Source organism: Eptesicus fuscus, chromosome 20 (genome assembly GCF_027574615.1).
Source record: "Eptesicus fuscus isolate TK198812 chromosome 20, DD_ASM_mEF_20220401, whole genome shotgun sequence".
Taxonomy (NCBI): Eukaryota; Metazoa; Chordata; class Mammalia; order Chiroptera; family Vespertilionidae; genus Eptesicus; species Eptesicus fuscus.
In genome coordinates this window covers 29,819,275-29,891,363 of record NC_072492.1, presented here as the reverse complement: position 1 = coordinate 29,891,363, position 72,089 = coordinate 29,819,275, and the positions used below count along the sequence as shown (strand labels likewise).

General features: G+C 36.8%; 1 protein-coding gene and 1 pseudogene across 1 annotated transcript; both read left to right on the top strand.

The window, feature by feature from the left end:
• The first annotated feature begins 27,597 nt into the window (after positions 1 to 27,597).
• LOC103293182 (ATP synthase F(0) complex subunit C2, mitochondrial-like) lies at positions 27,598 to 28,133 on the top strand. Its single transcript, XM_054709672.1, has one exon. It carries the CDS (start codon positions 27,613 to 27,615, stop codon positions 28,033 to 28,035), a length of 423 nt encoding a protein of 140 aa, XP_054565647.1. The 5' UTR covers positions 27,598 to 27,612; the 3' UTR covers positions 28,036 to 28,133.
• Positions 28,134 to 51,742: 23,609 nt separating this feature from the next.
• On the top strand, positions 51,743 to 56,297 carry LOC103293261 (protein maestro-like; annotated as a pseudogene).
• Positions 56,298 to 72,089: the final 15,792 nt, after the last annotated feature.

Sequence of the window (72,089 nt, the reverse complement as noted above, 5' to 3'; positions counted from 1 at the left end):
GAGGGAGGGAGAGAGAGAGAGAGAGAGAGAGAGAAACATTAATGATGAGAGAGAATCATTGATTGGCTGCCTCCTGCATGCCCCACACTGAGCCACAACCCAGGCATATGCCCTGACCAGGAATTGAGCTGTGACCTCCTGGTTCATTGGTGGACGCTCAACCACTGAGCCACACCAGCCAGGCAAAAATGCTCTTTTTAATAATTCATTCTTCACTCATTTCATTAAAGCTTCAGAAATTTTGTTTGTTGTTATGTTTAGAATTTATCTTTTTAAACTTCTAGATTCTTTAGAAGATATCTTGATACTGTTGAGAAACCATTCACACAGGTTTACTGATTTTTAGTGAAAGGATTAAGCAATTATATTTTATTATAAATTGATCATCTAAAATTTTCAGTAATTATTTTAAATAATTGCCCAATTCAAATGTATTGGCTATTTTCTCCAGTGAGTCAGTTTTCTTTGTGTGTTTTTTTTTATCAGTGAGTCAATTTTCTACATGTTTGTTATTATGAAAATCTCTTAGTACATTTCTATTTTAATCTTAAAACCCTAACACTGACACCATAATTTCAAAATAATCACTTCAAATTTTTCTTAATGAGTATATAACTCTATGTTTAAGATGGCAACAACTGATTTTTTGTAAAACAATATATACTTGTGACAAAAGCCATAATTAAGATAACTTCTATCCAAGGAGGAAAGAACTGAAATAATTAATATTTAAGATATTTTCACTTTTACTTTATGTATTTAAGAATGTGTCAGGCTATTATGAGTATACCAGGAATATGAATTTCTCATACAAGATGGAAAGGTCCATTGAAATTTAGAAAATGTTTAGGACCTATGTGAAGAAAATTATAAAACTTTTCTGAAATATATTAAGATTTTCAGGTGGAGGGAAGAGTATGAGCATCCTCGTATTTTGGTATCCACAGGGAGCCCTGGAACCAATCTCTTGTGAATACTGAGGGACAACTTAACTTTTTGGGTAGTCAAAAGTTGTATGTGGACTTTCAACTGTGGGGAGTCTGCATCCCTAACCCCCACATTGTTCAAGGGTTAACTGCACTTATATTTTCAAATTTATGTTTTTGGTATAGAATATAAAAGAGAAAAAGAATGGCATTATATAATGGAAAAGGGATCAATCAAAGAAGAGGAACATGACACTTATAAATATCTGTGCATCCAACATAGCACCTAAATACATAAAGCAAATATTAATAGACATAAAGGGAGAGATCGACAATGATAGGGGATTTTGACACTCCACATACAACAATGAGAGACCATCCAGACAGAAAATCGACAAGGGAACATTGGCCTTAACAGATTATACCAGATGGACCTAATAGATGTTCACAGAACACTATCCAAAAACGAAATACACATACTTTTCAAGTGCACATGGAACATTCTCCAGGATAGATCACGTTAAATCAATTTTATTAATTTAAAAAGACATCCTATCAAGCAATACTCCTGACCACAATGATAGGAAACTAGAAATCAATTACAAGAAGAAAACTAGAAATAAAAACAAACAAACACATGTACAGACTAAACATGCTCCTTACTAAACAACCAATGGGTTAATGAAATCAAAGAGCAAATTTATAAGCAGGCCAAACTAATTTATATTGTTTAAAGTCAGGTTAGCCCAACCGGTGTGGCTCAGTAGTTGAGTGTTGAACTATGAACCAGGAGTGTCACCATTCAATTCCTGGTCAAAGCACATGCCAGGGTTGCGGGCTTGATCCCGTGTCCCTCCCTTCCCCCCCCAGTGGGGAGCATGCAGGAGGCAGCCGATCAATGATTCTCTCTCATCATTGATGTTTATATCTCTCCATTTCCCTTCCTTTTGGAAATCAATATAAAAATAAAGTCAGGATGTTTCTCTCATCGATGTTTCAAACTCTCTATCCCTCTCTTCCTCTCTGTAAGAAGATCAATAAAATATATTAAAAAAATAAAGTCAGGTTATTGGACTGGATCTGGAGGGATCTGGTGACTGAAGGGGCTTCCAGGATGCTGTTTCTTGATATTTAGTTTTAAAAATCCAGTTATTGGTTAATGGCATGTGTTCGTTTTGAAAATTTAGTGAGCTCTTATTTGTGTACTTTTCTGTATGTATGCTATTCTTACATAAAATATTTTTAAAGTACAGTTTGTTATATCCTCATCTAACCTCTTTCATACTTTATTAATTCATGCTTACTTAGATAAGAAACAATGATCAAGCCTAATTGGATCTAAGACATTTTAGGAATGTAAGTATGAGTAAAACAGAATCACTTCAAGTTACTCAGAAAGGGTCATGGATAGAAAAACTTAAGCAGTGGAACTGCTAAATGTCCTATGCCATGATTTTACCATGTTTCCAGTGTTTGTAGATGAAACCAAATTGATTTAAAACTTCTCTAAAAATTAAATACATATGACTCATAAAGAAGGTTGGCCTATTATTTTCCTAACTGATCAGACAAGTCAGCTGTTAAAAGGTGACCTTTGTGTAATAGGGTTTTTGTGTTTTTTAAGAGGGATCCATGTTAACACATTTGATAAACTTTTTATCTTAATGCGCCTTTCTGGAATACCAGGCTGACCTCAATCTTAACAAAGCCTTAGTTGATGTTTGCTGGAGGTGGTTGGTCATTTTCTCAGCCTGTATGTTTATTATTGAATGTTAATCAGATTCATCACTAAAGATTTCATCTGCCACACAAATGCATAATTGGCTATGTCTGAGTGGTCACCTTTGTCTTGAGCAGATTGCTAAAACTGTATTAAGCATCATTAGACCAAATTATGACCTTATTAATTTGTCCTGTACTTGTTTTCTAACAGATTGGATCTTATTATTATGCAAGCACACTATGAAGTACAATCTTAGGAAAAGCTCATATGAATTCTTCTTAGTTCAAAACAGGTTTTTATATTGAAGAATGCATGTAATAATTGCTATTTATATTTATTAAACAGTTTCTTCTTGTGTATGTTATAGAGCACCATTGAGAATCTATGTGTTAAAAGTGTATAGAAGTGAGAGTTTGGTAAGCATTGCTCTTCTACCTTGATATATTTTTTATCATCCACTTTTATTGATGAAATGATACAGAGAGGAAAATATTACATTATTAATTAAACTTACATGTTAGCTTTCCCTAGATAGAAATAAGCAGAAAATGATCATAAAAGTATAATTTTAAACCATGTTTATACATTCACATTTTCCCTACAACATATTTTCTTAGAATCATATTTGCTGACCCACAGAATTTTATTTGTAAAATATTCATCTAAGATTTTTATCTTCCAAAAGATTTATAGGTGTGACATCTTTCTTGTTCAATTTCTATTATTATTGTGATTAAATAAATTTAATGGCTATGAGATGCATGGTATTGGCTGTCATGTGTAATCTAACAATTTCATCATAATTGATTTAAGCAGAATGTGCTTCATACTGGTCTCAGAATGGCTTTGATAATCTGTCTGCTCCTGGAACTGAGAGTTGGCCACAAATGAAATTATTGCAGCCTTAGAAATAAAATCCTCATCAGTTAAGGGTTAAGGTGGATTTAGCCGTTTTAATCTGGTTTAAAAGTTTTGAGTAGATGGAATTAGATGGTTGTCCTTGTTTTCTGAACAGTGAGTTTTAGAGAAAAGATATTTATTATTTTATATTTCATTAAGAAACTGAATTTCTCTAGTTCATATATTGCAAATTATATTAAGAATGAGTTAATGTCAAGCATTTTATAAATAAAGTAATAATTATAGGCTGTAATAATGATTTCTATTTAAGAGTGAAAATATTCACTTAAATAAATAATTCTCTAGCCCTAACCAGTTGGGCTCAGTGGATAGAGCGTTGGCCTGCGGACTGAAAAGTCCCAGGTTCGATTCCAGTCAAGGGCATGTATCTGGGTTTCGGGCACATCCCCAGTAGGAGGTGTGCAGGAGGCAGCTGATGTTTCTCTCTCATCAATGTTTCTAACTCTCTATCTCTCTCCCTTCCTCTCTGTAAAAAAAATCAATAAAATATATATTTAAAAAAATAATAATTCTCTAGTACCTTTATTGTTTATTCTCATTTAGATTTACAATGCATCTGGGATTTTCCCAGCTTTGTGAGGTATAATTGACAAGTAAAAGATGTATCAAAACAACATGATGTTTTGATATTTGATATATTGTGAAATGATTACCACAATCAATCTAATTAATGTGTCAATCCCCTCATATAGTAACCTTGTTTTATGTGCAGTGACGCAGTTAAGATCTACTCTCGCAAATTTCAAGTATCTAATAAATTATTATTAACTCTAGTCTCTATATTGTACATTAGATCTCTGGAACTTGTTTATCTCATAACTGAAAGTTTGTATCCTTTCACCAACACTTTCCTGGTAACCACTATTCTATTCTCTGGTTCAATGAGTTAGACTTTTAGATTCCACAATATAAATGAGATCACGCAGTATTTGTTTTTTTGTGGCTGGCCTGTTTCACTTAGCTTAGTGTCCTCCCTTGGGTTTATCCATGTTGTTGCAAATAACAGGATTTCTTTATTTTTAAGGCTAAATAATACTCCATTATATATCGATGAGAGAGAAACATTGATTGGCTACCTCCTGCATGTCCCCTACTAGGGATCAAACCCGCAACCTGGGTTTGACCAGGAAATGAACCAGTGACCTCTTGGCGCATGGGAGGGTATTCAACCAACTGAGCCACACCAGCCAGGGCTACCTAGGAATCTATTTTTAAATTTTTGAGGAACTGCCATACTTTATTCCACAATAGGTTCACTGGTGAATTCTACCAAACATCTAAAGAAGATATTTATGTCACTTCTCTACAATCTCTTTCAGAGGATAGAAGCAGAGGGAATACTGCCTAACTCATTCTGTAAGGCCAGTATTACTCTAATATCAAAACCAGATAAAAACATTACCAGAAGAAAACCAAGATGGCAGCATAGGTAAACATCTGAACTGCTGCCTCGCACAACAATTTCAAAACTACAACTAAAAGACAAAATGGACATCATCCAGAACCACAGGAAGGCTGGCTGAGTGGAAATTCTACAACTAGAAGGAAAGAGAAAAGCACACTGAGACTCACAGAAGCTGTGGAAGGCAGAGGTAAGGAGGCGTGCGCAGAGAGGGCTGGCAACTGAGTATGTGGCTGGCTTTCTCAATTGGGTGGGAGACAAAAGCTCCCGACTGCTCTGAACTCCAGTTCTGGGTGAGACTCTGGGGACCCAGACTTACTCGGGGAGAAACTGGACTGTCTGACAGCGGGCAAAAGTCGAGGGCGGCTTTCTCTCAGAGGTGCTTGCAGCGATTACCACGGGACACTGAGACCCAGGGGCCTCTTAGGGCAGGGCTGATGGGAAGCCATTGCTGTTTGCTCTGCCCTGAGACCCTGCCCCACAAAGCCATTGCTGCTTGCTCCTCCCTGAGACTCCACCCCATCCAAGCTGAGCGCAGAGGCTTTTGCATATGAATGGCCTGGTCCTGTGAATTCTAAACTTACCTAACAAACTGCAGCTGAGTCAGTGAGACCCAGAACATCCAAAAGAAGGCCCAAGGCCCCACAGCAGCTTGCATTGCTTCACAGCTGGGCCTCATCTGGGCACCTCCAAAACCCAAACAAAGAAGAGGAATCTGCAGATTTCTCCGTAGCTCCTGCTGGGTGGCCTCAGGCAGAGGCTAAATTAGCACCTCCTTGGAGATCCAAGAGCCAGTGTACCCAGGGGTCAGAGTGGGACCATCCAGATTACAACTCCTCAGATCCATAATGGACGTACTCAGGGGGCAGACTCAGTGAGCACCAAAGCCCCACTGAAGCAAGTCTTGTCTCATAAGGGTGTCTCCAGCACAGAAGTTCTCCCAGTGTAGACACAGCTGATCCTCACAGCCAATTGGCCTGGAGGTCAATTCCTCCCAGTGATACCAACAACAATCAAGGCTTAACTACAACAAGACTGTGCACACAGCCCACAAAGGAGTGCACCAAGAGTGTCCACCTCAGGTAACTGGGGAGGCTGAGCCACTGGGCCCTATAGGATACCTCACACACAAAGCCACTCTATCAACTCAGGGAAGCAGCCAAAATGCGGAGACAAAGAAACAGGTCACAAATGAAAGAAATGGAGGAAAGCAAATGACTGAATGTAGAGTTCAAAACCACAGTTATAAGGTTTTTCAAGAATTTTCTAGAAAAGGCTGATAAATTTAGTGAAACCCTCAAGAATATGAAAAAGGACCAACTAGAAATTAAGCATACACTGACTGAAATAAAAAATTATATACAGAGATCCAACAGCAGACTAGAGGATCACAAGAATCAAGTGAATGATTTGAAATCAAAGAAGCAAAAAACACCCAACCGGAAAAGCAAAAAAGCATAAAGAATCAAAAAATATGAAGATAGTGTAAGGAGCCTCTGGGACAACTTCAAGCATACCAACATCAGAATTATGGGGGTGCCAGAAGAAGAGGGAGGGCAAGATACTGAAAACCTATTTGAAGAAATAATGACAAAACTTCCCCCACCTGGTGAAAGAAATAGACTTACAAGTCCAGGAAGTGCAGAGAACCCCAAACAAAAGAAATCCAAAGAGGACCACACCAAGACACATCCATAATTAAAATGCCAAGAGCAAAAGACAGAGAATCTTACAAGCAGCAAGAGAAAAACAGGTAGTTACCTATAAGGGAGCACCCATACGATTGTCAGCTGATTTCTCAACAGAAACTATGCAGGCCAGATGGGAGTGGCAAGAAATATTCAAAGTGATGAATAGCAAGAACCTACAACCAAGATTACCCAGCAAAGCTATCATTCAGAATTGAAGGTCAGATAAAGAGCTTCACAGATAAGAAAAAGGCTAAAGGAGTTCATCACTGTCAAACCAGTATTATATGAAATGCTGAAAGATATTCTTTAAGAAGAGGAAGAAGAAGAAAAAGGTAAAGATAAAAATTATGAACAACAAATACAATTCTATCAACAAGTGAATCTAAAAATCAAGTGAATAAAAAATCTGATGAACAGAATAAACTGTGAATATGATGGAACCAGGGGCATAGAAAGGGAGTGGACTGACAATTTTCAGGGGGAAAGGGGTGTGGAGGGTGCGTGAAGAGACTGGACAAAAATCGTACACCTACGGATAAGCACAGTTGGGGGGGAGGTAAGGGCAGAGGGTGGGGTGGGAACAAGGTGGAGGGAAGCTATGGGGAGAAAAAAGAGGAACAATTATAATCTGAACAATAAAGTTTTATTTTTTTTTAAATTACCTGAAAAAGAAAATACAGACTAATATCTCTTATAAACACTAATGAAAAATCCTCAACAAAATATATTAAATTCAATGTTACATAAAAATAATCATACAACATGTCTAAGTGGGATTTATCCATGCTATGCAAGGATGGTCCAACATTTGAAAACCAATTAATGTAATTTATCATATCAAAAAGCTAAAAAATAATAATCACTTGATAACATCAATAGATGCAGAAAAACATTTGACAAAATCCATTTATGATAAAAACTCTGAGGAGACTAGAAAGAGGGGTACTTCCTCAACTTAAGAATATTTGTTAAACTCAAAGCTTTCTCACTAAGATCATGCACAAAAGCAAGGATGTCCCTTCTCACCATGCCTTTTCAACATTGTACTGCAAGTTCTGGCTAATACAACAAAACAAGAAAAGGAAATAAAAGGCAGGCAGATTAGGAAGGAATAAATAAAACTGTCTTTGTTCATAGAAATTCCATAAAACAACAACAACAACAAAATCCTCCTGGACCTGGCTTGTAGCTCAGTTGATTGGAGTGTTGATCCATATAACAAAAGGTTGTGGGTTCAATTTCCAGAAACAGACTACCCCCCCTCCCCCCAATAAATGTAGTCAACTGATCTTTGATGAATGAGCAAAAGCAGCATCATGGAACAAAGATAGATTCTTCAACAAATGGTGCTGAACAACTGGATATACACATGCAAAAATAAATAAATCTAGACACAGACTTTACACCCTTCACAAAAATTAATTCAAAATGGACTGCAGACCTAAATGAGCCCAGAAGTATAAAATTCCTGGAATAGCATAGGAGAAAAACCTAGAAGACCTTGAATATGGCAATGACTTTTTAGATACAATACTATGAAAGAAATAATAAGCTAGATTTCATTGAAATGTAAAACTTCTGCTCTGTGAAAGACAATGTCAAGTGAATGAGAAGACAAGTCATAACCTGGGAGAAAATATTTGCAAAAGACACATCCGACAAAGAACTGTTATCAAAGATATACAAAGAACTCTTAAAACTCAACAAAAACACTAACAACACAAAACAGTGGGCCAAAGGTATTAACAGGTACTGCACCAAAGAAGATACACAAGTTTTAAATGACATATGAAAAGATGCTTACCATTCTATGTCATCAAGGAACTGTGTATTAAACTGAGATACCACCACTCACCTGTTAGAATACCAAAATCGGGAACACTGACAGTGTCAAATGCTGGCAGGGATGTGGATCAACAGTTTGGCAGTTTCTTAGAAAACTAAACATATTCTACACATGGATGTTTACAGCAGCTTTATTCATAATTGTCAAAACTAGTAATCAACCAAGAGATAATGAAGAAAGATACTGAAGGAAACCTTATGTCCTTCAGTAATCGAATGGATAAATAAACTGTAGTACATCTACTCAATGAAATATTATAATGGAATATTATTCAGTACTAAAAAGAAATAAGGTATTAAGCCATGCAAAGATGTGGAGGAACCTTATATGCACACTACTAAGTAAAAGAAGCCAATCTGAAAAGGCTGTATACAGACTGTGTGAGTCCAACTATATGACATTCTGGAAGGAACAAAACTGTGGCAACAGTAAAAAGATCAGTGATTACCAGGATTAGAATGGAGAATGAATGGCAGAGCACAGAGGATTTTTAGGACAGTGAAAAATACTCTGTTGGTATTATAATGAAAGATATATGTCATTATGTAATTGTCTAAACTAAAAAAATGCAGCACCAAGAATGAACTTTAAGGTAAACTGTGGATTTTGAGTAATTATGATGTGTTGTTGTAGATTCATCAGTAGTAACAAAAGTACCTTTCTGGCGAATGATGATAATGGGGGAGGCTATGCATGTGTGGGAGCAGGGAGTATATGGGAAATCTCTGTATTTTCCTCTCAATTTTTCTGTGAATCTAAAACTTTAAAAAGACATTTAATAATAATTATTATTACAGCCAGCAAAATACTTAATTACAGTAAAAGATCAAATACTTTTACCTAAGAATAGGAACAAAATAAGAACATATGCTCTAAACACTTCTATTCTGTCCTGTACTGGATGCCCTAGCTCCGTGGTCGGCAAACTGCGGCTCACGAGCCACATGCGGCTCTTTGGCCCCTTGAGTGTGGCTCTTCCACAAAATACCACGGCCTGGGTGAGTCTATTTTGAAGAAGTGGCATTAGAAGAAGTTTAAGTTTTAAAAATTTGGCTCTCAAAAGAAATTTCAATCGTTATACTGTTGATATTTGGCTCTGTGGACTAATGAGTTTGCCGACCACTGCCCTAGCTCAGTGGTTCTCAACCTTTCTAATGCCGCGACCCTTTAATACAGTTCCTCATGTTGTGGTGACCCCCAACCATAAAATTATTTTCGTTGCTACTTCATAACTGTAATTTTGCTACTGTTATGAATCGTAATGTAAATATCTGTTTTCTGATGGTCTTAGGCCACCCTGCTAGCGACCCACAGGTTGAGAACCGCTGCTGTAGAGCCTAAGACCATCGGAAAACACAGATATTTACATTACGATTCATAACAGTAGCAAAATTAGTTATGAAGTAGCAACGAAAATAATTTTATGGTTGAGGGTCACCACAACATGAGGAACTGTATTAAAGGGTTGCGGCATTAGAAAGGTTGAGAACCATTGCCCTAGCTGAGAACCAGTGCAATGAAGGCAGGTGGTGGGGAGGGAGGGAGAGATGAAACATATATAGACTGTAAAGGAATAAGTAAAACTTTTTATTCACAGACAATATGATCACCTATGTAGAAAATCATAAAGAATCAGTATGTTTAACAAGGTCTTAAAATACAAGATCAAAAATTTAATTTATTGTTTTATTTTATTTAAATTATATTTTATATAGAAGTTTTTCTTTTAGTTTTTGTCTGCTTGTGATGAATTCTTTTTATATTTAGTTGTCTGAAAACTTCTTTTACAATCATTTTTGAATGATATTTTCATTGGGTATAGAATTCTATGTTGGAGTTATTTTCTATAACCACTTTGAAAATAACCATCTTTTGTCTTCTTACTTCAGTTGTTTTCATTGAAATGTCAGATGTACTTTCTTTCATCTGGCTACTTCCAAGATTTTTCTCTTTGTCTTTGATTTTCAGCTCTTTTACTATGATGCTCCTAGTATGTCTTTCTTAGTATTTATTGTTTGTGGCGGTATTTGCACATCTTGAATGTGTGAGTTTGGGAAAATTCTTAGGCATTATCTCTTCAAATATTTTCTCTTACTCTCCCTCTCCTCTTCTTCTGGGACTTCAAAAAGAGTTTCAGAACTTTTGTACCCAACATATTACATGTTCACTGGAATAAATTGGCTCAAAGTGCCCTCACCTATGTTAACAGTTTTTGGAATATTATACTATAATTTTGTTGAATATTATAATTAAAATAATTTTTTACTTAAGAAGACCACCAAAATTTCTGAATAGCTTTCAAAAGAATAAGTATAATCTTTCTTTCTTTGATTTATACCTTCTTGTGAAGTAAATGGATGTCTTGGTTTTAAAAAAATAGAAGCATCAATCTCAAACACTGTTTTGGTACTTACACTGTATTTTATAAGCATTAACTTCTATTCACCCATACTTATGGAAAAAGTCTGCATCCTTCATTTATTACTACCAGCCAGGGATATATGATTGTGGATGCATATTTTTGTTTCAGCTTTTGTTTGAGCAGCTTCCAAAACATCATCCTATAGGTTTGCAGAATCTGTGCCAAGTTCAGCTCAGATTAAGTTTCTTTGTTAGAATTGCCTTTTAAAGCATCTGGGTCAGAAATCATATACTTCTGCTGCATAGCAAAGAAACATTTGGAAATCATCAGGGACATCATAATAGAGGATGATAGTATTGTATGTGTTTTCTCAGAGTAGGTAAGGGCTACAACAAAAAATAATTTTATTAAGAATTTAGAAAATGCTGGGCTGATGTTATTAAAACATTTTAAGCAGCTGATAGCTTACTTTGAAAATAATATTATGCTACATATTATTGTACCTGAAGCTTCAATTGCTAATATAGTACATTGTGTCATTTTCATAAATGGGCCAGAATTTCAAAAATAGTCTCAGAACTTTTGTATCTATGAAGTAAACATAAACTATGGTTTTTAGGCTCTCCAGTGGTTTATAAAATGATGGATTTTGGAGAGATCTTTGATTATCCTGTATCCTATATAATAAAGAACTAATATGCTAATTAGACTGAACAGCAGAACGACCGTCCGGATGACCTTCCGGACGAAGCTGGGGCTGCTCGGGCTGGCTGAGGCTGTAAGGGGCTGCGAGGGCCAAGTCCCTTGCACGAATTTTGTGCATCGGGCCTCTACATAGCCATAAGAAGGTTATATTTAGGTTGCGGTCTGGAAATCCAAATGATTTAGTGGATAAGCTCCAGACTGTGGAACCAGAGAAAAGAGTTCTTTTTCTATTTGGAGTCTGACCTTTGTCTTGCTTCCTTCTGTGCTATTCTTAAAATTAGAAATATTTTTTTTCCTTTATGTTTACCTCCAAAGGATAATGTGAGCCTATGAAGTCATCAAGATACATCACAACCTAAACGAACCTTCTCATGGCTACATATGGTAAAATCAAATGATCACTCCAAATCTCATCAGTCATGAAATCAGACCAATTATGATTAGTATGACCATTTTGGTACTAATTAAAGCATCTATAGTTCTTATTTTTGTGAATAAGATCCTTATATTGGTAGAGCTATTTTTTCAAAATCCCTAATACATGAGAGCTATTTTTTCAAAATCCCTAATACATGGTGTTTTTTTCTCATCTCATTAGCAGCCATGGAAGATATTGGAGGTAAAGTGGGCAGATCCTTCAGGGAGTAACACTTTTGCTTCTTTACAGCCTACCTTATCTCCACCTAAAAGATGTAGCTAAAATGTGATGTCTGAAATATGTGTAGCAATGAAGTTTTTATTGACCGATATAAATATGGATGGCTTTGTTCAGCTGAATACTGGTGGTAGGAGTTACTGGCGTATGTAATACATTATCTTATTACACTCATTTTATGGAAGCTGATCCTGATGAGACAGTGGAAGGAGAGCTTACTCCAGCTTTCTGGAAAAGCAATTAATCCTCCTGCTTATGTAGCAACCATGTCTTGGATTGCATTGGTGTGCTGGCACCCTTTCTCCTTTTATTAAAACAAGAATGCAGCTGCCGACCAGAAGTGCAGCTCTACAAGTGGGGCTTTCATCGTGTTGGTAAGAGATTCATATCCAGGGTTGACATCATTTCAGTTATGGCCTTTTCATTATTAAAGTTTGGAATTTCAAGTTTGTTTATTAAAGATTTAAAGCTATAGGTTAAATCACCAAATTGAAATCTATGTATTTTCCTATACTATGATAAGTGGATAAGGTGTGCTGGAAAATGTATTTTTCAGATTTTATCACCAGATGAATTATTTTAATTGTAAAATGCATTTTATCATAAAGAAACGGACACTTACCCCCTTAATCCTTAGCATTTCTTCTTTATAGATAACTCTCTACATCCTTCAGTTTCTAGTAAGTAAATTTAGCAGATGTTTTTAGAGTTATTGACTATTAAATGTTGGTAAAAATAGTGGCCAGGACTTTTACTTAGCCCTTGTGGCAACTTTACTGTGTACATCATCTGTTTCTCATCAGTCTCTAAAATTGATAATTCTTTAAAACATGTGTCATTCACCAATGTTTACAAAGATTATTTTAATTCAGTATAATATTGTGTATAAGGACTCTCTTAATTTGTAATTCAGTATTTTTCATGGCAGTGCATCTTTTATTGCAAAACAAAAATTAGCAGAATACTTTTTATCTAGGGTTTTATATAAATTATTTTAAATTACATAATATTGTATAGTTCACAAAACACTTTTGCAAAGACATTCATGAAACAGTTCCAACTGCAACATATTTTGTATTTTTAAATTGCTAATGTTTTGGGGTTTTGGCATTTTAGCTCTTTTTCATTAAATTGAAGTCTATGGGCTTTAGTTTTGACCTCTATAATAATAATTGAAATAAAGACATATATATATATATATATATATATATATATATATACACACACACACACACACACACACACTATATATATATATATACATTATACATTATATATATATATACATACATTATATATACATACATTATATATATATATATACACACACATATATATTCTATCGATTTTATTCTCATCCTCTGTGTGTTCTGCATATGTGTTAGTAGGTTGGGGTTTTTTTAATTGATATTTTTTTTGTTATTTAAGATGCAAATATTTAGAAAAAGCAAGTCAAGTAATGGCTATGACATCATTGACATATTTTCTTTAAAGGCTATTTAAATTTTTTGGTTACATATTGCAGGGGGCAGAGGAGAAATAAATCCTAAAGTTTACAATTTCTAAGATAAAAGTGTTTGTTGCTATGTTCACACCAATTCTCTGACACCAATTGGGTGTCCTACAATTCAGTTCAGTTCAGGTTTAGGACAGAGTCCTTCACAAGAGTGCCCCCACTTCAGATGCCAGTCACAAGTTTTGGGTGTCACTAAAACACCCACACTAACGTCTGGCTACTACAAATTCAGGCAGGATTTCCCACAACCTTCTCAGATTCAATAATTAACTAGAGTAACTCACAGAACTCAGCAAAGTGCTATACCTATAACGGCCATCTATACTAATAAAAGGGTAATATGCTAATTATATCGGGAGACCTTTTGGATGTCCTTCTGGACAAAGCCATGGTGGCGGGGCTGAGGCAGAGGCGGTTACGGGCGATCAGGCCAGGAGGGGAGGCCAGTTGGGGGTGATCAGGTCGGCGCGGGGGGGGGGGGACAGTTGGGGGTGAGCAGGCTGGTGGGGGGGCAGTTGGGGGCGATCAGGGGGCAGTTGGGGGTGAGCAGGCCGGCAGGCAGAGTGGTTAGGGGTGATCAAGCAGGCAGGCAGGTGAGCAGGTTAGGAGCCAGCGGTCCCAGATTGCAAGAGGGATGTCTGACTGCCAGTTTAGGCCTGATCCAGGGATAGGGCCTAAACCGGCAGTCGGACATCCCACGAGGGGTCTCATATTGGAGAGGGTGCAGGTGGGCTGAGGGACACCCCCCCCATGCACGAATTTCGTGCACTGGGCCACTAGTTATATTATAACTAGAGGCCTGGTTCATGAATTTGTGCACTTGGTGTGGTCCCTCAGGGTGGCCTGCAGAGATTAAGCCCCAGCTCGCGCCCCCAGCCTCACAGCCCTGCAGGCCCGCCTGGCACCCCACCTTGGCCTGGCACTGCCCCCTCACCTGCTCCACCATCCTGCCTGCGGGGTGAACGATTGGGGCTGGGGCCCCTACCCAGCTACCTCAGTGCCTGGGATCCGGGTGGCAGCTCCGCCCCCTACCGCTGCTGCTGGTCACCATCTGTGGGGCGATCAGGCCCCCACTTGCACCTGCCTTGGCCTAGCGCTGCCCACTCACCTGCTCCACAATCATGCCGTGGTCCCGCTCTCATCGTGGCCTATTGGGTCCCTCAGTGCCTCCACTGCCGCCTGCTGCCAGTGCCACATCGCCGACGCCCACCATGTTCCGTGCCGCCCCTTGGTGGTCAGCGCACGTCATAGTGAGCAGTGGAACGACTGCCCAAGGGGACAGTTTGTATATTAGGCTTTTATTATATAGGAGGGATTCAAATGAACAGTCAGATGAAGAGATACATAGAGCAATGTCTGGAAGGGTCCTGAGTGCAAGAGCATCTGTCCCTGTGGAGTCAGGGTGTGCCACCAATATATTGAAATGTTCACCAATCAGGAAGCGCCCCTGGGCCTGGGTGTCCAGACAGTTTTGTTACACAGGCTTGATTGATTAAATCATAGGACCCTGTGATTGAGCTCTCCAGCCTTCTTCCTTTCCCTGAAGGTTGGGCTGGCCCCAAGTTCCAACCCTTTAATAATATGATTGGTCTTTCTGGTGACTAGGCCTCATCCTGAAGCTATCTAGGGCCCAGTTTAGAGTCACCTCGTTAGCATAAAAATGACACTCCTATAACTCAAGGATTTTGAAGCTTTGTGCCATGGACCAGGGACAAAGGTAGATATAGTTTTTAATCATACAAAAGTTGCCTATTATCTTACCTTATAATAGACAAATATGCAAATTGACCGCACCTTCGCTACGCCCAAGCCATGCCCACCAACCAAGCCACGCCCACCAACCACGCCCACCAGGAAACGGTTGCAGGGATGTTGGGGTGTGGCGGAGCCCAAGGCCGGGAAAGCCTGGGGCGGAGGCTTTCCCTGGCCTTGGGCACCAGCTAGGAGCCTGCACAGATCGCAGGCAACGACCAGGGGGTCGGCTCCTACGATCCATAGCAGGGACGCTGGGTTCGGCCGAGCCCAACGCCGGGAAAGCTGCCCGAGGCTTTCCCGGCCTTGGGCACCAGCGGGGAGCCTGCATGGATCGCAGGAAACCACTGGGGGTCGGCTCCTGCGATCCTTAGCAGGGATGTTGGATGCGGCCGAGCCCAAGGCCACAGCCCGGGGCCAAGCCCCGACCCTGAAAGAAGGCAGAAGGCGTTGGCCACAGCCAAGGCCTGAGTCCCCAGTGCCGGCAGAAAACTGGTGCAGGCAGCCAGGTGAATGAAGGTCTATTGCACGAATCTTCATGCAAACGGGCTACTAGGAATGGTTATAATTACAAATACCTATCATTGAGATAAAAAGAAAAACCAAGTAGGTATTTCAAAAGATAATTCTGATAGAATTTCACATGCAGAGTGGGAGTTGCAATGTTTTAAATTCTACATTTACATTTGAAGTAGGTGATTCTATGTCAAATAAATAACCAGTTATGTATATTTAAAGGATCATGAAAATAACATTCTGAGTCCAGTTTTATATTTTAAGAAACCTTAAACTTCACAAAGTAAATGCCAAACTCCATTTAGGGTACATGAAATATGCAGTTTCTACCCACTGAAAATTGTTATTATTTATCATAAGTCAACTTGTATTTATGATATCCATGTCATTGCAATTTGCTACAGCCACACATTGTTAGTGCCAGAAACTCAAATCTGAATACTAACTTTCCATATGCCTCAACATGTTTATCAATAGTGTGATTCAAATTACTAAATATAATTTTCTGTGAAATATTTTGATGTTCAAATGATAGCATAGTGTAATAATGATTGCATTACTAGTTCTTATTTGCCCTTTTGTTGATATCACTTCCAATCGACACAATAGATTTCCATATGAATAATGAACAACAGTATTCAAATCTAATAGACACGGAAACTGAGCAACTATACTGCTTTTATTTTTAGAAGGGTGGAAATTGAATTTAGGTTTCTTACTTAGTTCCAGGTCTGTGTATCAATTACCATAATAATTTACCTTCTTTATCCTAAAATAATCATAAATCACAAAAGATATGAGGATTTATAATCCAGAAATGACTGAGCATTATTAAAGCTAAGATAAAACTAACACTACCATGAGAAATCAATAATTATTTTTTAAAATCCTCTTTTATCTGTAACAACCATCACTTTCTTCCAATGGAATCAGTAAATGCAGCAAAACACATTTACCAAGAAAGTAATAAAATTAAATATTTTAAGTAAGGAATGTTACATTTGAGTGAAATCATTGCTATGTTCTGAGATAATGAAAACCAACCATTAGAAGAGAGGACCAGTGATTTTGGTGGGAAAAATCAATTTAAGATAACTTGAAACTTTATTTAGTTTTCTAGATTTCTTTTAAAGCAATATGATAGGAACAAAGTATACTCATGATTAATCAATTACATAAGATTATAACATTTTGTATATAATTTTATAAGAATGTTATATATTTATTATTGTGTCTGTGTATATGTGTATGTACTTCCAAATACATATATATCCTGGGAGGGGGAGGAAAAAGAAAATGGAAAGATCGGGAGTAATAAATAGATGAAATGAAGGAAAAGTGAGACTCAGAATAAGTCATAAGCAGAAAAGGAAGGCACATTTATCTAATAAAATTGGAGTTGGGGTAAAAAGTACATCTATTTTTTTTTAACAGATAAACACTGCTAAACTTTCACAATCAAGTATTTATTGAGTACATATTCTGTGCTTAACACTATATGTGTGATTAAGGGAAAGAAGGGGAAATTTAAGATCTGGTCTCTACTTTCAAAGAATGTAAAATCCAATGGGAGTGGCTGAATTAACATACATACTGGTGTGGAATGATTTAGTTTCTCAAAGGAGGTAAAATTTTCAAGTTTTAAATAAAGAGCATGCAAATTCCTTCTTTAAGTTTGATACAATCATTCCTGAAATCAGGTCTTCTTTTTTTTCCATTAGGGAATTATAACTTCTTTGATAAATAAATTATGATGATCACAATTCCTTTTACTGAGAAGCAGGTCTATTTTAATGCTATAACATCATTCTTTTATGTTTTTCTAGAATGTAGCTGCTAAAGGTTTAAAACCATGTTTTTGCAACCTTTCCTGTTTCTGCTCCAGGAGCCAGCTAAAGTTCAGCTGATGTTTGGACTCCAGCCCTGATATTAGGCTGGAAGTTCTCCTTCCTCTTTTGCCCCTCCCCTTAGTACATTAGATAATGAAAAAATACTAACAGAAAGTACCTACAGAAACGCTTACGTTATCAATGGGGATAAATTTGCAAGAAATAATTTTCTCGTTATTTCCATACTAATAAAATTATTTCAGAAAACATTAATATTTAATATGAAGACTTTAAAATTAACATTCATTTGGTGAATGTCATTGCTACTAAAATTGTATACATCAAGACTGTTTCACAATAGAGAAGTCATTTCTGGTCAGTGGGGCATAAATTGTGGCTTCAGATGCCAAAATGTAATGAAATTAAATTTATGCCACTCTATTTTTGCTTTCTTTCTATTAACTAATCATTAATCTACTATGTCACTTGAGTTTGCTTAACAGCTGGTGTTGATGAAAAGATACTGGTTTTAATATATAGTAAAGGCAGTTATAATAAACCTAGTACAATATGCTGAAAATTTTTATGAGTCAATTAATAATATACATGTGAACTTGTCAAAAAAAAATCACTGCCTTAGTGAGGGATAAAGTTGGGGGATAGTGGCTAAGATCAGAGTTTTTAGATTATTTTACCATTTATTTTTAATTCATTTGAAAGTAGCTATTTTTAAACTATATGTGGATTACATTTGCATATTTTTAGTTAACTATTTTGCCTCATTAGATTAGTAAGTAATTCAAAGATACCTTACTAGGAAATTTTTTTCAATTTGATAGCTTCTAGATGTTAAGAAAAATTGGGTATGATGATATTAATTTGCTGTTAACTAATGTCGTACAACATTGCTAAATGACAGTCCATCTGTCAAATTAACGTCATGACATCCCACTTGTTATTTTAATATGTTATAAAGATGAAATGTGTTTTTTAGATATGTTTTACATTTGCACTAAGTAATGGAAAGTACAATATATTATGTGCCTGTGCCCTGAGGAACATTTTTAACAAAAATAATTGAAGGCAATAAATCTTACCTCCTTTCCCTCTATGTTGCCCCTGCCCCAGTATACTTTCTACATTATTGTATCTCCTATACATAGCAAGCTTTCTAGATAGAGACAAAGGTTGAGCACTATTGTGTGCATTATAAAAAATAACCCACAATACCTGCCAAAAATTTGCGTTGCCCTGAAATGTTGATCTAATAAACACTCTCTGTGATCACTTTTATGGTGATTTGATCCCCTTTCCTAAGATTGAAATATGCTCTTGAAAGATGTTGCTATTGAACATAAGACACGTTTTTCAAATAATTAGGAACATCTACAAGCTAATAAATCTCTCCTACAGTTTTAATTTGACTATATACCTAGTAGGTGTTTTTGCTTAAGAGAGTGTGTGTGAGGGTGCATGATTTATAATGTGTTTGGGTTTTTTGTTTAAGTTGTCATAGGCAGCAGTGATAAAATTTGGTGCAGAGAAGTGATGCAATTCATATTTGATGTGTAACTTATTATTATCTTTAATCATACCTTGATCTTTCCAACTTTCCCTGATGTGAATTTTTTAAAATTTGAAGATGATTCCTTTTGAGACACATTATTCTAATAACTGGTGTTCCTCATAGTGCTTTGTTTTCATGTGCATATATATAGCACAGGTGATTATTATACAATATCTTTTCAAAAATAATTACAGGATTTGTAGCTTTTGTGTAACATTATCCAGAGTATTTTAATGTATATTTAAATGTGACAATATATTGGGAAAAGAGAATTCTTAAACTATTTTAAATGGAATACTTTTCAACAAGAAGTAATGATGTGAATGAAAACTAATCCAATATATATGAATGTAGCCCAGGCTTGCAATATTGGTTTATCCATTAATTTTCTTAGCCCAGGTGTTTGTTTAGTGGGAAGTCATCTCACAAAGTGATGATAGATGTATTTTATTCAGAGCTGGTTATACAAGTCCAACATCTTGTACTTTTCATGCTCAAAACTGTTTGGTTAAGAACCATTGCTTATAAATGTTTAAAAATCACAATTTAAGAAAATTGTTTATGATCTCTCAATAGAAAAAACACTTTCTAAAAGCTTTCAGTGAACCAGTTAGAATATTTTAAAACCTAGGTTGGGATGGATTTTACTAATAATTTCATAAAATTTTTATTGAATAACATTAGAACAGATTTTTTTTTCCAAAATGGAAACTTTTTACTGATTTTTAATACTTAAAATATACATTTGTTGTAAAAATCAATATAAAAATCTCAAAACTGGAAATTCTACCTATAGAATTTCTGTCTCCCTCTCAGACAAAACCATTGTTAATAAATTGCTGTATATTCTTCTAGGTTTTTTATTTACAAAATAGTTTTTGGTATTGCTATTTTTTCCCTTTATTTTATTATTATTTTTTTCCATCACCATTCATCCCTCGTATACCTTCTTCCACCTCCACCCCTCTCACCACATAGTCACCACACTATTGTCCATGTCCATGAGTTTTTTTTTTTCTTTTTTCCTCTTTTGCTCAGTGCTTTATAGTCCTCAAGACTGCACAAAACTTAGTGAAGGAAATATTCACCCCCCCCCCAAAAAAAAATTAAAGAGATGTTAGGGAAGGAGATTGAATTTGGGATAGCCAAAGAAACATCGGATGTGAGGGAGGTGTCAAGAAGATAGAGCCCACAGACCTTAAAAACACAAATGTCTGGTTAACCTTCTTCAAGGGTTAAGAGGGTCTAAATGATAGAAACATAAAAGGTCTTTACCCAAGGTCCTGAGCTCTTACAGACTCTTGGCTTAAAAAAGAATTTAAGTTGTCAGGGGACATCCTTCTACAAATGGAAAAAAAAAAATGAGCGAATAGATAAACTGCAGTCCCACATATTAATGGGTTGGAGACCAACTACTTTTAACTATCTATACTTACAGTCCCCTTTAATCCTCTTAAAGACCAAAAAGTATTTTCTTTTGTTCTCCTATCATGAAAATGATTCACTTCAGCTTCCCAATGATCTTTAAGTTTAGACAGTGTTTTCTCTTTTTCTTCTCTGCCTCACCAAACTCAATTTAAACCTTTTTCCTTCCTACACAATGTCCTCCCTCCCTTCTTTTCCATCCTTCACTGATTCAAGTAAGCAATGCTGTGAAATTTGAGGTTTGAACCATGTAGTATTTCTTAGGCATACTCAATAGAAAAGAATAGCTTTTAGACTGGGACCTGATACCTGCAACTAAATAACACCCAGAAATTTATGCATCTGATATTCTACTTAGTGAGCATGAGTGGGAACAGTATTGTTCCTCTAGTCAGAAGCCCAGCTAGTATGACTTCTAGAGAACAACTTCCATATAGAAATTCCTGGGGTCTTTAGAAAATTGGAATTGGTCTTTAAGTAATTATATCTTTGACCCTCTTTGAAGAAATAGCATTACTGTCTGGTCATAGTTGTGGAATATACAGTTATGAAGATGAATCTGGGTAAAAGGGGACCACTCTAATTAACCACGCTGAGATCCTTTAACAAATACCTTGTGGGCAGAACTAATATTATAGAACGATATCCTTTGTAGTTAAGACACTATAGTGTTGTTTTTTATCTCCTATCCTATAATCGCCTATTAATGCAACACTTGGAAGTCCTTTCAGATGCTTTCTTTGGATTGCAGTTTCTCTTTCCCACCTATAAATGCCCTATTCACTTACCTAAATCTATTGTCCTACCCAGTCAGCGTGGCTCAGTGGTTGAGCGTTGACCTATGAACCAGGAGGTCACAGTTCCATTCCAGGTTGGGGCACATGTGCCCGAGTTGCAGACTCGATCCCCAGTGTGGAGCGTGCAGGAGGCAGCCGATCAGTGATTCTCTCTCATCATTGATGTTTCTTCTCTCTCTCTCTCTCTCTCTCTCTCTCTCTCTCTCTCTCTCCCTTCCTCTATGAAATCAGTAAAAATAATCTATCCTTGTCCCTAATCTTTTTAAAAATATATATTTTATTGATTTTTTACAGAGAAACATCGATTAACTGCCTCCTGCATGCCCCCTACTGGGGATCGAGCCCACAACCAAGGTATATGCCCTTGATCAGAATCGATCCCGGGACCCTTCAGTCCAAGGGCCGATGCTTTATCCACTGAGCTAAACTGGTTAGGGTTCCTTGTCCCTAATCTTGTCTCAATCTGTTGCTTTACTGGGTTTCAGTCTAAATTAATTCCATTGTTAATCCCATTGTTTGTACATTTTGTTGTTTTGCAACGACCTTTTTCTGGTCCCTACCATTTGACCATGCCACTTGCTTAATCTTACTGCAATTTCAACTTGTCTGCATAAAGAAACTAATTTGGTATCTATCTGTATTTGTAGGCAGATCTAAGGAAAAAAAGCCTACACTGGTTGATAACTTCCCACTGGTTTTGAAAGACATCATTATAATTAAATAAAATAACATCTTTAAAAAAGATGTAATGTCTGGAAAGCAATATACTAGGCACTGGAGTGGAGGCCAATACAAAGAAAATCCATGGTTCTTGCTCTCAAGTAGTTTACTGTTTATTGAAGGAGAGAAAAATATAAACAGTTAAGTTTGATATAAATTTAAATAGGAAAATAAGTCCCCCCCAAAATATATGATTATAAAGCATCATCTTTCAAACCAAGTGAGAATAATGAGAGAAAGCTTTTGTAGGTAAAAACACCAATTTTAATAAGATGCTAAAATCACATGATGTTTTGACTCCTAACCCCAGTTTCTGAGGGCAAGAGAAGAAAATGTCTTTATCTTTGATGGCTTTGGAGAAGACTATGCATGTATTCTCCTCTTGTACAGGGAGAAGAGGCCAGGTGAGAATAGGGAAGACTTACAAAAGAGTTAGAATAAAAATACATTAATAAGAATATATGTTAATATAGAATTATGTACTAGGTACTGTTCTAAATGTTTTTATTGACTAATTTTTAAAGATATAAGTAGGTTTTTAATATATAACTGTAGAGGGAAGATCATAAGTCAAAGCATAAAAGCCTAATTCATAAGTTCTTTCTTTTGTTTGTTTGTTTTTTATCAAAAAGAATGGTTGTACTAATATTATCTCATTTTCATTGACCAGGAAAGGATCTATATTAGACTGAGTGAAGAAGTAGGCCATGTGACTGCATAAAGGTACACAGAAATAAGATCTTTTACTAGGTGAATTCCCTGTGCTACAAAAAGCTAGATTATGGAGGTACTTTACCTACTATAATGTTAACCTAGTCTTACTTTTCTTTTAATAATTTCAATGAATAGTAAAGGACTTTTTTCAATTCAAAGAAGATAAGTATTTTGAGGGTGTGCTGCGATGGACAATTTAAAATGAGGAGTAGTACAAGAGAAAGAAAGGGCTACCTTCCCAAGCCATGAACATAGGAAGAAACCTTAAGTCCTTGGGTAGTGGCAACAAAAGCAGGAGTTTAGTACTTCATCACAGAATGCAAGAGCATAATCTCCATTTATACATTTAGAGAAGATAAAACGTGTAGACAATTTGTCTAATACTACTAAAGGAGTTGGTATTGAACAATGGATTAAATCTAATTTAGCTGATATATTTGACCAGATGCAGCTAGAATGACTTCAGGTAGCTAAATAAGCAGGAGGTAGAATATATAGCTCTGTTAATTTTGGTTAATTTCAAACTACTGTATCATGCCTGCTTGTAATCAAGCAGGCCGTTATTTTAATACCAGGGCCAGCCCTTCCATTTATAATGCCATGAATCCCTGAGGTATATGAATTAAAGCTGGCCACTTAATAGAGATCTCTTTGGGACCACTTATATGAAATGATAAATTTTTAAAAATTAAATCTAGAGAGGTTTCCCAGAAGTTATGTATAGGCCTTCATTAGGTACATTTTCCATTTTGAGTTCTGGTGGATAGGAGCCAATAGGTTGCTGAAGCCACCACCACATACTACAATATACTGAATATGTAAATGCTTAGTACTTGAATCTTTCATATATTTGGTTGGTTATAAAGCATCATCTTTCAAACCAAGTGAGAATAATGAAAGAGAGAAAGCTTTTGTAGGTAAAAACACCAATTTTAATAAGATGCTAAAATCACATGATGTTTTGACTCCTAACCCCAGTTTCTGAGGGCAAGAGAAGAAGATGTCTTTATCTTTGATGGCTTTGGAGAAGACTATGCATGTATTCTCCTTGGAGAATGAACATTTATTCTTCATTTTTGTTTTAAAGATCTTTTTTAAAATATACTTTTATTGATTTCAGAGAGGAAAGGGGAGGGAGAGAGAGATAGAAACCTCAATGATGAGAGAGAATCATTGATCAGCTGCCTCCTGTATGCCCTACTTTAGGGATCGAGTCTGCAATCTGGGCATATACCCTGACTGGGAATGGAACTGTGACATCCTCGTTCATAGATAGATGCTCAACCACTGAGCCACACCGGTCAGGCTGTTTTAAAAATCTTTATACTTAAGCAATTTGGCAGAGACAATATTAATGCCTATGTACAATAGCTAAAAAGCCAATTCAGAAATTCAGTAATATAAATTGGAAGAGACAGAAACCTGATGTGTCATTTCCCACATTGCTTTGCTGTTGCTTTCTCTGGAAAATGATGCATTCATGATGTTCTTGGAAGTGTGATGAACTGAGAAACCTCATCTTGTGGTGAGATTCTGGATTTCAGTGGAATCATTCTCAGGATAGGGGGAAGCAGTCATTTCACAGTCCCAGCAAGTTACCAGGACATAAACGTGGGCATTTTCTTAGACAGAGATCCAGGAGACAATAAGCAAGACATTTTAAAAAATGGTGAAATATCTTTGGATGCCAGTGGCCCCTGTCCAGTCCTTGTTTATATTCTTCTTCATTGGTTACATTAAAGGGAAAAACTTGATACTATTAGAAAACAAAATCATAAGACCTCCATAAATTCAGGCTTTCTAAACTGGAGGAAATTTCAGAGCAATGACAGGGATTTTAATAAAGGAAACTAAAATATCAAACCAGTAATTTGAAAATTGAGGAAATTCATGGTGTTGATGAAAAGTATAGATATGGAAATTTAAGGAGCTAAAGGGACTTATTTCCCATGGGGAGTCTTAGAGCCTCCGGGAAGCATTGTTTCCCTGGCATTCATGTTGAATCCAATCTCTTTTTCTGTTCTTGAAATTTCTGGCACCGTGTCTCATTTGGCAATTGGGACTAATTGGATTCTTTTCTTCATTACAATTAGAAAACTTTGTTCCATTTTGAAACATAAAATTTATGTCTCTTCAGAGTTACTCTATTGCCACTATGAACCAATTTGCTGTCATTAGGTGTAAATAAAATATATTTATGAGTCATGTAATTTTGGTTCAAATTGAAATTCCATGACTAAAATTTAATTTCTCAAAAGATGATGGTGCCAATTATTTCTCAGCTCTTAGAAGTTAAGAAATAGAAATTTTTTTTAATTTAAAAAAATATATCTTTATTGATTTCAGAGAGGAAGGGAGAGGGAGAGAGATAGAAACATCAATGATGAGAGAGAATCATTGATCAGCTGCCTTCTGCCCAATTGGGTATCTAGCCCACAACCTGGGCATATGCCTTGACTGGGAATTGAACTGTGACCTCCTGGTCCCTAGGACGGTGCTCAATCACTGAGCGCACTGCGGCCAGGCATCAACAGCTACCAGAATAAGAACAAGGTGAAAAAGAAAGAAGAGAAGGAAATGATGACATAGGCTTGTCCAAATCAAGTTTAGTAAGTGATATTATTTAACACTAGAGGCCTGGTGCATGGATTCATGCACTAGTGGAGTCCCTTGGTTTGGCCTGTGGCTCTCTGACATCCCCCGAGGGGTCCCAGATTGCGAGAGGGCGCAAGCCAGGTCGAGGGACCCCATGGTGCACAATTGGGGCCAGGGAGGGACCGCGGGAGGGCACCAGGGCGTGTCCGGCCCATCTCACCCAGTCCTGATCGGCTGGACCCAGCAGCAAGCTAACCTACCGGTCGGAGCGTCTGCCCCCTGGTGGTCAGTGTGCATCATAGCTAATGGTTAAACGTTTGCTTAGGCTTTTATATATAAACTGGAGGCCCAGTGCACAAAATTCATGCACTGGGGCAGGAGTCGCTCAGCCCGGCCTGTGCCCTCTCTCAGTCTGGGAGCCCTTGGGGATGTCTGACCGAAGGCTTAAGTAGGCCTAAGCCATCAGTCGGACATCCTTAGCACTACCATGGAGGCAGGAGAGGCTCCCGCCACCGCCGCTGTGCTCGCCAGTCGTGACCCTGGCTTCTGGCTGAGCGGCGCTCCCCCTGTGGGAGCACACTGACTACCAGGGGGCAGTTCCTGTGTTGAGCATCTGCCCCCTGGTGGTCAATGCATGTCATAGCACCTGGTTGTTCGCTGTTCGGTCGATTTGCATATTAGTTTATTATTATATAGGATGATTCCTTTTTTCCCCTCACTGGCAAATATGTACATTTTCTTCCAAAGAAACCTACTGTACTGGAATTCATATTTTTTTATAAGACTCAACTGGAAATGTAGAACATTTGTTTACCAAATATAAATCCAAGAAACATCTTTTTTATATTTATTCTTTAAGACAAAGGAAATGATACAAATGGTATTCTAATTCCATATTTAGAAAAAAAAACTTTTCAGAAGAAGGACGCTATAGGTGCCTGATGTTGCATATTTTTAGGATGCCGTAGAGTTTTTACTTAGGTTGCTTGTTCTTAATTCAAAGTAATAGTCCAAAATCAAACATGTATTTTTTAATCAACTAGTGTGAATTTTAAATAGCAGATTTCTGCTTTTACAAATAAATCATTTTTATCAAGTTCATCTGTTCCTCTTCATATGGTATATTACAAGTGGGTTGCACCTGGCAGCTTTACAAACTGGAATTTGGATTCTAATAACTCCAGTGAAAGATTCCTCTCCAATATCTGGGCTTCTTCATTGCTACAGACATTGAACATGGTTTTAGCACAATTGCTTAACGTTCCTTCAATTAGAAATTGCAAGATAGCTGTCATCAAACTTCTGTAATATGGCAGAATTAATATGTGCCATAGAGTAAATACCTATAATGAATTCTTGTCTTGAAGCAAATACATTGCTTTCATAGCTGATGGAAAAATCAGAAGTGTTTCCATTTTCCTGGTTTTTAAAATGCACATACAATAAAACGAATCTCAAAATAAAATGCATGGGTGTTGTTGTTTTTTAAATTGCAATTAGGAAATACAAAAAATAGCTTTATTTTCATCACAATGAAACTTTAGCATTATATTTATTTAAGACATGAAATATAAAAATTACAGAGATTGATAGGTTTTGAGTAAGAGATTGATAGGTTTTGAGTAAGTTGTATATAGTTGCTAAACAGAATGAATTTTGCTGTCTGGAAAGCCCACCTAAAATTCACTCTAGCCTGGCTGGCATGGCTCAGTGATTGAGTGTCGACCTCTGGACCAAGAGGTCGCAGTTTGATTCCCGATCAGGGCTTATGCCTGGGTTGTGGGCTCTATGCATAAGGCAGCCATTCGATGATTCTCTTTCATTATTGATGTTTTTGTCTCTCTCTCCCTCTCCCTTCCTCTCTGAAATCAATAAAAATATATTTTAAAAAAAGGTTTATCTCCTCTCTGTCTTCTCTGCACTGGGAGCAGCTCCCCTTATCCTCTGAAAATGTATACCTGCACCAAGTTTGTCTCCACCTTCTCCTTGGTCAGGAGCGCCTCTCAGCTGAGCCGGTCAATGTCTGCAGTGGTGCTGAAACGACCTGAGGCACTGACAGATGAGAGCCTCAGCAGCTTGGCAGGCCCACGTTCCCTGACCTCACTTATTTCTAGCCACAGCTTCCAAACCAGTGCCATTTCAAGGGACATCGACACAGCAGCCAAGTTCATTGGGGTTGGGGCTGCCACAGTAGGGGTGGCAGGCTCTGGGGCTGGAATTGGGACTGTGTTTGGGAGCCTCATCATTGGTTATGCCAGGAACCCTTCTCTGAAGCAACAGCTCTTCTCCTACGCCATTCTGGGCTTTGCCCTCTCAGAGGCCATGGGGCTCTTTTGCCTGATGGTGGCCTTTCTCATCCTCTTCGCCATGTGAAGGAGCTGTCTCCACCTCCCATAGTTCTTTTTCCCGTGTGTTGTCTGCCCTGTATGTTCCTTTTCCTATACCTCCCTAGGCAGCCTGGGGAAAGTGGTTGGCTCAGGTTTGACAAAAGGAAGACAAATAAATACTGTATTAATAAGAAAAAAAAAAGGTTTATTAAACTCCCTTGCATTCAAGCAAAGATACTGTTTTACTTCATTGAGTGGCTGCCTCCTGCATGCCCCCTAGTGGGAATCGAGCCTGTAACCCTGGCATGTGCCCTTGACCCGAATCGAATAATCCGCAGGACAAGGCTCTATCCACTGAGCCAAACCGGCTAGGGCTTTAATAAACCTTTTTTAAAAAACTTCTGATCCACTTAGAAAGTAAGAGAAAAGAGGTTTTAAAAAGTCTGTTCTGGTTATCTAGGCAAAGCTGTGATCACTATCCTAACAGAATAAATCATATAGAAAAACACATTAGCAAAGACTGAAGTGAGTAATAAGATAAAACAATATGCTAATCCACTGATAGCAGTGAGAAAGGCAACGTGTGTTTTTGCAGTGTGGTTTTTATGCAATTGAATTGAACAAAAATTATACTAACTTATGAACACTAGGGCTACCAGAGAGAGAGAATGGTGACCATCTGTAGCTAAGCATCTGTGGCTAAGAAGTTTCTTCTTCATATAATCATAGTGATGACATCATTCACAAGTGGCAGAACATAGTAAAGCATTTATCTTTTATTCCACAAGGTGGTATGTTTTATGTATAAACTATTTGGGGTAGTGTTTTTATTCTGAATTTAATTATGTGCTTTTTAAAAATGGTTTTCTTATTTTTGACTTGTTAGTACATCACTTAGAATCCTGCCTCTGGGTCTAACAAATTGCCTGATGCCAAAGTAGATACATGTACTTGTTCCCAAATTGATAACACATGCCAAGATTTTCTGTATTGCCCTCAATAAACACACTTCTGGGGGTATTCTTAACCCTGATCTCAATGAGAACTCCAAATGTGTTCCCTCTCAGCAAGAAGATCAGCTTCCCTATACTTTCCGCCTGTGGTTATAGCTTTAAAAATTAAATATACTTCACAGAAATAATATGTTCCTTTACATATAAAAATTATTTGCATATAGTATAGGATTGAATGAAGTTGAAAAATAATATTAGAAGTTATCTAAAACAAAAGTTGAAAATTGTTGGCAATATAAAGTTCAATTTTAACCTAACAATCTATCTTAAGCCTTCCAACTACCTCGGATTATGCCTTTTCCTTTTTTCTAAAATGACTCTTTCAATGCCCCCCCTCACATACTCTCAAATGAGTCTGAGATTTCAAGTTAAAGGTTTTTGATTTTTGATTCTTTATGTTTGCTTCCTATATCTTTGTTTCAGAAATGTCTGTAAAAACATCAGTAAGGTACAAGCTTATATATAAACTGCAGTGTATATTTAGAGTACATTGTCCATTCACCCATTAATTTATTCATTCTCTCACTCACTTGTCAAATATTTATTAAGTGCCTTCATTATTGTTCCTGGCATATTATGTTAAGCATTGAGGATACAAAATGGGATGAACCACCTTTTAAGAGTAATAATACAGTAATGATAGCCTTAAACCTAATATTCAGCAAGATAAATGAGACTGTAATTTTTATTTTAAAAATATTTATTTCTAATGATTTTCTATATTTTTTTCTTTATTGATTTGAAATTATTGTTTCATTTATCTTTTGCTTACCTGTCTTCAATATACTTTAAGCTAAGAGTGACTTATGGTTTAAACATCACATCTTGCCAGAAAAAAAAATATATATCGGTAAATGCATTTAAATATTTTATGAATTTCTAGTAGCTCCTAATTGTCATTTTACTCTAATTGTTCCTTTAAAATAGTTTTAGATTCTCATTGTATGCTTGGGTCATGGAGTGCTAGAAAAAGATGGAGGGAAATGGTCTCTGCCAGTAAATTGGAACTCAAATGTTATTTATTTAGAGAGGATTATAGTTGGTATGAGCTCAGAGATCAGGAGACAGTACACACTGCAAAAACATATAATTATTAATAGGACACATAATAGAAGGTTTAACTACATATACTACAGAAATGAGTAGTCACTTTCTACCCTGGGAGGCATTGGTTGTCTTCTTAAAGAGTGTCCTTGTTCAAATGTAAAGCAAAGCCAATGATCGTGTGCTTTTCTAACTAGAGATTAGCTCAGGTGTTTACCTTTAACGGTCTTTTTACTCAGGGCACAAAAAAATGGCATGTTAAAATGAAAAAAACATTCTGTATACTGAGAGGAAATGCTGCTAAATAGTAAGGTAATTCTTATTCAAACTAAAAATGTCTCTCTTTTCTTTTTGTCACTCAAATTGAGTCATCAAACTGTTCAGTATTATGCTTAAGCCAATAAAAGGAAGAAAGAATATTCAGAAGTAAAACATGCCCATACTTATACAGTTCCAAGTTAGAAATGGTTGGTTAATTATCTTATTAAGTTGCTACCCGCTACAATATTTAGTACTTTATTCCTGAAGTGCTGCACAAATATTAACGAATTGCTTCTATAACACTTCTTAAAATCTGCTAGCATTGTCCCTGAGATTTCTAAGGCAAAGAAAGAAGAGATCATTTCAATAAATGTGCTTAGGGCTAGAGGAACCACAACATGTTCATCATACCCTTAAGTAAGTCCTGTTTTAGAAGGAAAATACGTTGGACATGGTTATGTGCCAAAATAGACAATAACTGTTCTAGATCAGAGTAGAGAGATAGAAAACTAGACCTATAGTTGGTCTTAGAGCAAAGGGCTATTTTGCTCCTTAGGAACGGCAGGCATTAAAACACCATGATTCTGTCTTACACCCTAACTTCTTCAGTAGTTACTTTGAGACCAGGGAAGGTAATTGCCCTTCCTCAGCTAACTCTGAACACATATGGAACATACTACCCTTACAGTCAAAGGCAGTTAGTTACCTTAGCATGTAAGATGGGTGCAGCCCTGCTTGTCAAATTTTCCCAAAGCAGAAGTAATAAAAAACTAGCCATTCCCCAGGAGCAGATCTTCAAAATTAGAAAAGTGCCTGGAAATATGGAAGGAAAAAAAAAGAGTTGGAGCAACACTGCAGTTTTCTACATGAGCTCTCCCCCTTGCCACCGCCTTTTTAAAAAATAAATTAACTCATCATGAGATTTCTAAATGCATTCTTCTAACATATGGTAAGGAGTGTAAACATACTGGACTTATTTTAGGGGAAGAAATAACCTGATTGATTCAAACAGTACCTCGGAATTTATTTAGTAATGTCAGAAGTCACAACTTCTTTTTATCACTTCGGATTCACAAAATTGCATCAGAAGAAGATATATGCTTGAGTCTGATTGCTCCCAGACATGCATTTTTCCTCCATCAAGGATCTAAAAGAATACTAAAAAGCCAACTTGTATTTGTGTGGGTTTTCGTGGCACTCATCCAGAGTGATTTCCCACTGAATGTTATGCCAAACCTGTGAAACTATCAGGATATGTCCTGACACCAGTAATTTTCTCTTGGGAGTCTAAAATTAGGATCCTTCTGTTGATATAACTGTTCTCCAAATTTAACTAGCTATTTTGTATTGCTTTTGCGACTTGAGAGTAGGAGTGCTGAGTAGGCAAGTGTGGAAATGAACATATACAAAATTAAATAAATGTGAATAATTGCTTAATAATAGAAGAGTTCTGATACCAGAGATCATGGCATTCTTAACTTTGAAATGAGCAACACAAAATTCAAAACACAGTTTAATTGAATGTAGAGAAAGTACACACTGGAATGAAGTCAAGTACTGCCAAGGATTAAGTCTTCATACTTTTTCATTAGGAGGAGTCCCTCCCATGCACATGGGCCACCATGCTCAGAGGCAGCAGGAGACACTGTTGCACTGTTTTCTTCCCAACCCGAGAGGCCTAAGGATGAAACCAGAGATCATCTGCTTGTGAATATGGGGAAAAGAACCCATTTTTACAGCATGGGTTTGATGTGATGTTGATGGTAAATGACATGATCACTGAAAACAGATGCCATACAGAGTCTCGTTGATTGATGCGCAAATCTCTGACAGCAGAAACCCAGGTTGTCAGTTTGCCTTCATGGTTGTCTTATTGAGATCTAGGCAGGAAAGGATCCTCTTCATTTCAAATGCTGGGACGTGAGTCATGCTGCCAGAAATAAAAGGTTCTTCTATCTGGCCTTATTATCCCAAAGTGTAAGAACAAGGAGAATGTTTTTTAAAGGTGATATCAGGAATTTTGAAATCCCCTTGAATAAATTGTCTTCCTTAAATGAAGAACATTTTCACAGAATAGTTCATTAGAAGCTCTTTTTCTTGATGAAAACAATGTTCTATTCTCCTTAAAAAGACCGTTGCTATTATCTTTTAAGTGTTTGGTATCCTTCCAGATCGATGTGTGAGAACTTTGGTTAACTTGGGATTTTGTGAAATGAGGAATTATGGCCCCTCATGCTTTTGGGTGAGTTTGGATGTGGTCCTAGTACAGAGAGAAAACAGGACTTGACCATGTGCAGTCCAAGAGGGACTGACTTGAATTAAGAAGCCTCTCAGGAAGCAGCTATGGAGCCTCTGCACCTGAACTAAGTTTGGGAGACATGTGCCGTTTGGTTCTAATTGGTGCAGTCTGATCAGGCAAATCAAAGGAATGAAGTATTTATAAGCTCTGGAGTGAATGGTATTCTTTAGAATCTCAACAAACTATATATTATGTTAGATGTTAATCGTGCGTGATTCTGTAGAGAAAAGCAGTTGGCAACAACATGAGAAATGATGGTGTTGGGTAATGTGATGTAGTGAAAAGGCATCTGAACCCAAAGCCTATAAATACTTCATTCCAATGGTAGATTCTAATTATATTTTCTGAATTGGTTTTTGACTGGTTGGCTCATTTTATATTTAATAATAACATCTACTAAAGATTTTTAACTATAAAAGGAACATATTTTATTTAAAAATTAGATAATATAAGAAAAACCACCTATATTTCTACTACCCAAAGGCAATCAATATATTTTTCTATGCACAGGTTTTTATATTTTTAAAAATATACCATATATAAAATTTTATATTTTGCTTTTTAAACTTAACATTATATCACATTTTAATTTTTTTGTTTTCGTGTTAAATTACTCTAAATTTTCTTTTATTAGCTATAATGATAATCATCAAATGAGCATCTTATGGTATTCTTAACCATTGCCTCATTGATGTGTATCACTTCTTATCATGATAAGTAATATTGCAATGAACATTTCTCTGCAAAGTTGTATTTCTGGATCTTGGTTTATGTTTATTACTAGAGGCCTGGTGCACAAAATTTGTGCACTGGAGGGGAGTCCCTCAGCCCAGATTGCAAGAGGGTGCAGGCCAGGCTGAGGGACCCTACCAGTGCACGATTGGGGCCAGAGTGGGACTTGAGAGGTTGGCCAGCCGGGGAGGGACCACAGGAGGGCTCCAGGGTGTGTCCGGCCCATCTCGCTCAGTTCTGATCGGCCGAACCCCAGCAGCAAGCTAACCTACTGGTCGGAGCATCTGCCCCCTGGTGGTCAGTGCACATCATAGCGACTGGTCAACCGGTAGACTGTCTGCCCCCTGGTAGTTAGTGCATGTCATAGCAAGCAGTTGAGCGGCCTTAGCATATCATTAGCATATTACACTTTGATTGGTTGAATGGACAACTGGATGACTGGACACTTAGCATATTAGGATTATTGGTTCTCAGGTATAGAATTGTTAGGTTAGACTAAAAACTTTTTAAAGGCTTTAGGTAGAAATTGTGAAATTGTTTTCCAGAATGGTTGTATCAATTTACATTCTCTCTAGCAGAGTGTGACAGTATTCATTTCATGTCTTATTCAGGTGGCTGATTTTTAAAACTCTCTTGGGATTTCATGAGGCACAGTGGCATTTGGAAAGCGATGTGATTGCTCTTTGACCCTTTCCTTCACCCCCACCCCCGAACTCTCCGTGTATAATTTTCTTTATTATGAGATGAATTACAAAATCGCATCTATATATAATTTTTTTTAACTGGGAACACCTAACAATTTTTATTTTCCCCAGATGACAGTAGTCTAATGAAGGAGAGGAGGAAAAGCCTTGGCTAGGGAATTGAGGCCCATTCTCTACTTCACTCCTTCACTCACACACTATGTGACCTTGCACAAATTACTTAACCTCTTTGTGCCTCTATTTCTTCATCAACGAGGGCAGTGGATTTAAACAGATTATCTCTAAAGTGCTTCTGACTATAAGATTCTTTGATGCTATCAAAACTATTTTTTTTCTAGAAAAGAATGAACCTTCTAACTCCTCCTCCTTTTAGAATCCAAATGGAAAGTGCCTGTTATATTTATTTCCAGAAGCTTTCAGTGAATTTAAATCTATATGGCTATATTGGGTTAACTTTCATGTTTCTATCCAGATTTACTTTAAAGAAATATCACGACGAGAGCATAACTTTTGCTTGATCCTTTTGTCAGTTAAACAAAAACAGATGAAAGTTATAACAAAGAATCCTTTAAAAATATAAGTATATGGCAGAATGTGCCAAATTATGCCCTAAGCTTTGTAGTGTAATGGTCACTGGTTTCAGTGGGAATTTCACACAAATCTTTGAGAGAAGAATTTGGGGTTCATAAATATAGCACAGATCATATCCTCTAAATGATAGCATCGCCTTATCTGAGCTGCTGCGAACACTTTTTTGCTTATTTCATTTTTGTATATATGCTTAAATATGATGCTAACATGGAAAAAACACATATTATTTCCTAGGAGGATTTTTTTTAACAGAACTTTGGGTTATATTTTTTAAAAATAAGTTTTAGTGAGGCATAATTCACATAGCATAAAATTAACCCCCTTAAAGTATAATTTAGTGGTTTTTAGTATATGCACAGAGTTGTACAACCATCACCATAGATTGTATTTGAAAAACAAATGAAAGTGTCTAGACAATATACCAGTTGCTTGCTCTTATTTAGTAGATTTGGTATTATGTATAGATTCTTTTTTCATTCAAGACCTTTTCTGTTGTAAAATTTTTTTTTTTTTTCTTATTTTTTTTCTTTCTGTTGTAAAATTTTTAATTGTTCAGAGTTAATAAAATAATTGGGTGTATTATGGGCACATTTTCAGTTTAATTAGAAATCTAGCCCAACTGGTGTGGCTCAGTGGTTCACCATCGACCCATGAACCAAGAGGTCACCAGTTTGATTCCCAGTCAGGGCAAATGCCCAGGTTTCAGGCTTGATCCCCAGTGGAGGGCGGGCAGGAGGCAGCCAATCAATGATTCTCTCTCATCATTGATATTTCTATCTCTGTCTCCCTCTCTGAAATCAATAAAAACATTTTTAAAAATCCATCTACCAAATCTTTGGTTTACAAAAATAGAAAAATTAAAAGTGTGTATGTTTGATGGTTTTGCAATACAATGAAAGCTGAATAAGAGATTGAAGAATTCATATGTTTCTTAATTTATTTTAAATATTTGTCATTTAAAATATTTCCTCCCTCTGTTGACTTAGAATTCAAACGGATGATTATATATCATGCCCAGACCAAAAATATCTGAAGGCGATAGAGGGATAATAATTGTCTTTTCTCTTCAAGCTAAAAAAAAAAGCTGGTATTTTGAGAAAGCATAGGTATAATTCAAAGTGATAAGTAATTATAACTGAGACATATATGTTTTATCCCAAGTATTTCATAAGATTGATTGTAGAAGAGTTAATTAGATTTTTCTATTTAAGCCTTTACAATAAGCTTGCTACTAATCTTTTCTTAACTATTTTATAAACAAGCTGAATAACTTACTCCTGCACTGAGTGACTTTTTAGTAACTTTTACTACTGAAGATATAAAAACAAAACACTATCATTATAAGTTTAGATAAAAACCTTCTTTTTAAACTTTCCAAGATAGCATCTCATCTTTTTTTTAAATAAGTATATGTTTTTATTGATTTTTTTTAACCCAGAGAGAGAGAGAAACATCATCGATCAGCTGCCTCCTGCATGAGCCCGCAACCTGGGCATGTGTCCTGACCGGGAATCGAACTGGTGACTTCTTGGTTCCTGGGTCGATGCTCAATTGCTGAGCCACACCAGCTGGGCAGCATTTCACTTTTCTTCCCCAGTCTATCTCTTAGGAATTGTATGAGTTGTCATAAATTATTCTCTTACTGTTCAGTTTGAGAAATTGATACCTATTTTACAGATGGGAAATTTGAAGTAAAAAAGCAGAGGCCTAACATTCTTGCTAGGACCTCAGTACAGACCTTAATGATAAGACCTTCTCTTCTAAGTCTTTATTACTTGAAATGACCTTGACTAAGTCATCTAACCTTTTCATGTCTTATTTTTCTCATCTGCCAAATGAGAGTAAAGGATGGTCTAGTTATATGGCTGCTTCTGATGACCAAAAGTAGTTGTATAGCATCAAGTAATTGTATGTAATCTTTCCCTTGGAAAGATACCAACAAATTAATATTTTTATATGACTTATACATTTTTTTATAATACCTTGATCCACATTTGGGAAACTCGTTGAACTCTTAATCTAAAATACACTGAAACACGATAAGAGTCTAAATAAGCTAACTCATATTAGGATATTTGAGAGAGATTATGAACACTGATTTTTATTTTGTTTTTAAGTGAGCATTGAGATATATGAGAAGTGAACTTAGCTTGAGGATACTAAGATGGCTCATAATGAGACACAAGAAAAATTCATGAAAATATGTGGTACAATTAGCTGAATCGAACTACTTTAGCTGAAAACAACCAAACTTGTTAACAAGGTAGAGACTAGAAATAGAGAGCATGATTTTCATCTTTATAAAATTGGGACTGTTCTGTGTTTTATAAATGTGATTTACATATTAGTGGGATGCTACCTATAAGGCAGCATTGTTCTCTAGGAAAAAGACGGATGCCCTCTGCTGCCATCTTATTTCCTTCTGCTTGCTGTCAAAACAGGAGGGAAAAGGCAAAAGCCATGCAAGGTGGTCAGGGAGCAGAGCTGGGAAGGTCTGGAATTAGCACCCCCAAGGGTCTGCCTATTTCTGACTGTTTATAACTTCACTCTAAAGTGAGTTTACATAATCATTAGCATATACAAACATAATTTAAAAAAATATTTCTAGTAGTAATACCATCTGAAAGAAATGTGTGCTGTAAAAATTCAGGAAAACTCGTATGAGGTGGAAGTATCTTCTGTATAAGATTTCTCTTGAAGTGAAACTAAAATAGGTTCCTTGTTAACCAGAAGAAACCTCAGCCAAAAATTCTTTTGGAGCTAAAGAGGACCTTCTTATTCAATTAAGTAACCTAAAAGATTACTAAAATGTATGCTGTGGGCCTAGAATTGTTCTTTTTCATTGCTTTAGTGAAGCAGATGGAAAATTCTGGCTGTAGGTGGCAGCAGCACACCAACGTGTTCTTTCTAAAGCCTCCCGCGGTGAGTTGGTGAGGAAGATGTTAGGAGCTCTGGTTCCTGGAGGGCTGCAGTTCATTCACTAAAATACCAGCCACGGTTTTTCTTTGTTGAGGGTGAAAAATTTTCTTCACTCTGCAAGCATCCACCTCTAAATTCACTACATTCAGGCAGCTTTAAGCATGTTCCTTTCGTCGTGGCATTGGGGAGGCACCATGAATGTGTACTTTATTAGAGCTTCTAAAAATACCAATCACAGGACCTTTGAAAACACAGATTTGTCAGCATTTCACATTAATGGCTCTTTTATTTGTTTGTTTTCATTCCTGATTTATAGACAGCACCCCATTATAGAGGCAATATATCTTCATTTAAATAACTTTCAAGTTATTTATGACTGGCAATGACTTTGAGGTTGGGTGTTTTACTTTGTTTTATTTTTGTTAACAGGTTCATTCTGGTGCTAGAGATAACAATTAGAACCTAAAATAAAAGCAGTTTTACAGAGTTCTCTGGATTTTTGCAATAATCTAGCTAATTGCATGAAAGACCCCAGTTTTTCATGGAATGTCCTTTTTCACATCCAGCTATATTCTAACTTAAATTTTTAACAAAAGAAAAACACGAGTAATAAGTGAGGGAAACTCACTATGTGACAGATACTATGTAAGGTTCTTTTATATTTCATGTCATTTAAGCCATGTTACAAAGCCAGTTATTTTGATCTTGCACATGAAGAAACAAGGGCCACAAGATTCAATGACTTGCCCAACTTTTCACAGCTTACAGTGGTGGGGGCAAGCTGCAATGCAGGTTTTTTATTCTAAGACTAGAGGCCCAGTGCACGAAATTTGTGCATGTGTAGGGTCCCTAGCGGCTGCCAGCTGCTGGCCAGGGCCTCCCTTCCCCCAGCTGCCTGCTGCCGGCCAGGGTGGGGCCAGCCAGGGAGAGGGGCCTCGGCAGTTCCGGCTGGCCCCACCTCCTGGTCAAACTCCCTGTCAAACTCCCGGTCGAGGGGACAATTTGCATATTAGACTTTTATTATATAGGATCAGTTTCTTCAGAGCCATTACAGCTGTTTCTCTGAAGAGAAAGACAGACTGGTAGGTAGGACATGATAGATTAAGACAGAAAAATGGGTATAATTTGCAAGCACTTGGAATGGGTGGTGGATGGTTTTTAAAATTTGTTTTCTTTATTCAGTAAATATTTATTAAATGTTTGTTATGTACTAAACCCAGGATGAGAACTGAGGAAACACTGACATAATCTACTAGTATAATACACAGTTCTTGCCCTTTTGTAGTGTTTAGGGGGAAGCCAACAAACAAACAGATAATTATAACACAGTGTGCTTTATCATTACATTTACTACATTGTATAATATGGTAATATGGGAACACAAAGAGAAGGCAAAACTCACTAGGTGTAGAGGGGAATACCCTTCCTGAAGAAACTGACATTTCAGTTGTGTCTTATAGGCTACACCAGCCAATTGGAAGGCACAGAAGAAGAGTATTCCAAAGAGAGGGGCAGCATGAACCAAAGTGTGGAATTTACATTAAATAGTACCATTTAGCTGTAATACTAAAGCGAAAAATTTAGAAAATAATTGTGTTGATCTCAAAGTGAAGAGACAGGGTCACTATTTTCTCATCAACCCTTAACTACAACCTAAAAAGATTAGTTTAATAATGCTAAATCTCAAGGACATTTAATTATATGACAAACTCCACCATCAAAATTATAGTGATGAAGAACCTGGGAGGGGAAGGAAAATAAGAAAATTGACCTTTATTGAATAGCATTCATGTTATCTCAGTACTTCACATCAACTTTGTGATATTAATAGGAATGGATCTGTGTTAGGATAGCATTTAAAAACATTAAGGAACTTGCCCATAGCAAGCTGGAAAATGGTAGAGCCACAGTTGGGGCTCTAGTGACCATAAAACCTGTGCTGTCTTTATGCCTTTGTAGGGGAGGAAAAGATATCTTCTCCCCTACCATTCCAAGTTCTCAGCTGGGGCTCCTGTAACAAGGCAGATTAACGAGAGAAAATCATACAAATCTATTTTATATAAATTTTATATGACATGGGAGCCTTCCTAAGGAAATGAAGACCCAAAGAAGCGATGAAATCCAAGTGATTTTATGCTAGATGTGATGAAGAGTGGACAGTTGTGGAAAGTGTGATAGGACAAAATTAATATATGCTGAGTGCAGTAAACTGGGGAAACTTAGTAAGGCCTGTTTATTCAGATTCCTCTCTATGTCCCTCTGTCTTCAGAGATAAGGATGCTCCTTTCTTCCAAGTATGCAGAGGGCACTGCTCATGTGAGGGTCTTATGACCTGCTTCAAGGGAAGGTCAGAAAGTTCTTCCTGTACATGCTGTTTCTTGAATTCCTTCAACTTAAAATATTCAGTATGCCAATGGGCCATATTTTGAGGTAGTGTGATCTGAAAACCCTGTCACTTTCTTCCTTCATAGTAGTCAAAAGTTAAGCATCACAAAGACTATCCTATATAATAAAAGAGTAATATACAAATTAACCGTCACTCCGACACAAAGATGGCAGTGCCCATAGCCACAAGATGGCGGCACCCAGTCCTCTCAGCCCCGCTGGAGACCTCCAGTCCCGGGGGCAGCTGCTGAGAACAGGGCCTGCTTGGCCGTCGCCTACGGCGACCCGGGAGAGGCCAAGCGGGCTCCACAGAAAGCAGAGAACCACGGGGAGCAGGCCTAAGCTGTCAGTAGGACATCCCCTGAGGGCTCTGGGATTGGAGAAGGTGCAGGTTGGGCTGAGGGACCCCCTCCACCCCTGTGCACGAATTTTGTGCACTGGGCCTTTAGTACACTATAACTTCCTTATGACTTACTTGCCTATTCCTCATCATCTCATATATAGATTAAAAACTAACTTCCTAACTCTGCCTCAGCCTTACCACCAGCACTACTCTGCAAAGCACTTATGTTATTCTCCTAAACAGGACTAGTCACATCACTTATTCAAACAAAAACCTTTACTGCCTTCCAATTGCCTTCATAATAAAGTTTACTTCTCTCTCTAATTAATAAAAAAATATTGTTAAAAATTGAATTTATTGAAGGCAAATTCATACTGAAAGTAATGAGCCTGTATCATTAAGAAAGCATGGTGACCTGGCCGGTGTGGCTCAGTGGTTCAGCATCAACCTATGAACCAGGAGGTTATGGTTTGATTTCCTGTCAGGACACATGCCCAGGTTTCGGGCTCGATCCCCAGTGTGGACATTCAGGAGGCAGCCCATCAATGATGCTTTCTTATCATTGATGCTTCTCTCTCTCTCTTCTTCTCCTTTCCTCTGAAATCAACAAAAATTTATTTTTTTTAAAAAAGAAAGCAAGCATGGGGGCATAAGAATAGATATATAGATCAATGGAAAAGAATTGAGTGTCCAAAAATAAACCCATATGTCCATGGTCAACTGAATTTTGATAATGCCAAGACTAGGAAAATATAATCTCTTCAACAAATGGTAGTGGGACAACTGGATAGCCACATGCAAAAGAATGATGTTGGGCTCCTACCTCAAACCATATACAGAAATTAACTGAAAATGGATCATAGACCTAAATGTAAACTATAAAACTCTTAGAAGAAAACTTAGGTGTCAATCTTTATGATCTTGGATTTGGCAATGGATTCTTAGATATGACACCAAAAGCCCAGGCAACAAAAGAAAGAATAGATCAATTGGACCTCACTGAGCTTCAAAATTTGTACATGAAAGGACACTATCAAGATAATGAAAAGACAGTCTAAAGAATGGGAGATAATATTTGCAAATCATATATCTGATAAAGGTCTAGTATCCAGACTATATAAAGAATTGTTACAACTCAACAACAAAAATACAGACAATCCAATTTCAAAATGGGCAAAGGACTTGAATAGGCAATGGCCAATAAGCACGTGAAAAGGTGTTCAACATCGTTTATTATTAGGGAAATGCAAAACAAAAACCACAATGAAATATCACTTCACATCCACAAGGGTGGCTATAAATTTTGTTGTTAATCCTCACCCAAGGGTATTTTTTTCCATTGAATTTTTTTTTTTTTTTTTTTTTTAGAGAGAGAGTGGAAAGGAAGAGGAGAGACAAAGAGAAAGAAAGAAACATAGTTGAGAGAGAGACATATCAATTGTTGTCTATCTTAGGTGCCCCGGCTGGGGCAGGGGAGCCTGCACGTACATGCCCTTGACCAGAATTAAACCCAGAACCCTTCAGTCCCAGGGCTGACACTCTATCCACTGAGCCAAACCACCAAGGCTATAATAATTTTTAAAAAAGGAAAACAACAAATGTTGGTAAGGATATAGAAAAATTGGAACCCTTGTGAATAGCTAATGTTAATATAAAATGGTGTAGTTGATGTGATAAGCAGTTTAGTGGTTCTTCAGAAAGTTATAGAATTACCATATGACCCAACAGTTCCACTCCCACCTATACATTCAAGAATCGAAAACATGTATTCTTACAAAACATGTACTCTTATATATGTACTCTATATATTTTTCTGTTACAAATGATAATATAGAATTTAAGCTATAAGACATAAAGCATTCAAATAAAATCATATTTAAAAGGTACAGTAATGCCCTAGATGGTTTGGCTCAGTGGATAGAGCATCGGCCTGCAGTTTGATTTCGGTCAAGGGCATGTACCTCAGTTGCAGGCCCCTCCCTGGCCCGGGCCCTGGTCTGGGCACATGCAGGAGGCAACTAATCGATGTATTTCTCTCACATCGATATTTCTTTCTGTCTTTCCCTCTCTCTTCCACTCTCTCTAAAAATTAATGGAAAAATATCCTCAGGTGAGGATTAAAAAAAAAGGTACAGTACCCAAAATTTTTTCTTTAATTACATTTCAATTTCTAGGGAACATTAGCCATATACATAATACAAGCATTTTATAAAAATTAACACTATTGCCCTAACCTGTTTGGCTCAGTGGATAGAGCATCGGCCTGCGGACTGAAGGGTCCCAGTTTCGATTCCGGTCAAGGGCATGTACCTTGGTTGTGGGCACATCCTCGGTAGGGGATGTGTAGGAGGCAGCTGATCAATGTTTCTCTGTCATCGATGTTTCTAACTCTCTATCCCTCTCCCTTCCTCTCTATAAAAAAAATCAATAAAATATATATTTTTAAAAATTAACATTATTGAGAAATGCAAGGATTCAAAATATTCAGATAATTTGGGAATAAAACTGTGTAGATAACCATATAAAGTCAAAAGTATGGGCTAGATCATAATCATATTGAATATCTACACATGGCTCTGTATGTTTATATCTTTTTAAAAAATGTTATTAAATTTATTGGGGTGACATTTACATTTTTAGATGAGAACTTGCAACAATTGTATACTTAACCTTCAACCATATTTGCTTTGAGACACTAATTTTATCAGGGGGTGAACTTCGCTGTTTGATGGTTTTATACATCATTCAGATACCCCTACACTCCACCCCAGTCTGGCTACTTTTCATATCTTGTGCACATGACAGAGGCAACCTCTCCTTTGACTCAGGAAAGGCATTTGTTCTGGGCTGGAGTCTGATGCAAGTCCTTGATCCTCTCCTCTCCCACTCTGCCTCTTCTTTTGTGTTCATGTTGTTAGCTACAAGAACTCAGATGGACAAGAGGTTTGGCTCCAATTACTATCCTCTGGCACCTGAGCCATTAGGTTGACAATTCATTTATACATCTTTCTGAGTTACTCATGATTTGACTCAACGACAGTATTTTCCTGGGTGGTATTTTTTGTTGTTGATCTTTATGCTTAAATATGGGTTCTTATTTTTCTCTGTGAATCATTATGTCAACATAGGTGTGGTTGGTTAGGTAAACACAGAGGAGATAAATGAGCTAAAATGAACTTGTAAAAGCATTCTATTTTCAATGCTTATGGTAATGACTTGCACATTTGCAATATTTCTTTCTGGCTTCTTTTCACAGTGAGTATTGATTGAGTTTGAAAGTAAAAACAAAATTTTTTTTTTTTTAAATGGAGATAGATAGAGGTAGGCAGGGAATGTTTCCCACCAAGAGCTCAAGTCATCTAAAAAAGTTGGCCTTGAGTAACAAAAATGCACATAAAACACTTAAAACAAAGATACCTAGTAGTTCTCTGGTAGAATTAGTCACCATAACTTTGTAATACATTCCCACGTGTGCTTCTTCTTTGAACTTTCACTCGAAATGAAACCTGTGTTAATTAGCATGCAGTTTCTTGTCTTGGAGAGCAACATGGTTAAAAACCAGATAAAGAAGTCAATGTTTATGTTAATCTAGGGTATTTGAAACTTCTTTTATCTTTAAAATATTCAACTTTCCAGCTCTATAGAAAAATAGGTGTTTGTTAAGGTATTTTTAGCTTGTTTTTGCTTCATTTTCATTGTTGGATTTCATAGAGACAATAGTTCCTAGTAATAACTGTTTACAGTGAAAAGAAGTTCAAGGCAAATTGAAAATATTTTTTGAATGAGCTCAAACAATTTACAATTTATATAGAATACAGTACTCTTTTACTCATAGGTAATATTGTTTGGTCATTGTTAACATGTTAGGTACAAGATCAATGATTTCTGCTTGATAATACCTTGCACTTTAAAGTGTATTTAGTGTTTATTTATTATCTGGTTTTAATGTGGTGGAGTCATAATACATAAAAGGGAATATTCACTAGGCCCATCTTTTGGGTTACACCCATTAACACAAAAGTTGTAATGTTTTCCAAAATGCCTTCATTTAATTGCCAGTTATGTTGAACTTTTCACAAGTTGCATCAATGATGAGTCACTTCAATTAAAATCCACCAATGTGTACAGTAGAACAAAACAGAGGGACAAAAGAAGTTTCAGCCCCCAGATAAAAGTAGAATTTTCAAAAGGTACAGAGAAATAACCTTTTGTCAACTTTCCATCCCATAGAAGAGCTGTAAGAAAAATACTAAAGAGTCTAGTGCCCTGTAAACATTAATAGAAAACTAATATTTCAGCAGATGTGTAAGTTGCTCTTTAAGTTGAACATGGTAATCCTTTGATCATGTCTCTGAAAAGGTTTTCTTTCCCAGTTATGTTGCAGCAACTTTTCTTAAAGGTATAGCTTCCTTTTCTGGAAATTCTTGATATTATTATTAGTTTTTGTTTTTAAAAAAACTTTCATAAAAGTAATTTGGAAATTTAATTATTGGCCATTCTGAGACTGTTTTACTTTTAGAATTTCTCATATTTAGATGAATTAATCACTTCTGTTATTAGCCATGTCACCCACTGATGTTAGGCTTTATTATAGTAAGAATTGTATTTTCCTTATAAGATCACACTATATTAACATAAGAAAGGTTCACTAATCAAGTATTCATAGTATGTCTACTACATATTCAGGAATGAACTAGATACTGTTAGATAAATATAAGAAAAAGTTACTGTCTTCAGGGAACTTACAGTCTAATTGAGGAAATGACATAAACGTATATTAATATAGTATGTGTAGGACTCAAGATATGTGTGATACCAGGTAAACTGCCAACAATTAGAAAAGTAATAAAAAACCCAAAACTATAAAATTGGTGTTATATTAACGTGCTTTGATAGTATCACTACGATAAAATGTTTTTACCAGTCTCACTTTTTTCCAAGTTTTGTCAATACCCAATAGATGTAGCCTAAGGACAAACCTCTCCATCTCTGCTTCTCATACTCTAGTTCAGACCTGCTTCATATCTTACCTCCTAGCCAGGTTTCCTGCCTCTCTCTAATCTTACCTTCCAAATCCGTCATACATATTGCATCCAGAACAGTCTGCCTACAACTTCCTGCTTAAAACTTCATTGCCAACCAAATAAAGTCTGAGTTCTTTAATGTGCATGTAAGACCTCTGGCCTGTCATTGCTCAATCTTATTTTCTACATCCCTCCATCTAGAATTTTATGCTCTACTAATACTGATTTTTTAAATTGTAATATATACACACATGCTATTTCATATCTCTCGTGCCTTTTTCCTCATTGTTTCCTCTACATGGATTGCCCTTCCCGTGAATCTTTGGTTGGCTAATTCTTACTCATCTTTTAGGACCCCAATTGAGGCATCATTATCTCCTGAAGTCCTAGGTTGTACTTTAAAAAGTCCCTTTCTCACCTAGCTGGCATGACTCAGTGGATTGAGCATCGTCCCATGCACCAAGAGGTTGCTGGTTCGATTCCCGGTATGGTATGTCTGATTATAGGAGGGGGCCTGCAGGAGGCAGCCGAGATGTTAGAAACATCTTCTCTCCCTCCCCCATCTTTCAAAAATCAATAATAAAAAAATTAAGTCCCTTTTTCCCTGACCCCATAATGATCTCTGCAAATCTCTATTCAGCATATTATATTGAAATCATTTCTGTTACATATAGAGGCAATGTCTTCTTTTTATGCCACCAGTGCCTAACCCTAAACTTAATGCATACATTTGTATATTTTCTGGAGTAAACATAGTAGTTTATAAGAGTTTAGTAGGTGGGGTTTTTTCTTATTTATAACTTTATTACTTTGTAGGTAATTGCCCTTAGGTAAATCAGTTGCCTCTTTGAAATCGTTTTTTACATCTTTAAAATGAAGATAATAATTGCTAATATTTATTAAATATTTGCTATGTTACAGGTATTCTTCTAAGTACTTTGCATATGTACACATAATGCTATGAGGTGGATACTATTATCATCCCTATTTTGCAGATAAGAAAATTGAAGCTTTAGAAAAGAAATTTAACCACTTTGCATAGTTAGTAAGTGGGGAAGCTAGACTTCTAGCCTAAGTGGTCTGATTCCAGAATCCATACTTGTAACAACACTATGCTGCATCACAGGAGCAAGGTTATTAGGAGGACCCAGTGAGATGCAGTGAGAACACTTTTAAAGCACAGAATTATGCAAGTAATAATAACTACCATTTTGGAGCACTAGTATATATGTGCATAGTGCAATTTACACATATTAACTTAATCCTAGATGCTATTGTAATCTCCACTAAAGATAAGACAATCAAGGCAAAGAAAGATTGTACAGTAGTAGGCGGTAGCACCTGAATTCAAGCATAGCAGTCTGCATCTATAGCCAGCATGCTTACCCACAATGCTATGCTGCCTCTCAAATATTAATTATTATAAATATAGTTTCTGTGTGTTCCCTGCAGGTGAATTTTGCCACATAAATCTTCCCACTTGCACTGCATGTATCTGAAATTATATGTTTTAAACAAAATGGGTTTATTCCATTTGGCAGCAAAAGGAAGTGTTACATGAGGACTTTCAGAATTGGCACCTAGAAATATCGTGCTTGCCTCCTTAATAGGCATGTATTTAAAGATAGAATCACACATATAGTACATGTGTTTACACATATGTTGTAAGTAAAGGAAATCAATGAAAAATTCAATCATGATTTAGAAAGCAGTGTCCAGTTTATTATCTAATTCATTACTTCCTAAAAAAGAAATACCAGCATTATAGCCTCTTCTGAAGAATTATTGCATATGAAATAGCCAGAGACTTTTAAAAAATGAAATCCACTGTTTCGCTGAAATGGGGAGCTCCAAACACCCTGGCTTTGGTGGGGTTATGTGACAAAATAAAGTGATTTCATTTTAGTGCTGGTTTTTACCTTTTAATTTCCTTTTATAAAATTTGTTTGACCTTTGTGGAACATGAGAAATGCAAAAGGACTGGGGAAAAAGGAGCCCAGTGTTTTCCCCATCTCTCTAGAACCATCTTTTCCAGAGGATCCCTAGACCAGACCACCTGTTTTAGTATAGCTCAGCCGTATTCTGATGGATAGGCTTATACCTTCCAACAACAGAAATGCTACATGAGAGACCATAGCAGCTATACAATTGGCATAATACGGGATGTTTACCCCACAGCCTGCTATGTGCTTAATATGAAGTTCCTTTTCATAGCTGTTTGTTTCTGCTGGACTGTATGTGTTAAAAATAATATAAGGTCAAATTCCATAGGAAAGCATGGTTCTGATTGAATTTCCAGTCCCAAATTCTGGACCCACGCCAGTAGGATCTGGGAACGTGTCAGGGATAGTATGCCTTATATTGCAGCACTCAAAAGTGACTATTTAGGTTGATTAACTCACGGTGAGGATAGGTTTGAAAAGATATTTCAACCTGGCTAATTAGTAAGCAGTCAAATGAAGTAGAAAAGTGAGTGAAATATATGCCACCTCTCTGGAAGGGAGCTAAAAGAATGTACTGGGGAAAATGGAAATAAGTAAGTTAATGTGCTGGAGCCATAGGGAAGAAACTTAGCTCCATTGTATGCCTCATGCTGTTTCAAAATAGAAGTGAGTGTTTAAATGTGATTTGAGTTAGACTAAGAGTCCAAGCCTTAAATATATGTATATAGCTATATAATTTCTGGTGCGATTTATTATAGGCTTCCTATTTGCCCATATTCTCCACAATATTTATATGAGCTTCCCCCCCTTATATCTGCACTTATTTATCAGTTGTACTGAGATTAGACATATTACTTTGAATCCATTATTTGCTCAGAAAGTATGTGTCAACTACCTACTTTTGCATTGCCAAAATTTTATCAATATTAACTCCTTATTTTTCTAAAATGTTAATAAATAAAAATATTCACTAGCATCATTTTTATAGCATTTTGCAGCCTACAAAACACTTCCACAATCACTGTTTCTTTAAATTTTCCAAAATTTATAAAGTGGATATTATTATTAATCTCAACTTTAAAAAAATATATTTTTATTGATTTCAGAGAGGAAGGGAGAGATAGAAATATCAATGATGAAAGAGAATTATTAATTGGCTGCCTCCTGCACACCCCACACTGGGGATCGAGCCCACAACCCAGGCATGTGCCCTGACCGGGAATTGAACCGTGACCTCCTGGTTCATAGGTCGACGCTCAACCACTGAGCTACGCTGGCCGGGCTAATGTCAACTTTTAAGGTCTTTCTTAGGTTCTCAGCTAACTTTAATTAAGAATGCTTTTGTTTAATCATGTCAATTTATACAATTTAGGATCTCTAAGGGACCTTCAAGATCTAGTCCCACTCCTTCCTCTTACAGATAAGTAAAATGATGTCTGGACAGGTGAAAGTGACTTCTCTATCACATATTCTTAATAAATGGCAGAGTCTAAACTGCCATAGAATCTTCTGAGTCCTAGCTCAGTGTTCTAGCCACTATTTACATTGTCTTTTTTTGTCTAAGACAAAAAAGTGTGAGTACCCTCAATTTTGAGAAAGGGAGTCAAATATATAGTGATGGAAGAAGATTTGACTTTGGGTGGTGGGTGCACAATGCAATATTCAGATGATGTATCATAGAACTATACACTTGAAACTATATAATTGTATTAACCAATGTCACTGTAATACATGTAATTGAAAAATTCTATCTCTTCATTTTTGGGAAGTGTCATTTCTGACACAATTTTATAAATCTCATTCTTTGCATAGTCTTCTTTCTGGATTTGTATTCTCTTTTTCTCCTCTACTGTCTGAAGTGGAACTTATGCATACCTATCCTGTGTACAACAACTTTTTCTACTCAGTTTCCTCTGTCTCTAGATTCCGCCCCCACCCCACCCCCCCGCCCGAATCTAGTTTCTTGGCCTTTAGTTCTTGTTTCAATAATCAGTTGGGGAGTTTTACAGCATTTACCCAAAGGTCTGCTGAGAGACCTGGGTGATGTGATATGTGGGTACTCTTCTTTTGCTGAGAACTCAGTTTTAAACTGGAATGAATTCTTAGAGATACTTGGTCTAATTAATTGTTTTTCAGATGAGGAAAATGAGCTCTGGTGAAAAGAAATTTGCCTAATGTATATAGCTTGGCTCCAAATACAGGATTCTAACCATGTTCTTTCTACTACTTGTATTGCTTGTTGAATAGAAATAAGATCTCTGAAGAAGGGCAAGGATGTTGAAAGTACAGAGAAGAGAAAGCAAGGAGTTTATGCTAATGATGTCCCCAAACTTGATAATCCTAAACTGGTTAACAATTTAAACAATTCAAGGATTCCATTTGTAAAAATTCACCTTAATTTGCAACTAAATCTGGAGAGGTCTTCTGAAGAGCCTAGCACACCTTATTTTTCTAATCTACTTCCTTAAATCATTAGAAGTATAATCATATTTTTCTCAAGGAAAATGATCTTTGTGTGACAACTCCTAGTAGTTTATGCCATTTTTGTCTTTAAATATAAGCCCTATTTTTTTTTATGGCACATTATAGGGAAATACCGGTAGTGTCTCAGCTGAAACTAGCTGAATTAGACATAGTGTGTAAACCCTTTATAATTTATTAAGATTTGAGCATAGAGGCTGATTTGGGTAAGATTTGGTTCTGTGAGACAGAGTCTTTGCATTGATTTAGGATACCTCAATTCAGACTGAAACTTTCCAGACTTGAGAGTGTTCACATTTTCATAGCTTAATTGTAAATCATCTTTCATTTAGAAGATTTAAAGACAGGCTAAAGAACTAAATCTTTTCAGTCACCTTCCTAACTAGGAAAAGCCTTCATTTCAGATGAACTTTATGATTCTTTCCAACGGATTAGAACAAACAGTTTGATAATGTTCACATCGGACAAATACTATCACAAGGAAAACAACTTTTCCTCCAAGAGTTAAATGTGAAATTAGGTGTCATTATGGGGCATTTGGAAGACGTTTGAAAGCAGTCTAGCCCCGGCAGGCCAAGCTGCTCAACTGTAATGGGCAGCAAATCAAAACCAGAGTGGTAGGCTTGTTGTTCCCCTATTTGTTTTGCTTCATTCTGCTTGATTATTTTGGCAAAGTTAAGCTGAAACGGCAGTGCTCTGAAGTTCTGTGATTTTAAGCTTTTAATTAGGTAAAAGCGTCCTTTGCAGCTCTTGCTGAGTGCTCATTTTGTGTTTGAATGTTTTACTCCCTACACTGGTGTGCTTTGAAAGTTGTGGTACTCTGAGCTGACTCTCCAGCAGTCACGAAAACCTTCATGGATCTTTTCCGAGTTGTTTCCGCTTGGATGTTGTTGCTCTATAGGTGCCTAATGCATTTGAACATCTCTGGGATTTTCTGTACATTTGCACTATTAAAGGAAAACTAAATTCTGCTTAAAGTTAACTCCGATGAAACATTTTCCATTTTAAATTACTTTTAAATTAAAAAATTTAATTAGCACTGCCTGTAAATGGTAGATTTTTTTCAGAAGAAATTATTTTCTACTTTACTGTTTCACTAATATTTTCTCAAATGTTGAACTGATTTGCACATGGTTTTATGTCTGTGGTTTTAACTAAAAATGGAACATAGGAGAAAAAGAATTATCAAATAATGGCTTGTGTGGGTTGTTTTTTTTTTTTAAGATAAAATTTAAAGTCTTTAAATTAATATATTTAATTTGGATTTAAAAAAAACACCTTTAAATAATTCTCTCCATACTAGGACTTTAAAAGATTAGAGTCTGCCTTATAAAGAGTTTATTTAAACAATGTAAGGATCATGAGGGAAAATTGATCAGAATCAACTAGGTTAAGTGTATGTGCAGAAACAAAGGTCACTTTTAGTAGTTTTGGCACAGTTAGAAGAAATCTCTAAATTGGCTTCCTTTTGAAATAGGAAATCTATTGATTTAGTAACCACACTTAGAGGACACTCTTGGCTTTCAATTAGAATCTGGTCTGCTTTTTACCTGGAATATAACACTTATCTACATTAGAGAAAAAGCGCCTTTATGAAAATGAATCCTAAATTATTTGTGTCAAAAAAAAAATCGTAAGAATGTTTACAGGAAAAAAAAATTGCTACCCACAGACAATCTTATCACACTTACTTTTGTGAAACAGGTGTCGGGACTGATTTGGGGGCTTTGGTTTTATTTTTGTCAGTGTTTAATTTCCTGCCATGCAGATGAAGTTCTTGTGGAGGGATTAATGTGATTAAGTGGCAAAGTGACAAACAAGGTTGTCTGGTGCGCATCTTCCCTCTTTAGCCGACTAATCACCTTTGGATTCTGGGCTTTGTCAGTGAGTGAATCCCTTACACATTTATCAGTCTAAGCATTTGATCTGCCGTGACCGCCTTAGTTAGAGGGGAAGTCTAAGATAAAAGATACAATTTGGATTTAGAAAGACATTCTCTAACCCTAAATTGGAAATGGGTTTCTCAGCTGATGTAAGCATCTTTCCCCCTGCTTATGTTGACAATACAGTCCGGCGCAAGTACTTCAGCTTCGGTGAGAAGCACAGCGCTGCCGCCAAGGTTGAAAGCCTCAAGAGAGATAAACTAGTCAAGATCATACCTTCTCATAGCAATGAGGTTACTTTGAATGCAGAATCTTTTTTCTGAGAAGCAAAATGTTCACAGTGAAGGCTTGAGGCTTATAGAAAATCCTTCTGACACCAGTACTATAGTCGGCGTATCTCTCACTTGTCCTTGACTTGACACACAACTTGAGGGATTGGAGGTGATTAATAGCTTACTCTCTCTACAGGGTGATGATTACCTCCCTGCAGGTACTATCATCCTAGCGTATTAGTGGTAGTAATGACTGGGATTTATGTCACACAGTCTTAAGGAAGATTGCAAAGTATTCTATGCTTATTATCTTTTCCCTTTGAGGTGCATGCCAGAATTGTTATTTAGAACATTCTGGTGGGGAAACCGAAGCACTGTATGTAGGGGACTTGTCCTAGGTCCCACTGATAGGCAATGACAGAAGCAAGGGTTAGACCCTTGATCTCCTGATTGCTAACCCATTATTCCTTCAACCCGACTGCTGCTCCCTCTTCATTTTCAAAAAGAATAGGAGCCATTAGCTTTCACATTTCACCCCAAGCATTGAAAACAACAAAATCTCCTGGCTGTGTGAAAATACATTTATGCACTAGCTTGAATTTGTATTTTAGCATATGGTTCTCTCATATGGTTTGACATTCCCTTTTAACAAACAAAAAATTGTGAAGGGATGACCTAACTATGAGTCCTCAAGCTGAGGCATGAGAGCTATTGAGCTTTCTTTGTATAGAGTGACTAAATGTGCACGTTGCCTGTTGGGAACTTGCTTACATGGTGCCAGTGATAGTGGGAGCCTCCTCTGCATTTGGGGCTTCCGTTTGTTTGTTTGTTTGTTTCGAACTTCCGTAGGCTTTTTCTCCCTCATCAATCCCTGTACCAAATGACATGTTCACATGTGACCATAGATGCTGACTAAAAACTCTTTTGTAATTCTATTGGATTTCTTATGCAAAATGGATTATGCCTTTGGTACTGTGTGCGTACAACCAAACCCTCTAACACCTAGTTTCTTTTGACTGCCTTTCTTGTGCTAAAAACACAATCTGATGAAGGGAAGAATTTGGTTTGACTCACATTTGGCTTGAAAACATGATGTTGATTAAGGACTCCACCTAGGCATGTTTTATAGACAGTTAAATAACTCACTTTGAAGTGATTATTTATTGTGCTCTTTATAAAGGGAAGGAAAAGGAAGAGAAGGGAAATTTAGATATATTCAGCAATAATTTTGTGTTGGTCTCTGTCATATATTTTTCATAAATGCTAACTTATTCAAACCTCATCAAACCCCCATTTTAACACAGGAAAAAGTTGAGAGTCAGAGAGGTTAAGTAACTTGAACAATAAACTAATAAATGGCAGAGCCCAAATTCAAACACTAGTATGTCTGATATTTATTAGCCAAACTATACCTAGGGAAACCCTTGGATCAGTTTAATAGCTATCAATGAATATCGTGGAAATAATGGAACTAAGGCTCCCCTAAAGGGAAAGCTCACGGTATAAAGAGCCATACCCATGTGTAAACTAAATATAATCTCAAAAGAAATCTTCCCTAACCCTATAGCTTGTGACATTTGAGAAAAGCTTCTCACCAAAAACAAAACAAACAAACAAAAAAACAACAACAAGCAAACAAACAACACTTTAAAAATAATTGAACTATTTAAAAATCTTTTGAGATAACTGTAAGGAAACCTGAGGGAAATGTGTGTCCTACGCTCAGTTGCTTGGCAAACTCAAACATCTTTTGGATTCAGACTTTGTGGGGGAGTCAATTGTAGGAAAATCTGGTGCTTTCAGTCAACATATCAGCATTTGGGTAGGTTACGTAAAGGAAAAATTATCTGGAAGAGGGAATATTTCTATTGACCAGTTTGCATTTCTAAGCCCTCCATTTCAGATGGAGCTCTTTTTTCTAGAGGCAAGGATTGGACAAAACAAACAAACAAACACTCTCTTCCCTTTCTAAAAGGATTTGAGCATAGACTGGGAGAATTTGGATTATAGCTTATTCCAACTCTTAGCATCAATGAATTTAAATTGCATAAACATTAAATTTGCTGTGTAATTGTTTCTCAAAGAAACACAAAAAAACCCCACCACAGTAGTATTCAGGCCGAATACAAACTCATAGGCCAGAAGACAGTATTAGAATGTGGGGCACGTAGAGGTGAAGAAGTATTCCAGGAGGTGGGAGGAGACCTGGATTCTACTCTATTAACATTTCTGTTTAGGCTCCAGTGACATAACTAGCCGTCTGCCTCTGAAAATAATGTCTGAACTCTGGGTAAGCTGTAGATTGCCGGTGCCTGGGTAACGTTTTATTGAATGTTTAATCCTAATGTTGAAGCTATTCATATTCTCAACAGTAGAGGTCCTCAGTACCATAGTTCTTCAACAAAGATGTTGAAAAATTATCCCATCCTTGAATTGTTTGGCCTTCATGGTATTTGTAGAACTTAGTCATTCTATGGATACAATTGTCTATTAATAAATCATTAAAAAATGAAAAAAAATTAGTCCTTATCTAATCTTGGCTTAAAATTTTACAGTCTTGTGTAATGCCACAATAATGAGTTAACTCAATAGTGGGATATCTGACATTGTCCTAACTCCTCTCAATTCCTTATTCTCCATAGCTAAGCAACCACTAAATCTTATAAGTTATACCTCCTGTATATTGATTGTGCCATTTCCCATCTCTTTAGCCCCCATGGCCCTAGTTTAGGCCCTTAACTATTGTAACTATCTTCTACCTAATCTATTTCCAATATTATCTCCTTCTAAACCATTCCCTGCCTATTTAAAATGCCATTTCCCTGCTTAATACTTTCAGTGGTTTACCATCATAACTCAATAAAGCCCAACTTTTCTTAGCATAGCCTGCAAGTTCTTTTATAACCTTGTCTCTAACTACCTCTTCAGCTTTATTGCTTCCTTCTCCCTTCACCACAGCCGTCAAATCTATGTTCCAATCTACACTGAACTAGAATTCTACATAGACACAAACTATTTCAACCTTTCTGTTTTTAGATGCTGTTTTTCTTTCTAATATTACTATTAATTCTTTTGTCTCCCCTTGTTTGCCTGTCAAGCACTTAATTTGTTCTTCACAACCCAGGCCTAGTGTCTTCTGCTTCTTAAAACCTTTCCTGAACCCCAGGCAAGGTTAGCTATTACCCTCTTTGTGTCAATACTATACTATATATACTTTTCCACTAACATATTTCCAATATTAGATTAGATATTTCTTCTACTAGACCAGTGCTTTGGGGGGAGAGGGGCAATTTTGCCCATCAGGGGACATTTGACAATGTTTAGAGATGTTTTGATTGTCACAGAGGGGTAGAAGCCCTAGTGGGTAGAAGCCAGAGATGCTGCTAAACATCCTATAATAGCCAGGGCAGCCTCCCACAACAAAGAATTATTCATTCAGAAATGTCAATAGTACCAAGGTTGAGATTGATGGAGACTCAGATTTTGTGCCTGCCGGCTGGCTCTATAGGAAAAGGGCTCAGCAAAAGAACAATGGCTTCTGCCAGCACTTCTGTCTGGGAGAAAGCTGCCCCTTCAGCTCTCAACCTGAAGCCAGACAGTTCAGTTCTTCCTCGTATGTCCCTGTGCCTTTCGAGCTGCTGCCCCAGCTCTGGAGCTCAGCGAATGAGTTCAAATCCATGGACCAAACAGAAGAATCCTGGACTAGCCCTTTTCCATCTCCACCTTCCAGCCCAAGAAGAAAAGGACATCAGCGATGTCTTTCTTTTCCAGGATCTCTTGAAAACTGAGGTTCTAGAAGGGGGAACCTCTGAAGAATGTGTTTTTCCTGTTGACAGAAAGAGCCCAGGATCCAGTGTAAAAAGTGTCACATGTCAATGAGAGGCCTGGGAACCATGGCCTGTGAGAACCTCAACAAGATGAGAAAATACAAGAAAATTGTCCTAGACCTGCTGGTGCATGGATTGTATGATCCCATGAGTTCTGAAGTCATCTGCATGAGCAGGAAGACTCTGACCATGATCCTGGGCAAGATCCAGGGGCAAGGTTTGGGCTCTTCATAGACATCACTCTTCAGACCAGGACTCTACTAGATGCCAACAATGACAGCCTGAGACACTCAGCCTTTGTCTCACTTGGGCAATTGGCTGCTTTTGCTGGGTGGAAATGGAAGAAAATTTTCACCAATAATATTAAGCAAACTCAAGATTCCCTCCTAATCCATTTACAGGATAGACATCTCCAGGTTGCCAAGGCTTGCAAAACCACGTTTCGGGCCTGTTCTCCGTCTCTGAGACAAAGGAAGGAACACAGCTTCCAGAGTGAAGAAGTGCAAAAGAACCTCAAGCTCTGCCCGAAGCTGAGCCACTATCACTCAGTGTTTCTGCAGTACTTCTACACAAATAAAATCCTGTAAACACGGAGCCGCGGGGAAATGCTTCCACGTGAGCACATTGTGGGAGCGCTGCTAGTCCCCCTCTTCAGACTCTTCAGATGCTTCTGCTTGCCTCTGGTGATGGTGATAGAAAAGGGGATGTCGGAAGAGCAACCGATGGCAAAAATAATACTGCAGAATAGTATAATTATGTCCAAAGTAAATCTAAATTGCTTTCCCTATGTCAATTTCTCCCCATACAAATTTGACGAGAAGGTATGTCCTTTCTTTAAAACATTTAAAGTCTATATCGATTCAGTGCTTATTTCTCAGTTTTTCCCTTAAGTTCAATGCTGTCACTTATCTTCCAGTTTTAATTTTATTTTAATTTCTGAACCATAGGAGAATAACTATTACCTTAAGTATTTTTTAAATTTGCTATTGATATTTTGTCATTTGCTACTGATTCCTTTTCTTGGTAAGACCTATTTAAAGTTGGTCGAAATACCAAGAAGGTTGGAGGGAATATCTTTAGCTTCTCATAATTGTCAACAGTCATTGTCTCCAAGATCATTCCAAATAAGAATTAATAAAGAGAAAAAAAATCTATAAAGCATGTGTTGAAAAACCTCAGGCTGATGGTAACATATGGAATAATAAGAAGTAACATTTGTTGAGAACATTTATAATTTATTGAGTGCTAAGTGCTGTGCAAGTATTATTTAATACAACAACCCTGTGAGAAAGGTACTGTTATTATCCTCATTTTACAGATAGAAAACTAAGTCACAGGGAAAGTAAAGTAACTTGCCCAAGATGACCCCAATAAACAATGGACCCAGAATTCAAACCCATATGACCTGACTTTTGGAGTCAACATTCAACCACCATGTGGTACTGCCTGTTATGGAATAATTGATTGATAGGTTAGAAATGTAAATAAATAAATAAATAAATAAATAAATAAATAAATAGTACCAAGGTTGAAAAACTATGCCAGACTATAAACTTGTGCCTTTTTTCACTTGGGATCCTCAGGACTTTCTAGGTGTACCGGTTAATAATGCAGATTTTTTTCAATAGCTGGAGTTACACATATGTTGATATATATGCGCTTTGATATGTACGCTATGTTGTATTGCTCCTTCAGATGACCACTTGTTCCGATCGATGGCACACGCACTTTCTGAGCAGCACTTCAAAACGTACTAAGAAGTGGAAAATTAGGTCTCTGAGTGGTCTGCCTCGAAACAAGAAAAGTTCTATTGGGACGGTATCCACAAATTACCTGAAAGATGGGGGAAATGTGTAGCAAGCAATGGACATTACTTTGAATAATTAATCGGTTAAAAATGCGGATTAGCTATTAACCGGTTAAAAATGCAAATTTTTTAATAAAAGAAAACACAATAATTTCAAGAGAAATATCAAAAGTGCTTTATTCAAAGTAATGTCCATTGCTAGCTACACCTTTCCCCCATCTTTCAGGTAATTTGTGGATACCGTCCCAATAGAACTTTTCTTATTTTGAGGTAGACCATTCAGAGACCCAATTTTCCACTTCTTAGTACGTTTTGAAGTGCTGCTCAGAAAGTGCGTGTACCATCGATCGGAACAAGTGGTAATCTGAAGGAGCAATACAACAAAATAGCATACATATCAAATCGCCTATATATCAACCTATGTGTAACTCCATCTATTGGAAAAAATCCGCATTATTAACCAGTACACCTAGTAGAACAGTTCCATACAGAAATTAGGCACAAAATAAATACTGGTTCAGTGAATGGAAAATTCTGTAAGATTCTAAGATTCGTTGAGGAAATAGCCAGAGCTCAATTCAATCAAGTTGTAATTTGAAATTTATTTTAAAATTTCCTTCATAATGCATAGAGAGATTGGATTAAAATTGTGATCTGATTATGCACTACTTCATTTTCCCCAAAAATTATAAGCCCCACTAGTGTGGTTCAGTGGTTGAACTTCAACCTATCACCAGGAGGTCATGGTTTGATTCCCCATGAGGGCACATGCTCAGGTTTCAGGCTGGATCCCCAGGAGGGGGAATGCAGGAGGCAGCCAATTGATGATTCTCTCTCATCTCTGATGTTTCTGTCTTTCTCCCTCTCCCTTCCTCTCTGAAATCAATAAAAACAAAATATTTTTAAAATGATAAAATGCGAGAAAACATATATTAAAAAGAAGGAAAGGCTAATCAGATTACACATTTTGAAGAATCTCTGAAAGAGAATGCAAAAGATAAGAGGAAATAATCCAAGAAATAATAGAAGATAGTTTTCTAGATCTAGAGGAAAATAGAAGCTTTCAGTTGAAAGAGCCTACATCAGAATACCAAGGATAAGGTGAGGGAAAACAAATAATCTACAAAGAAATAGATATTAAGTAAGCGTTGTATGTTTCATTACTAAGGCTAGATGCCAAGAGACAATGAAACAATATCTCAATTTAATCTTGGATTGCCAGACCCACCATGGTAAAGATGTCAGTTACCCTCAAATTGTCCAGAAGTTGAATGCAATCCCAGTCAAAATCCCACTAAGTATTTTCCATGGAAACTGATCAGCTGATTATCAATTATTTATTGAAGAGAAACTGAATGAGACCATAGGGGAACTATTTGATATGTGAGGGGGATATAGCCTCGCCAGATCTGAAAATATACTGTAAACCTATGATAATTAAGACATTGTGACAATTGTGCAAGAATAGACAATTAGATTAAGGGAACAAATACAGAGCTCAGAAACTGAAGCATTCATCCAAAGAAACTTAGTTTATGATAAAAATGGTATTTCAAATGGGTGAGAAAATACTAAGTTAATTACTGTCAATTTAGAAAGGTAAAACTAAAGCATATCACCATCCTATCTAATAATAGACAAATATTCAAATTGACCATACCTCTGACACACCCACAAGCCACGCCCACCATCCAATCAGAGCGAGTATGCAAATTAACCCAAACCAAGATGGCTACAGCCACAGAGAGCAAGGTTTCCTAGGTAACAGAGGAAGCCAAGCTTTCTGCCTGCCCTTGCCAGGCCTAAGCCTCCACTCAAGCTACAAAGTTTCAATTATAGAAGGTAAACAAATTCAAACAAATGGTGGCAGAATGGAGCTTGAGAGAGCAGGCCAGGATTGCCGCCGGCAACAGGGGAAGCAAAACTTTCCGCACACCCTGGCTGGGCCCACCCGCTTAAGGCAACAAAGTTTCAATTATAACCCCAACACAAATGGCTGCTGGCGGCCTCGGAGGGAGCCCCAGGCTTGGCTCCGCTCCAGGCTACAAAGTTTCAGTTGTAGAAGGAAAATAAATTCCAGATACCAGGGCCTCTGCTTGGGTTGCCAGGGGGCATGGCCGGCCTGCAAACCACCACAGGCCCCTCGCTCAGGCCGCCCACACCCCAAGGGAACCCCCACCTGATCTGGGATGCCCTTCAGGGCAAACCAGCTGGCCCCCTCCCCTGTACCAGGCCTCTATCCTATCTAATAAAAGAGTAATATGCAGATTGATCATAACTGCAACACACAAGATAGCTGCCCCCATGTGGTCAAAGATCCTGCCCCCATATGGACACAAGATGGCCACCACAAGATGGCCAGCAGAAGAAGGCAGTTGGGAGGCACCCGGCCTGCAAAGGAGGGCAGTTGAGAGGGACCAAGCCTGCAAGGGAGGGCAGTTGGAGGTGATCAACCCTGCAGGAGAGGGCAGTTAGGGGTGACCAGGTCGGCAGAGGAGGGAAGTTGGGGGCAAACAGGCTGGCAGCAGAGTGGTTAGGGGGTGATCAGGCTGGCAGAGCGGTTAGGGGCAATCAGGAAGGCAGGCAGGCAAGCAGTTGGGAGCCAGCAGTCCTGGATTGTGAGAGGGATGTCCCATATTGGAGAGGGTATAGGCTGGGCTGAGGGACAACCCTCCCTCCGTGCACGAATTTCGTGCACTGGGCCTCTAGTCTCACATAAAATACAAAACTAAATTCTAAATAGATTAAAAAGCTAAATATATAAAATATCACAAAAAAGTATAAAAGATTATTCTAAATTTGGTCTGTTGAAGTCCTTCCTAAACATGATGAAAATTTTAGAAGCCATGAAATAGATTGACAGTAAATAAAAAATTTTGTGCAACTGAAAACACATCATTTTTAAAAATGACACAAAAGTAAGCTTTTATAAAATTGAACTGTGTACTCACCATATGTAAATTTTACCTCAGTTTTTTTTTTTTTTATGAAAAAGGAAAGAAAAATGGCAGGGAGAAAATATTTGCAACATATGTAATAAATAATGGGAACATTCAAAATATGAAGAGTAGTACAAAGCAATTAAAGAAATCATAGACCAAGAATAAAAAGGGCAGTTGACAGAAAAATAAAAATGACCAATTAAGATTTGAAATGATGTTCAAATGCACGAGTAATCAGGAAAAGCAACAATGAGATACAATCTTTTTGCTCATCTGATTGACTATAAAAAAAAGAGGTACTATCCACCACTGATGAATGTAAGCAATAGGCAGGCACTCACATGAATCATTGAGAACTGGTAGAGTTTGGAAGGTGATTTTAAGTTCTCATTAACCATTCTCATCAACCTATCACTTCTGTTTCTTTTTATCCTAGATTATTATTTGTACCTGTATATGGTGAAATATGTATGAAGATGTTTATTGAAGCATTGTTTATAATAGCAAAAACCAAGAGAGAAATATAAATATTCATGGAGCTAAGTAGACTTTGGTTCTGTGGATTAGTGAAATGCAATCTCATTTATAAGAAGGATACATCAAACTCTTAATAGTAGTTACATCTTGGAAAAGGAGTAGAATTGGGGATAGTAAAAGGAAGAAAGAACTATTCAATATTTTGTTATCTACATATTTTTATAAAATTAATGAGACTATGTTTCTTGTATAAATAATTTAAAATTTACATAAATGTTTGCAATGACACTCTTATAAAAGCAATTATGTTTATTATAAAAATTCAGAGAAGGTGCCGAAACCGGTTTGGCTCAGTGGATAGAGCGTCGGTCTGCGGACTGAGGGGTCCCTGGTTCTATTCTGGTCAAGGGCATGTACATTAGTTGCGGGCACATCCCCAGTGTGGGGTGTGCAGGAGGCGGCTGGTCGATGTTTCTCTCTCATCGATGTTTCTGGCTCTCTCTCCCTCTCCCTTCCTCTCTATAAAGAAAAATCAATAAAATATATTTTTAAAAAAATTCAGAGAAGGAAAATAAAGATTAGCCTGTAAACCCCCCCCCCAAAAAAACCCACTATTAATATTTTTATATATACCTGCCAATTTTTTTATTCACATATATGCATTTAAAAAATAAAAATGGTATTTTATATTGCAATCATCTGCTCTAACATAAAAATATTTATGTGCACTATTCCTTTTAAAAGGATAAAAGGATATATATTCCTTCATTTGTTCAATAAATACTAGGGGCAAAATGGTGAGTAAAATGTATTTAATCAATCTTCTGTTGTACTTTTAATTTCCCCAATATTTCTCAGTGTTCTATAACAAAATTCTTATTGTGATTATTTCCTGAAACTAGATTCCTAAATTGCTAGAAGTGTTGTTGCTGGATCAAACATCATGTGCATTTTCTAGGTCTTTGATAAGTATTTCCAAAAGCCTTCCAGTAAACTATTATTTAATACCTACCAGTAGCACATGAGAGTACCAGTTTCCTAGTGCCCTGACCAATTGTAATTTTAAAAAATATGAATTTGATAAGTAAAGCCTGGCATTCTGTTTTCACGTAAACTTATCAATTCTTTGTGAATAAATTAATATTAAGGATAGTAACCCTTTGACAGTACGTTGCAAATACACATAAACATTTTAGCCCCAAGCCATAAAATGAGATTACATTTGATTGCCTTTAGAGGTCTCAGTAGTTGCTTAAAAATGCTATTAAGCATGTATTATGTACTGTGTATATGTGTTTGTATATGTAATACATCACATACAAAAAAATAACATTACCATCTTGGCTTGTGATTGATTCACAAATCCCTTATAGAAAAATAACTATTTTCAATCAATGATGTTTTAAAAATTAAAATATTTTCTGGAAAACTCCATTTTGGGGGAAAGCTTTCTCCATGAGAGATTAAAATCTGTCTTAGACTTTTACATGGATTAAGTTTTAAATTAGCATAGAAGAATAACAATATGAATCAATTTGATCAAAGAAAAAGTGTCACTAATTATTTAAACAAGACACTTATAACAGGGATTTAAAGGCAAAGAAGCGGATTTCCCTTGCATGTGGATCAAATCAGAAGTATCCCATAATTGACTCTTTACAAGACCCTGCTTCAGTATAATGGACTAGATATTAAAGCTCTAAGTATTTAAAGCTAGTTTCCGTCTTTCTCTAAATGGAGGCCCGCCACTAAGAGCTATTTTACAAGTCTGACACATTAGCTACATCACGGGGCAAGACACAGGCTCTGCTTCCAGGGTCCGGAATTTCAAGTGCTTTCAATAGTTAAATGGTGTGAAATGGGTAACATTGAACCTGTGAGAAGCAATGAGTGCCTAAAAAATAAATTCCAGATGGCAAGGTTGATGGAAAGGGATATAGATACTGTAATGGTTCTTTCAATGAATTAATTCCAAAAGGAGCTCATACTTTTTTTTTTTTTTTCAGCCAACTTATTTGTACATGACTTTGGGGTAGGGGACTAGTTTTCTCCCTTCAATATATTATTTAACATTGTTTGGAAACAAAGGAGGTTTTGTAAACTATTGCTGTCAGATCAAACACAGCGGTAGAATAAGAGGAGTCATATAAGTATTTTATAACTTTCTTAGAGCAGTAAAGTCAAAGGGTCAAGTCAAGACCACAGCTCTTCCTTACAGTGTAATGCTAAACGAAATAACTAACTGCTTCATACTTTATTCCCATTACAGAATGGAGGTTTCGGTGCCTACCACTAGAGTACATTACTCAGGAAACATAATGTGTTTTAACGTATCCAGGTATTTTGATCTCACAGCATCTTTAGTAGTTCACATACAAAATAACTCTGAAGAAGCATTATAGTGTAGTGAAAAGGGGTTTAATGTTTGACGAGATGTGGATTCAAATCCCAAATTTGCTACCTAGTAAATTTGTGACCCGGTTCAGATTACTTAATGCCGGGAGTCTCAGTTTTTTCATTTATAAAACGGAGATAATAGTTATATTATTAGATGTGTTAAGAGGATTTTAAAATTCAGGGTCTGAAAGCACTAAGAGTGGCTGACTTGTCCCTCAAAAAATCATGGCTATTATTATATTTTTAAATATATTTTTATTGATTTCAGAGAGGAAGGGAGAGGGAGAGAGAGAAAGAAATATCACTGATGAGAGAGAATCATTGGTTGGCTGCCTTCTGCACGCCCCACATTGGGGCCCACAACCAGGGCATGTGCCCTGACCAGGAATAGAACTGTGACCTGGTTCATAGGTTGATGCTCAACCACTGAGCCACGCTGGTGGGGCTTGTGGCTATTATTATTCATAGCAAATGCTTGTTGAATTAATTTTCTTATAATTTTTCTTTCCAATAATAAAAATAAAAACTAATGGGTACCAAAAAGAGATCCTAGTTTGATATTCAAATACGGGCCATTCTTTCTCTTGCACAGAATGCAGAATTTTGGAAAATATATATTTGCTTCTATAATCCAATATAATGAATGGAATTGAGCCAAAGCAATACCCTGGGTTTGTTTTTGTTTTTTAAGTCTAGCTTCAATCTTACCAAACACAACTGCAAAAACCAACAGCTGAGATACTGCGGGCTTCCATTGGAGTGAGTCACCTTGGCTAGTGGAGAGGGACGTATGCAGCTCCCACTGCTCCATTTGGCAGTGACTACTCATAAGTGAAAGGTGCTGGAAGAGTCAGGATAGGGATCTGGCTCTGACTCGGAAGTTCTCCGTTTTGACTCTTATTTTTATGGTTTAAATCTTGGCTATAGAAACTCCAGATTGAATAGATGCCTCAAATATACATCTGAGACCAGCATTTAGCCTTAAGTAGCAGTCAAGTTGCCTGCAGATGCATTTTTTTGAAATGGGGCATAGGAAAGGTGGGTTTTTTTTTTTGTTTGTTTTTTCTCAAAATGTCAGGCATCAAGCAGCCTCACAAATCATTTTTACGTGGCTTCCTCGAATTTTGTTTTTAGCAAATCCTTTAACAGGGGATTGACTCATTTGTGTATTTCTTCAAAGGAAGGATTTTGCAGGTAGCTCTTCATGAAGCCTGCCACCTTCTAGGATTTGGGAGAAAGAGAGTTTTAAAAGAGTAGAGATGTTTACTTTTGAGAAGTCATTGTTTGGTACCTGCAGCCATTAGCTCAGTAACTAAACTGCTGGCAACGTCTGGAGTAAAAGTATGTGTCTGGGTAGTCCTGTACTTCAGCATTTACGGGTTTGAGATCCCAGAACTGAGCTGGCGTCTGAAAACTGTGATGTTTCAGAATCTCATTAGCATTATTAATAAATAGACATGGTTCCATGTTAACCTAACAGTTGATTGTGGCTTATTTTATAATTATGAATTCTATTGTATGATGTGTGCCTTGAAAGCAAACCATTTAGACATTCTGAAATTATTTTTTGTCCCTTCATGTTGGCTTTATAAAATAAAAAAAATATGTGTAATTTAGATGGCGTGTGCCTCTATCTAAGTTAAAACAAGCAAATCTACTTAGCCAAAAAGCCAAATTTATTCTCATTTTATTAGGCAGGTGGTGTACATAGTAGATGATTTCCCTCTCGGGTTTTACATTTATTTCATGTGTTTTTCTCCAAAGAACAGGAGTTATTCTGTCAAAAGTGGGGAGGTGAAACCTCGGTTAAGGGGATACTGCAAATTCTACCCTTTCAGCAGAAGTAATTTATAGTTTCATAATATTCCAGAGTTTCTCTTTGTCTTTTACATGACAATTTATGACCAAGGTATTTTCATGTTTCCCTTTCTCCTTGCTACAAGCCTGAACAAATAAACAGTGTGCAAACAGGGTCTGTTTCCCCTTGCTATTTTCCAGGTATCGTTATTTTTTCTTCCCCTGAGCTCACATGACGTAAGCTGGATTCCGCATTGCATTATTTTAATCCAGAAGGCACATAATGTGAAACTTAACTAGTGAGAATGAGGTTTTGTGCTATTTTGCCTAATGCTATTCTTGAATGCAATTCAATTCTTAAAATCCAATATTCTGAATATAGAAAAAAAGTTATTGGCCACCTAGAGAATATATTTATATCATTGGTATACCTAAAGAATGACTTTTTAGACATTTGACCTTGGGCTTTTAGAAATGTATTATGTCATATACAAAGCCATGTAAAACAATTATGCAACCAACACCTCTACTTACTGCCTAACGTAAGAAATGAAACATTAGCAATAAAATCGAAGCCTCCTGTGTGCCTCCCTCCCTACTTGCATTCCCCTTCCAGTCCCCTAGAGGAGGGAATCTGGTGTTTATCATTTCCAGGCATTTCTGTATATTTTTAATACCCATGTATGTGTCCCTAAACTATACATAGTAGTAATGTCCATTTTAAAAACTCTGTAGAAATGTTAACACACTATGTGTATTCTTAGGAAATTTGCTTTTCCTCAACAGGTTCTCTGTCACTATCTCATCTGCACTTAGTATTATAACACTTTTTAATTTTTGTTAATATGATAGATATGAAATATCTCATTTCCCTGATTTTCTTAGGGAGGTTTAATATCTATACGTTTATTGGCCATTCGTGTTCCATCTTCTTTTCTCTTTTAGGGAGACAAGGGAATTATTTTTCTTTTTAATACAGATTTGTAGAAATTCTTTATATATCCTGAACACTTATTCTTTGTTGGTTCTGTGTATTACGTCTCTTTTTCTAATTGGTATCTAGCCTGTTCACCTTTTCTATGGGGTGTCATTTGATAAACCAAAATTTTAATATTTAAAATAGTCAAATTTATTAATCTTTTCTTTGTAATTTATACTCTTTGTATCTTAATTACTATCACTTTATAATAGATCTTGATTTTTATTCGGACAGATTTCTCTACTTTGTTTTTCAAAATTATGCCCTTGGGTTTTGAAAGCGTAATTATTCCTGGCTTTTCTAATAGTGTGACTTTACTTTGAATATCGATTTCTACCATCTGATGATTTCAGCAAATGGACTGGATATATCTTTCCTGCCTCTGCTCCTCCCCTATCTCATTTCCATTTCAGCCTTTCTTCTGCCCTCTCTGGTTTTCAGCAAAATATAAAATATTATGGTTACTTCTGTAAGGATTGCCAAATAAATGATCAGTTGCTCTATAAGAAGCCAAGAAACATAAATTTAAAATTTTTAATGCTAAAAGGAATGAGTTACTGATTTAAACCTTTTCATAGATGATAAGATGGGAATTTTTTTTTTAACTAAATTGCATTTCTCTAAGCAGTAAAAAAAACTTAAGCCATGATCAAGATTTGGATTCAGATAGTTCTTCCTCTTACCAGCTACATTATTCAACCTCTCTACACTTTGGTTTTCTCATCTGTAAAATTATTTTGCAAAGTTTTTTAAGCACTAAATATTAAATATCCTGCATGACGAATGAAATATAGTAGGCACCTAACAATGTTATTCTCTCCCCACCTCCATCCTAACCCTTCCCCTTGATGGCAAGCACAATGCTATGGGAACACAATTTTAGAGGATTTGGTAAGGCCTCAGCTGAACATGTGGTAGTTAGGGGTAGGGAAGGGCCAAGGAACATTCTAGGCCCAAGGAACAGCATGTGTTGGGAAGAAGTTCATAGTTTAGTGTCCTCCATGTAGGCCACAGCTATCTTTTGATAATGAAGAAAGAAAATTACTTCTGAGGATTCTCTGCAGGTTATGTACTTTGGTGATGAGTTAGAACAAAGGGGTTGACCCTCTTAATGAGGTTTGGACTTAACAAGTTTCTTGTCTGTGAGTATGTTAGAGCAAAGGTGGTATAGAATAGTGAATTGGAGGGACCCTAGGAGGGACCCCTTTTAGGGGTCCATAAGGCAAAAGTATTTTTTAAACAGTACTAAACCATTAATTGCCTTTTTCACTATGTTGGCATTTGGACTGATAATTCAAAAGCAGTGATAGATAAAACTGTTGTTACAAACTTGTAATAGTAGTCTTTGCATTCTTCACCAACACACACTCACAGTGACGAGAAAAACAAAACACAACAGCAACAAATACAAACATTCAGTTTCATTTGAGAATATCATTGATGAAGCAGAAAAAAAATTAATTTTATTTAATCTCAACTGTTGAGTACAGGACCATTTTAACGGTCTGTGTAACAAACAGTAGCTAAAGCACTTTTGCTGTGTACCAAAGTACGATGGCTGTCTCAGGGAAAATTATTGTGCAGTTGTTTGAGTTGCAAGTTGACCTAGATGCTGCTTTTCACAAAACTTTATGTTTACTTGAAAAAATTACTGACAGACAAGTTATGGTTTACTCAGATTTGGAAGGCATTTTCTCAATGAGAAAAAAGGGAGCCAACAACTAATACAATATTTGTTGCCAATGATTAAAGTTCAGTTTCCAAGTAAAAATAGAATTTTGGAAAACTTTAAGACATTTTTTTATCATTTCAGTAGTGATATTAACAAGTGTGATTTTTAAAATATTGTATAATGAAATGTGCCAACATTTGGAAGTTCTACTTATAACTCAATCAGTAAGTATTTTCCAAATTACCAATGAATAATGGTAAAGAATCATTCACTGGTAAATTATTCACTCATAGTGCATAAGACCAATGGTTTTAACCTAACAAAGTTTATTGATAAGATCTCAGATTCTCCCTTGCAACTAATATTTAAGAAACTACCACTTGTTAATTTTTTAAAATATATTTTTATTGATTTTTTACAGAGAGGAAGGGAGAGGGATAGACAGTTAGAAACATCAATGAGAGAGAAACATCTATCAGCTGCCTCCTGCACACCCGCCACTGGGGATGTGCCCACAACCAAGGTACATGCCCTTGACCGGAATCGAACCTGGGACCCTTCAGTCCGCAGGCCGACACTCTATCCACTGAGCCAAACCAGTCAGAGCCACTTGTTAATTTTTGATGTATCATCAAAGAAAAATAGCTACGCTTATCTCAAAGGTTACTTAAAACACTTCTCCCTTTTTTTCACTATATGCCTGTATGAGGCTGCTTTTTCTTCATATACTTCAACTAAATAGTTTCAAAACAAGTCATATGCAGAAGCAGATACCAAAGTCCCTTGCTGTCTTCTATTAAACCAGACATTAAAGAGATTTTCAAAGATATAAAGCATTACCACTCTTCCTGTTATTTTTTTGTTTAGGAAAATAATAGTTTTTAAGTTAAATATTATTCATATAAACATGTAATAGTTTATATTTTAAAATAAAAATATTTTTTCTCAATTCTAGTTTCTACTACAGTAAACACTGATAGACATAACTCACATACATAATAATTCTCTGGGGTCCTCAATTATTTTTAAGAATAAAGAGTCTTGACACCAAAAAATTTGAGAACTGCAGGTATAGAGGGAGAAGAAACTTTGGGATTTAAAGAATGAGGTAACAGACTTCGGAATAATCAAATTAGAATTAAAGGTGGGGGTTGAAGAATGTAGGTGTTCATACAGTGAATTAGTATGGTTGAAGAGCAGGACTCTGATGTAGTAAAGATAGCACAGTGTTTTGTTGTTTTAAACTTACTGGAGTCAGAACTGATTTCTCCTAATTCCACCGTTAAGCAACAGTTACTTCAAGGCAAGTAACAAGAACTCACTTCCTTTTAGGGCTGCCAGATTTAGCAAGTAAAAATAATACAGGACACTCTGTTAAATTTGTAGTTCAGATAAACAATAAATAATTAATATAAGTATATTTTAAATATTGCATGGAATTCAAATTTAACTGAGTGTCCTGTATTTCACCTAGCAGCTCTACTTCCTTTTTCAGGTTTTAATTTTCTCATCAGTAAAATGAAGATATAGACTAAATTCCTATAGCTTCCCTTGTACTGATTCTGATCTTTGATGGTAAAAATTAGGCATACATATTGTGTTTGCATGCATGTGTTGATATAAAGTTGAAAAGGTCCTTTATTGAGAAAGGCTATCCTTTATTTTGAGGTTGTTCTTCTACCTGACTAATTCATAACTTAGATACCTACTATCTTCAACCCCACTTCTTATTCTAATTTTATTATTCCAAATTCAATTACTTTCTTTCTTAGAGCCTAAAATTTCTTTTCCCTCTACACCAGGTGTTATCATTTTTTTTGGTCTCAGAGTGTTATCCCTTTTTTCATGAGATGGTGGCTTTTGTTTTTCAAATGTCCTTTTTTGGGGGGAAAATTTGTAGTTAATCCTTAAAATTGTTTTGAAATTTTACTTGTATATAGATAGCATCCAAAACATTGGAAACCCCTGTACCAGGTGGCATCTAAGTTTTCTCCCAGCTTTCACATTCTAAGGACTTCGCCTTTGCAAGTCAGGAGACATGAGAGACACACAGACTCTTCTACCTGATATCCTATACAACTCAAACATAATTTCTTTTCTAAGCCACGTTTTCCTCAACATGTAATAGTGAGCGAATAATTCGTGCTCTCCTCTCCTGACTGTTAGTTACTGGGAGAATTAAGAAGTCATGCCTGGAAAGTGCTCTGAGCTCTTCAGAGAAGTATGTAGAAGGGGAGGGAAGGACCATTACCCTCTATTGGGAGCAATAGTTGAGTTTTTAGAATGACCTGAAAAGCTGAGAGTATATTTAAACTATTAGTTTTGATTTGCATCTTCAGTTTGCTCCTTAACAATATGTTTGCTATGATTTCAGGAATTTTGTGATCTTAGTTCAGTGTTGACATTTTACATCTACCCCAGGACTCTAAGTACTCTTTAAGGAATGCATATTTAATGTAGTAGAGAGAAAAATAAAAAATCACAGTGAATCTAAGAGCCAAAAAGTTCAGCCTTTTTTTATTGGCTTCCAATATTGGCCTTAAACAATATGACTCATTTTTCTGGAAACACCTGTCAACTTAAAACAAGCAAAAAGGACAAAGCCAGAATCCTCTAGAGTTACTGAATCGTTGTCAGACATCGTTTCTATTCTTCCAAATTTATCATTGCTTCTTTTTCTGTACAATTTCTTAGACTAGCCTTTCACCAAAAATAAAAGCTGGCCCTGCGTGACTCAGTTGGTTGTAGTGTCATCCCATACACCAAAAGGTTGTGGGTTTGATTCCAGGTCAGGGCACATACCTAGGTTGCAGCGGGTTTTATCCCTGGTCAGGGCACGTGCGACAGGCAACCAGACCATGTTTCTCTCACATCAATGTCTCTCTCTCTCTTTCTCTCCTCCCCCCCCCTCTCTCTCAACCAATAAAAACATATCCTCAGGTGAGGATTTTAAAAAATAATAATAAAATAAAAGCTAAATACTATGCATTATGGAGAGAGAATTCTTAATCCAAATCCCCAGAGATTACCTGACTTGATTATTACACATACTCTGTATTCTCAACCAAAATAAACTTCTTTTTAAAGGGAATCCAATTTCCAATGGGTTTAACCTAGAAAAACAGCAAAAAGCTAATAAAAGTTCGGAGGCTGGTCCAAGGAAAGCATTGTGGCTGCTACACGTTTGGAGGCCTGACCCAGCGGAGAGGCTTGGAAGGGCTGCCAGCTCATCTAGTGAATTTGCTGTTCTCTGGGATGTGGGATGGGCACCTGGTAGACTCCTGGCAAATTCTTGTCCAGGAATAAATCATACTAGATTGTGTTCCTATATTAGCAAAACTTGGAATAATTGAGATGCTGGCATTGTTAACAGACTTAATATTTGGAAAGAGCGTGTTGGAGGATAACTTGTTCTCCAGCTTCTTTCTACTCCCTCTTCACCACCCAAATTAGGGTTGTGGCAAATTCATATTTTGTGGCACATCTGAGAACCAGGTTTTTTAGAAAAACATATTTTAAATGCGTAGAGTAATCGCTATCACTCCCCTATCCATTCTCTACCATAGTATCCCACACTAGGGGTTTTCAGGCATTTTACTCAAGAGGTATAAACTGCAATCACTGTTCAAACGAGTTGATTTTTCTCTTGTCAGTATCTGGATAATCTCGGCAAGCATCAAATGGTGACGACCTTTCCTTTTTTCTCTCTCATATTTATGAGATCTCTGGATCTGGTGCTCAAAGTTCTATTGTCAGGTTTAGCTCCTTCTATGTACATATGTGTGGTATTTCATGGTAGATGTTACATCTACATACAGTATAGGGTTCTGATCAGGAATTCCTTCTTTTTGCTGGGTTTCAACCTTCTTTTCCTTATTCTCAGCTGGATTGACTAAAGACAAGGAGGTCATACAAATTTGGCTGTTAAAACTATTAAAATGAGCCCTAGCTGGTTTGGCTCAGTGGATAGAGCATCGGCCTGTGGACTGAAGAGTCCTGGCTCTATTCTGAGTCCTGGTTCAATTCCTGTCAAGGGCATGTACCTTTGTTGCAGGCTCGATCCCCAGCCCTGGTCAGGTGCTTGTGGGAGGCAACCACTCGATGTGTCTCTCTCACATCCATGTTTCTCTGTCTCTCCCCCTCCCTTCTACTCTCTCTAAAAAATAAATAAATAACAACAAACTAAAATTGAGAGGGTTTTTTTTTTTTCTCTTTCTGGATTAGGACCTCGTATTCCCAATATTTCTCTGAGTTGCAAGTTTTTTTGGCTTCTTCTCCATATCTTAGAAAAATTGATTGCATACCCTC

Bases quoted from the DNA above. Each gene is read 5' to 3' on its own strand.
- LOC103293182 (XM_054709672.1), top strand. From the start codon at position 27,613: ATGTATACCTGCACCAAGTTTGTCTCCACCTTCTCCTTGGTCAGGAGC.